This window comes from Vanellus vanellus (assembly GCF_965231255.1).
Source record: "Vanellus vanellus genome assembly, chromosome: 7".
Lineage (NCBI taxonomy): Eukaryota > Metazoa > Chordata > Aves > Charadriiformes > Charadriidae > Vanellus > Vanellus vanellus.
In genome coordinates this window covers 31,170,279-31,229,518 of record NC_138912.1, presented here as the reverse complement: position 1 = coordinate 31,229,518, position 59,240 = coordinate 31,170,279, and the positions used below count along the sequence as shown (strand labels likewise).

Here is a 59,240-nt window from a genome sequence, read left to right as displayed (position 1 = left end):
AAAACAACCAACACCTAGTCCTAGGTACATGTGTATAATTAGATACATGCGCACACACACACACACATATGCCATAGTTGAGATTTGAAGAAAAAAGTTAGGAATAATATTAAAATTGATGAAAAAATGTTAAAACTTCAGATTGATTTATGCCAGATTTTTTGTTGTCTTAAAATATGTACATGGAGATTGTTTTGATATGTGTTTAGATTTCCCTTGAAAATACAACTGATAGAAAGCAATGTAATGCAAAACTAATGTGATTTGTGAACAATTACAACCTTCTAACATGTTTCTTTTTTGTTCTAATTCTGTAGTTCACATAATGTAAATGGTCAGGCAAAAGATTGCAGTATTTTTATTTTCTATTGTGATGTACAGACTTTATTTAACAGTTCTACATATTTTATAGAAAACTAGCTATTTTGAGGGACATTTTTTTTTTTTAAATAAAGTCATTACTTTTGTTCAGTAATGCCTTTAAGTATTAATATGTATTCTCGCTGAAAAGTTCGTGTGTCAGCTATGATTTTTAACTTATTTGAAAACAGCAAGAGATATATGATACTGTGCCACAATCCTCATGATAAGGGCTTTTTAAAAGAATATTTCTCCGTCCATTGCCAAGAAATATATGATGAGTTTGAAATTATTACTCATGTCTTCGCACATAATTTTTGCACAGGTAGTTGGAAAATATTTGGTATGAGCCAAAAAAAGTAAGCGTTAAGCTTTTTTTGTTTTTCCTTCCCTAGGATTTTTATCAATAAGATGGAAAAATGTTTATGTAGATACCCTGCTAGTTTAAACTTTCAGAGCATGGAGGTCTATTTAAATTAACCCATTCCTATTTAGAATATTTTTTAATTTCTTTCAGAAGTTGCCACAACACTATTAGCTGTAAACTTGTTTTGTGAATTCTTTAGTTAAGTTTTCCCAAGTCTTCAGGAAGCCACTCTTGGAAGTGTGAATTTCGATTAGTTTTTAATTATTCACATAATTTCTCCTCCATTGTTTAGGCATTTGCAAGGCAATAGGATGGTGATTTTGTAGACGCCTTAAGACCTGAATTGGTTCCACACTCACTTTAACACAGAAGATGTGAGCTGACAGCTGCAAAGATGATCTTTGAGAACTAAAAAATCTTTTTGCCTTAAGCTTCACCTTAATTTTTTCAGCACTTCAGTTGCTAGATTCATACTCAAACTTATCATGCATATGCAGTTGTCGTAGTCCTGAACAGGAGCTGAGAGGTCTTCAGCATTCCTTGATTCCTGATATTCCAAAAAATGTTATCACTAAAGGACCTGGTTGCATAAAGCACTTGAGCATGTATCTACATTCCATGCGAAGTTGTTCACTCTTTGCAGCCTAAGTGTGTCCGTACTGATATTTTAGCAATCACTAGGAAAAAAAGCTTTGCTTCAAGCTAGCCCATTATTTTTTACGAAATTAAGCGTACTTAGTGCAGATTCTAGACTGAAGTTGTTGCTTTATGCAAAACTGTAGAGTTCGGAAGCCTTTGAGGTCAGGGAGGGTAATAGGATTCTTGTTAGACTGTGATGAATGTCGTTTTGGTCAAAATTTTAAGCGTTTGTCATTCAAAAAAATTATCGCCCAAAACTGGCAAATGTGTTTTCATTCTTTTTTTTTTTTTTTTTTTTTTTTTAAATGTTAAAATCAGAAGTGTGGAAAATATCTTGAGGAGTATTAAGACTGTGCCTTGGAAGTTCTTAAACACTCACATACGGAGGGGGTTTTTTGTATTTATTTAACCTGCTCCATGTGATTTCAGTTAGTTGGAAAATAATTTGAGTCACTTATATGATTCTTACTGTTACAGCAACTGAAAGGAAAGTTTCTGTATTCCTGCTTAACGTGTAAATTCCACAAGAAACGTGATAGTCCTGCAGAAAAATGTAGGCTTACATTTTGTGTTTATTCCGAATTTCACTCAATACGTAATTTTTCCTGAGTTTTAGTCAAGAAACTGACAGTTTTCCCAATATCCATCACTTTTCCCCAATTATTTTCTTAATTAGTCAATTTTGAAGTATTGAATAAATTATGGAATTAATACTTTAAGTTACCCCCATAGTAGTCTAGAATCAAATTTTAGATCTTGATCTAAATGACCGTTTGAATGTGTTTATAAAACAAATCATTTGGATACATTTCATCTACGCTGTCTTCACAGACTGTATTTTAACGGTCTAAAATTTTGAAAAGCAAAGATACTGAGTTCAAAAGCGTTCTTTGGCTACTGCAGGTGTTTTTAAAGGGATGTGACACGCTCATCATCTGTCAACTCTTAGAACGATGTAGCGCTTCCTCGTTCTTCTGTCAGTGCCTCTGAAGTCGGAAGTCTCTATCCTGTGCCCACCACCTTTATTCCAGATAGGGTGATGTCTGAAAATGGCTGGCAGTGTTGCACAACGCGGTGCTTTATGGAGCCGTGGCGTATTAGCCTGGGTTGGCGTAGCAGAAGTGGAGCGCGCATTACTTCCGATTTTTGAACCAAACTCGCGTAACTGTTGCTTTGTAATATTTTACCTTTGAATGCAATTGTAGAAGCCCACGTCGTGTAGTGACATCTGTGCTCTGACATGCCATGCCCAAAATGAAATGTACTATATTGTATACAAGAAGAATAATTAACATTGTAGTTAACCTAGAGAAGATGTAAATAAAATATGAAAGAAGAGTGGAACAAGACAAATGGTCACACTCTTGTGTGTGTTATATGCCAGAAGTGTAGAATACTCCTTTAAAAATGTAACACACTAATGTATTTTGTACAGCATCTGCTTTAGAAGGTGCCTTATTGAGTTTACCATGAATTGCTTGTTCTGTACACAGATTATGTCCAATGTATCATTTTTAAGTAAATAACCTTATTTTAGTACACATTAGTTATGTGTTTTGTTACTATAAGATTTTGCCTTAAAAATGTAATGACTTGGAAATCGTAATACTGGAACTAAATAATTCCCTACTTTTTAATACCTCGTTTATGGGTTGTTTTTTTTTTCCCCCCACAGTCTTTGAATAAGTTGTTAATGATCACTTTTATTGTTTAATGGTGTTCAGAATTATTTGGGGTTTTATAGGAGTTTGGGCTCTGTATTCCTTGGGCTAAATTTGGGCACAACAGTAAAACCAATGTTTCCTTCTCCTGTTTTTTATCCCTGTCTTACAGAAAAGCCAGAAGCAATTCAAAATCGAGGAATTCTTTTATTTGAGCATATGCTAGTTTACTACATGTTGGTTTTATCCATACAAATTTGCCTCAAGCTCTTCAAGTAAAAAGACTAAAAACAAAGGGTTGGGGGATTCTGTAATTGGTATTTGTTCCCTCTGCATACAACATTCTTTTTGTGTAGTGGTATCCGAATTAAGAGATTTGGGCTAATATGTGCTGTTGGTTACAAAATTATGCAGGTGCTCGTGTATATGCTTATGTATAGCCTGCTAAATTCACTCCGTTTTTCAAGTTTCAAGCAAATGAAGACCAAGCAAGTGGATATCTCAGCTGTGAGTACACAATTATGTAAAATCTCAGAATTTGTTTTCTCGTTATAGAAATGTATCGGCTACTTCTCTGTAGAGTTCACTTTTTGTTTGCAAGCAAGAAGTAAGATCGATTTCTATTCTCTTTTTGCCTTTGTTCAGGAATAATCTTAGCTTTAAAGATTTATTTTTTTTACACTAGCTAGAAAGTTTTGGTATCTGAGCATCATATAAATTGTTACCAGTATATTATAAAGATAACTATAACACTTCTTTTTCTGTAAATTCAAGTATCAAATTCGTGCATTAGAGTTCTGGAAAGTAAAGTGGAAGACTAGACCGTATGTAGTTTTTAAACCTTTCTTTCCTCAATACATAATACCAGGAAATGGTACTGCACAAGGTTTGGTCTCCTTACAATTAGTATTTTGGCACAGTAAACTTTTTCTTACGGTTGTGGTTATTGCATAGTTTGTGGAATGTCCTCACTGGTTACACTGATCATGGTTAGACTGAAAACTGGGATTTTTATATTATTATGTCCTCCTGCAATGCTGAAAATACTGGGGGTAACTGAAACTTTTTGCACCAGTCTTTATTTTGACGATCACGTGATTTCCCCCCCACACCCCATGTTGCTTCTTGAAATGACCACAGGATGGTGCTATAGCCTGAAGATACGAAGATCCTTTTGAAAAACTTGGAGGGTTTTGATAAATGAAAATAAATTCTACTGCCTGCTAATAATAAATATCAAAATGTTTGTGTATGATTGTTTTTAACCTCTCTATAAAAATGTGTTACTGATGAGCTTGCATCAGTATTTAAGAACTGAAGCAGCCATATCCACTGACATGTCTAAAAACCCCACATGTATATTTTGTGTGCAAGCCAAAAAGGCATACTGAGTAGTTTGTGAATGAATCACAAGCTTTTAAATAAACTGAAGAAGCATCACTGATTTCATAAAGGATCAGATTTAATTCCATTAATTTCATTAATCCCTTATGCAGCCTTATCTTCACCTCCCCGCAAAATTCCACTTCGGTCTTTCTCACTGATGTTAATGTAGTAAGTCAACACCAGCTGTGACTCTGAGTCATGAGAGGACCGCTACTGTGGGTTGACCACCTCATGAATTTGGTTCATGAGGAGTAACCACCGTGGACTTCAGAGACTGGCTTGATGTGGATATCTGAAATGGGTTCAGATGAGCCAGATTGCAGAATTCAGGCACTGATGGATCTATAGAAAGTAAAATCGTTGATATACAATGGGTGCTTGCATTTTGAGTAAAGTAGAGAGATCATCTTAGTAACGGGGGAAAAAAAAAGAATTCAGAGACTTTAATGTTAAAACGTAAAGCACTATAAGATACTGGTATTCATAAAGCAGTAGAAGTTTCAGTAGCAAAATAATTACACGAAGGCATTAAGATGCACAGCTTTGCTAATTTGTTTATAAAGCTTAGTGGTTTGATCTGGGAATCCAGAAACCTGAGCGATTGGTAATGTTTTCTGGCAGTTACAGGATTTTGGGGAAGATTTTTTTTTTTTTATAAGTATGAAGCTCAGGTTGATTATATTTATATCTGTATCTTGGAGTGAGCGTACATGTTTCTGTGCCCATTGGTGCTCGGCTGAAACTGCCACCAGGCATGCTAGTCTGGTTGGTCTGCAATGAGATAAACTGAAGCAACTTGTCTACTCACAGACAGCTCTCTTTTCCTAATGCCTACGGTCAGCTTCACTTTGTTTTTCGTGTTTGAAAATCCCCTGCTGTTAATTCGCTGAGCCACCCAATAGCTGTTTTTTAAAATTATCAATTAAACATCCTTGTCCCTTTGCCGTCTTTGTGGCAAATTTTTCTCTCCTTTAGGTCCTAATCTGGAGTCTGCTGTCTCTTCATTAAAATGGTTTCCTCTAGTTTGTTGCCTAAAAATGCAGGCCATGGTGATGTGGCTGTGTTAATCTTACAAAAGAACCACCAAACCAATCCCCCAAAATCCACAAACAACAAAACAAGTGTTTGGGGAGGGGGGGTTTAAAGACATTTGTGCCAGTGTCAAATAGTTTGCTGGTATATGAGAGGTGGTGTAGATGGAAATTTATTAAAAGAAACAAAACAAAACAACACACCACCACAACCCAGTAGCTTAATCATCTTTTCTCTTGACTCTTGATAAGCAAGTCAGGCTTCCTGGCTTATACAGCCAATAGAATGTTTTACCCCATTACCTTTCGTTAATTTTTTGCTTCATAGTGTAAAAATGAGAGCGTTACAGTCAAATATGTCTCCTTTGTATATGCAGATCGCTAACTTCAGCACACAGTTGAAGACTACAAATACGAAAACATCTTTATATTAACATTGTGTTCACTCTGGAGTCAATGATCTGTGAACTTGCCTGGCTTATTCTTCAGCAAAAGTAAACTCTGGTAAGCATAAGGATACCTCTCTGGATGGACTGCTCTCCTACCTGCTACCTACCACATCCTTTTCCAACTAGCTCTATGGTTTTCGCTCCGGTGGAAGCTTTCTGTTAGAGTTTTACAAACAAGCAAAGTGGTTTTAAATATATATACGTATCTCCCCTGTCTGTATTTAATTGTGGAACTTAGCTGGCAGCTGCAGAATTGGTGTGCACTGAAGGTGGGGTGTTCCTTGAGGTACCCCGACCCTAGGCAGCACGCTTGGCTTGGCACTGCAGAACGCTGCCACAACAAAAGCCCTAATTGGAGGACGTCTGGGTCACCCCAGTATAGTAGCTTTGTGCTGGAAGAACCCGATCTTAGAGTTTGATGCTTTTCTTTCTTTTTGACATTCCACCTCTTCAAATTTTTCTTCTCTTCCTTCCTTCAAATATTGAGTGATCTGTGGGACAGAAGATGACTCTGAGCTTGCGGGCTCTCTGTGCTGCCTGCTGCAGAGCAGTGCAAGATGTGGCTCCCTGCTAGAAACACGGGGAGACTTGGCCCCTTAATCTCGTGTGAAAATGAGCGTTGGCAGGGAGTAGACGGGAAGTCATTTTCAGTCCTTTGCTTTGTTGGGTTTTCAGGATGGAGAACAACCACCTTCTCAGCAAGGCAGCAGCTGAAACCACTTTGTAGCTTTATTTCAAAAGATACATGTCTGCTTGTCAAAGTGTTGTCTTCAGTGCAGTGTGTATTGGTACTGATGTATGTTTTAATAATTTTGTAGTTTAGTGTTGTTCAGAATGCAAGTAGGTGGGGAGAAAACCTCGTAACAGCAGGATAGATTTTTTTGTTGTTGTTAGAAAATGCTACCTTAAAAGGGCATAAAATACATAACAAGAATTTACCTCTTTCATAAAAAATATTGGGAATTTCTAAATGCATTTCATTTTGGCAAATTTAATTGTTTTGTGAGGTATTAGGATAGACAAAGAAAAATACCACGATAATTGAACTTCTTTAGAATTAAAGCCTTTGGGATATTTTAATTGACAGAAGAGAAGTTTAGGACATGACCAGGCATGGTCACCTTGAGATTTTAGAAATTAAAAAAAAGAAAACACCAACTCCATAGTTCAGAAATTCTACTCTTTGGTTTACTCTAGTTATAAATTTGTTATACTCAACAATGACAGCAGACCACTGAACTTGCCTTTTTGCTGTTAATTTGCTTGCTTGCTTGGGTTTAAACTGTTTACTAAATGCTGAACTCTGGGCTGAATCCACGATATTCTTCAGGGTTATCTTTAGAAATAAACTGCATTTTCACCAATAATTATTTAATATTATTGACATTTTCCTAATGTCTAAATGTAGGTGTAAATCATCTTAACAGTGTTATATTGCTATTAAATTTTTGCAGTGTAGTTGGAGTACAACACAGGCCCATAACCAAAAAGACCGGGCCATTTCTAAGATCCTTGCTTACAAATACTAGCATAGGGTGCATCTTACTGGATTTGATCGGTCTCTTCTAGTGTTCCTGTTGTGCACAGACTGAAACATTGAATTGGAGTGAGTTGCGAAAGGTTCCGAGACAGTCTGTGACTGCCTGCGGTCCATAGAGAACTAAAAGTTAAAATATTCCTGGCTTCTTGTCTTTAAGCTACTATTTACAAAATATGACAGTTGGTATACACAGTCCTTCCTAAAATCTCTTCCTTGCCAGTGGTGGGGGCGTTTGCCGTGGGAGAATACTCTTTCGCCAGGGAAAAGGAGAAATTATTTGTGCTGTAAGTGAAGACAGTCCCACAAAACGTTTTTTTCCTAATTAGGTGCAATTCTCACAGTGGAAGGATTTGGGAATGTGTGTGCTGATACATTTGGAGTCCAAACCATTAGCTTATCACTTGAAAGAAAATCCCATTGCTGCTCATAAGCAACTAATCAAAAGCCAAACACTTCCAGAAAAGAAGCATGAAGACAAATCTAGGGTAGTGCTATGTTTAAACACATGCAGTAGGATTGAGTACATCACAGATGAAGCAATAGTGAATTGATCCATTGCATCTATGGAAAGATACCAATAAAACAAAATGTCACTATTCAAGTTCTAAATATGAGGAATCCACCCATTGTTGTCCCAGGTGGACTCCGTTTCACTACAGAGCCCTGCAGCAATTCAAAGCATACTTTCTCCCCCTTCTCCATTTCTGCCATAGCAAAAGTAGTCATGGTGTTTCCGTTTGGCGTTTTCCTCTGACCGCTTGAAAGAGTTCTTTTGTACCCACGGCTAAAGGAGAGTTGTCCCAGTGCTGGTCCTGAACTAAACTCCACGGAGATGACAAACAGGTAGACACCTTTATGGGGTGCTTTAAAGTAGCCATGTTCAGGGAAATAGCTGTTGCCGTAATTGAGGTAAGTTTCATTGAACCTCACAGTTTTTTCTTTATCCTTTCCTTCTGAGAATCCTACATGGAATGCCACCAATGAGTCTGGAAAAGAAAGAGGAACAGGATTTTAGCAGTGAGCACTCTTCTCTCCCCAGGATCATCAGGGTGGGAGATAGGGTGAAGCCCTATCAGGCCTGATTTCTGGGTCCTCCTTTGTAGAGCTAAATGCTTGGAAAGGGTGTGTGCCTGGGATCAGATCAAATGGCTCCCTGGAAACATCCCAGCCACTACTCTTGGAAACGTATAAGGCTGAGACCACCCAGGGAAAACAGGAAAAAAAAAAAAAAACAAACACTTTTTTACTGCCCTAAAAATAGATTAGTTTGAAATACATTCTTTGCTTATTCAGTCTTAACTACAGTTTGGCAGCACAGATGCCTAAAGGAGCTGATTTTTGCTCTGTGTTATATGTCCACGACAAGGGCTACAATCATGAAAGCCAGTGCTAAAGCTGTGGTGGGTGTAATTACGAGGTGCTTATGGCCACGTGTTTACAGGGAAAGGGCACTGCCCAGTCACAGTGACGTATAAACTGAAAACTTGGACCCTGAAGCTTAAAGCCTAAAAGAGAGAGAGCGTGCTCCCTGGTCAGTCCTCCCTGTTCCACTTGTGCAATTATAGCAGGTGGCTTAAATGATCTGTCCACGTTAGGAAGGATTTGGTGCTTTGAGTACGCTCCTTCCAGGCTCAAATAAGAGAGGAAAAAGAAGCAAGAGCAGGAAGCCTAGCGCTCCCCATCAGCTTCGAAAGAGAAAGCTGCTACTACATTAACGTGAGCATCTACAAACAAAATTTGTGTTCTAAACATCTAAAGTTGAATTAGTTCAAGGCCAATTTCTCAGCAGCTACGATGGATGTAATTTTATCGGCCTCGAGCAAAGTGCAGCAGCAACTTGGTTCTCGCTCAAACTGCTTATTTTGATGGGAGGATGTAAATAACGTCAGAATTTCTCCCTCCAGCATCCCACAAGATACTGACAGGTCTCACAACCGATACGCTCTGTGTCTGGAACTTACAGCAGGGCCCAGAAAGAAGCTAGACCTGCGCATGAGCAACTAAAAGAAAGGAACCCACCTTTTTCCAGAAGTTCTGTCTGCACGGTATTTCTTCCACTTATCATTTGCATATTTTCTCTGTGCTTCTCGGGCTTTTTCTTGTCTCTCTGCTTGTCTTGACCTTTCTGTTGCCTTCTCCCTTTTCTGGTCAGCATTGACTGAATCTTTGCAACATCCAGAGTTATATCTAAGGCAGCTAATTCTTCATTGCTTCCAAATAGCTTTTTAAAAATCACCAGATGTTCCTCCAGCTTCCGCTTGGTGGTTGCTAAATCTGCTGAGAGAATTTCCACAGAAACGTTGAGTGGCTCGATTACATTTGCTATTGTATGATTGCAGCTGGATTCGTGCCTCTTGATTGCCAGGCTCAGGTGTTTGATATCATTCTTCAGAGTCATGATATCATTATAAGCTGAGTTATCCAAGGATTCATCTTTGGCTGCCTCATAGTTTGGTTCCATATGTTCTACGATGCTGCGTTGGCTACTAACTTCATCTAGAGTAGAGGCTGTCTGCGTTTCTTCTTTGGGATGCCTAGGAGATGTACGAGCATCATGGTTATTCTGCTGACCTCTCTCCAGGAGGTGAAATCTCTTCATAAGAGATTCTAAAGTCACATTTTGTTCTTGGAGGTTGTCTGATATATGTCTGAGAGTTTCTTGCAGCTGAAATACTGATGATATTAGGATACTAGGATCTTCTTCAAACAAGACTTCCATAAATTCTTCTCCCAGTAAAGCCTCCAGTGCTGCTTCATGCCGCATGGCGTCTTCCAAAAGAGAGCCGAAAGAACTGTTGAGATACTTGATGTGTCGATGAATTTCTTCATCTTTCTTCTTCAAGAAGCCTATGTCTTCTGAAAAAGCCATAACTTGCGACTGAAGCTGTCTGTTTTCTTCTTGACGGAGATTAAGGGACTGATGGATAGATGGAAAAGCTGAGGAGAGCTCTTCAATTTCATTCCTCAAGAGGTCTCTGAAAACTGACTCTAAGTGCTTCATGTCCTTTACGTTCGATTGGGTGCCTTCAAGGGAATAAGTGACATTCTTTAAATCTTCTTCCAGAATATCAGTGTCAGAAGATATTCTCTGGCAATTACATTCCTCCATGTACCTCAACAGGTCTGAATAGTTGTCCCGAAGATTTGAGACAGTGTAGTTGAGCTCTGATACCTGCCTTTCCATTGCTGCCTTGTTTTCTTCCATAATAACTGATTTCTCCATTAAAGTTACTGTAAGATCTTCTGGCCTGTACTTTGAGATATTTTTTTTTAACTCCTTAAACCACCTCTCTAAAACTTCAATATTTTGAAAGGCCACATCTGACTCCATGTAAAGTTCTTTAAGCTGCTTTGCATGCCCTGCTAGAATGTCATTTATTTGTCTGATGGTTAACTGGGTGTTTTCGTCTTTGGGACCGTGATGTGAGGAGAGTCCTGTTAAATTTTTTTTCAAAGTCTCAAATTTATTTTCAAGATTGTTTTGCTCTTGTTTCATGTTTTCTATGCTGTTGTTGAAAGCTAAGAAATGGGACTGCTGTATCTTATGAAACTTCTTGAGCTTTGTGTCAGAATCCGCCTTGATCATGGTGAGGTTGTAGTGAATCCTAGCCTGCTGCAGCTGCAATTGGTTCTCTATCTCTCTTTTCACCTGATCAACTTTCACTACGTTTTCTTGGACTTTTGATTCAAACTTCGTTCCCAGCTCCTGGAATTCCTTCTTGGGCACAGTGCTCTCTTGGAATCTTTCTATGCTTTTCTTGTTGGCTTCCACGTCGTGGGACAGATTTCTTACCATGTTTGAGAGGTTCTGTAAGCTTCTGTTGAAGCTTGCCCACATTGGGTTAAAATGTTTCCTTAGAAAATTCTCCACATGGGGAAACAAAACTTGCTGCAGAAGCCTTTCCTGTAGATCTGTTAACACAGTTTAAAAAAAATAAATAAATTAAATTTAAATTCTGTATTTGGAACACACATTAATCTGTCCAGGGTAACTCAACTATTTATTTTTCTATAGCAACTGCCATCTTACTCCCCAAAATCTGACCACATGATAAATTTTGACAATTGCAGAACTAGCCTAATTTTAAATCAAGGTTACTGTGAAGCATATTGTGTCTTTGAGTCTGCAGACAATAACAGATATGTATTGACTGCCCTGTTTAAGTCATAAAAATACTGCATTTCGAAACGCCTGGTCAAGCAGTTCTGTAAGTGGCTGTAACCACCCAGTTCTTAGCTGGCGAGCTCTTGCTTCTTTTACTATCTCATAATACTGTTCTTTTCCTGAAGCTTTCTACAACGCACCTTCTACTTCACAAAGTTATACAGTATCTTAACAGCTGAGTATTCCAGGCCAGGAGTAAATAACTTGGAAAACCGCTGAACTATCTGTACTATGTGTGAATAATACTAAGGCTTGATTTCTAACTATAATGTGCAAACTCGAGTGCCTTGGAGTTCACTGAGGACAATGGTCTCCATCCTTAGAAAATGTTTCTGCGAGCCAATGGCGCACATTAGGAGGTCAAATTTGGTAGCACTTTTCTTCCCACTCCTATATATGTCAGGAATAATGTTCCAGAGAAGGGTTGAATGTTACTTTTTTTTTTTTTTTTTACATACACCAGTCTGATATTCCGCACATCAGAGTATATAACATGAGTATGAAAAAAGAACGGAAACCAAACCTAAACTCTGCATCCACATAGATGACAAGACGCCATCGAAGCAGAATAGTAAGCTAACAAATTTTAAGAATAAGCAAACTCTTTATTCTGTGGTTAAGGCAAATTCTGAAATTCCAGAGAAGTGCGAAGGAATCGACCTTTCATCTCATTTCCCATTCCAAGTTACACTTGAATTTGGTTCATTCATTTGTACTGGGATTGCGCCCATTTTTGCCCTTTTTAGAAACAACCACCAGACCAAGGAATATCCGGGTATTTTTGGTTTTGGTTTTTCTTTCCCATCTGCGTGGTTTTACAGGGCCTATTGGCAGGCTGATAATTCCGCATCAGACCTCTCACCTGAATTGCTTTGGTTCACTTCTAACACCATGCTTGTACCGTTGTTTTCAAATATTCTCTGTAAGTCACCTAAGTTGCTGACTGCTTGATGAATATCACTTTGAAGATCATCCAGTAAAGCCTCATGATTTTGAGTGACTTCCAACATTTCTCTTGAATCCACAGATGTTGACACTAATCACAAGATTAAAAAAACAAAGTCATGCAACGGAGTGCAGCGACCAGGCGACAGGTATTCCTACAAGACCTCTGAGAACACCTGTGCATTTTTTTTGCTCTGAAACTTTTGCACTTCCATTTAGGGGGTTTGTTGATTTATAGCACCTAAACTCGCGGTGTCTTTGCAAAGATTTTTTTCAACAGTGATGAAAATATATTTAAATATTAACAGAAGAACTTCAGCCACGCTAGCCGTGATGGCAGCAAAATGCTCTTCATGTAAAATCTCCCCGTACCATAAAAATGTTCTGGAATAATAACTCCCTTCACGCCAACTGACTGGAAGGTTAGCAAGGTTTAGCAACCCAGAATGAAAGAGCAACTGAGGCGCTTCTCTAAGGAATCAGAAGGGTTTAAGTGTCATAGCCGACTCTGGCTGAGGGGCCCTTTAACACATGGTTTTGTAAATAAACACCTGCTAATTTGAGCTGTAGATTTCAAAGCGTATGCTGAGAATTGCAGAAACTGGTATATCCCAACTGTGCCACCCTGGGGGCCTCTTACCCTCCAGGGTTACCTTTGACATTTAACTCTAATGTTTTATAAACTTAAGTCCTGTAAAGTAACTGCTTATTCATTCAGTGCTGAGAGCATAATGTAAACACAACTCCCTCTCGGGGCTGCACTACTGCCCTAAATCCAATGCTAGAAGATACTTAATAGCACTGCGAACCACACCATTTTCCCAGAGGGTGAGGAAAGGTCCTCCTTGGATGCTTAGGTTGGTAGGACAGAGTGCCTGAGATAGGAATCTACGGTACCTCAGAATAATAATCTCAAAGCTACTGGGTAGCTGCTCTAAAACAGCATTTTTAAGACATTGTTTTTTTTTCTGGTAAGACTTCTGAGCATGGTGTGCTTTCCTGTGAATCCACTGTTAGCAGAGCAAGGGGTTGAACACCCGTGCCACAGCTCCGTACCGGCTGCCCTTCTGGCGGGGTATCGCTGAGGGCCAGCCAGCATGCAACTTCCAAAACTCGTGGATGCTTTGTCTAGAGCATTCATGTAGTGTTATACCGGAAGCCCTCATATATGCCAATAAATGTAGTTGCATAAAAGCTTTCCCAAATAATGCTTTCACTAGAAATATTGCCCATGGATTATCTTGTTAAAACTGCAGCTAAAAGCACATCTTTTTTTTTTTTTTCTTTTTTTTCTTTTTCCTCTGATCTGTGACTGAGAGGCAAAAGAATGGCAGGCAAAATGACTTCAAGCACATACTGTGGTTCGAGAACTCCTCTTCCCGTCCTTCAGCTTGATTTCCTGGCACCAGAATAAAATTGGGATCTGCAATTGAGATGTAATACATCTGTGAAAATGGTTTAGATGCAGGAACTACTACAGTTTAGCCCTCCCGTTTTTAAACCGCACTGTCCCCCCTCTCTTTTACTTAGCAGCTGCGTGCACCGTCATTCAGCAGTGCCAAGAGTTGTGGTGGTTTATTGTACGTAAAGGCTATTGCTAGAGCTTCCGTGGAAGTAACAGCCTGGGCTCTGTCAGTGTGTCGTGGGGCTGCTCCCCGCTCCGGGGACGGGGGGAGGCAGGGAGGAGGCAGCGATGCAGGCTGGAGAGGGAACGCTGCCTGCCTTGTCTGAGCTTGGACACGTTGTGATTGCTCTGGCCAGACGGCTTCGTCCTGTAAACTGACTGTAGGGGCATTTCACCTACTGGCGCTGCTTTCTGGTGTCACTGGTTTCTACCTGGAATTAGGCATTCCTAGATGGGCTTGTACACCTGACAGCCTCCCCCCCCCTCCCCCCAGCAAATGAATACTTTCCTCTATGTGTAAAGATTACAAAGGTGCTACCAACAGAAACGTAAGTAGTTAATGCTCTTGGCTACTAATTGCAGCTAATTACAACTACTCCTTGTTTCTAGGTACCAGGGACCAGGGGCATAGCAGACCAAAGAAAATAAGGCATCGATTCTCAAAAAAAAAAAAAAAAAAAAAAAAAAAGGAAAAACAAATAAGCAAACATTTCTTGCCACCATGACTGGCATTAATTGATTAATTCTCACGCTTGTTCTCTAGTTTTCCTTACCACGCTGTTCACAGTCCTTGCCGATAAATCCAGGGCAGCATTTCCACTGCAAAGACTTCAAAACCTTCTGTTTCACTTGATAGACTGGCTTCAGAGCGGTCCTGTACCTGGAGAGTAAGGGTCTGGGCGTTAGATTGCAAGTTATTGTCAGCTGCTGTCACTCGGGGTAAATCCACTGACTCCAGCAGCAGTCTGGTGCCAAGCGTTAACTGTGTTGTGCATTAGTCATCCAGGACACAAATTTGTCGTATACGGTACCACTGCTTTAGGCAGTCCACAGCAATTCTTTTCCCAGGTGTAAAATTGCTTTTCAGGACTGCTGTCTACAACAGGAGGTGAGTGCAAATTCTTAGATGCAGACAGACTGTGACTACTGTTCAGTGAGCAAGGCTCCCATGGTCTGCCTCGTGCTTTATTCTTCTTCGGTAGAGATTTTTTCCAAGCACGCTGGCACTGAGCTGACGCAAGCCTGAGGGATGTCACAGCCGGCAAATTTATGTAACTATCAGAAATGCAACTGTAATATTTATTTTAATGGAGTCCTTTGCAATCAAGTTGGGACTGAGCTTGGAGTTCTGTAATATTCTGATAAGCTGTAGAGAAAGTTTTATTTTCAAACAAATATTCCAAAGTGTCACTGGTACCAAGGAAGATACAAATTTGGTGAAAACTGCACTAGAAATAATCATGAAACTTTTGTTGTTTTTCAGAGAAAGAGAAATGAATTGTATTGACAAATAACAAAAGCATTTTTGCAGTCAAGTAACTACATAGATGTGAAAACGTGTGAGTATTAAATATTATTTCACTTCAACAGCATGTTGTGATTCAATGCCTCCCAACTTTAAAAATGTACCGGTCTTGGTATCTTAAGGTACACTATTGGATTTCACCAGTACTCTTTGGACAGCCGGTCCTTTTGAAAGCAGAGTAAGCACTTGGGCAATTGCATGTCGTGAACTCCTGCTGTGGAAATAGTCTCACTGACAGTCACAGGTAGAGATTTTTTAAATTGTATGTGTGTGTTATGCCCTGAAAATCATGGAAAAGGTATGGTTTCTGTTTTGTTTTGTTCTGAATAAACATGTGGGAAGATTTGAAAAATCTTTTAATCACCTTGTAGTCCTGTACTTGATGGCTTGGAAAGGCAGTTGTTCAAATACCTGATGACCTTAGGTGCATAAATCAGACCCTATATCACTTTGGCATTAAGCTGAGTAGATGCTTTAATTCCTTTTAAAATGTGTCATTAAATACTTTTGAAAATATTGTTTAGGTACTTCAGAGAAAATCCTGTTTTCTTCAGTGGTTTTATTTAGGGTACTTACATGATCTTCTGGCAGTCTGGTGCTCCGTTGGGACAGGGCTGTTGGGAATTGACAATGTACTTCTCCTTCATGCAGGCTTCTATGTACGTTACCAGCCGGGACTGCGTGAAGGAACACCAGTTCCTAGTGGAAGAAAGACATGGGAAAGGAACATGAAATAGGTCTTTTTAAGTCTCTGCTTGTAACAGTGCCAAGGAAGAGTGAAATGCAGAAGAGCCTTCTATTTTTTTTTTTCCTTTTTTTTTTTTTTTTTTTTTTCCAGCTGGGTGGTGGGGAAAGTGGAAAATGCTTGCTAGCTTCTCCCTCCACTCCTAGTTCATTTGTTTTCATTTAGGATGTTTATCTAAGTTTGTTACAAAAGGGTTGATTGTCTGAACTTTGATGCATTAGTTCCATTTCCAGTCCTTTCATTTAGCAGGAGAAATTTCCAACCCATGATAACCTGCAGGTTAATGTCACTTTAAATGTCAAATTGCCTTTCTCGGCATGTTGCCATTTCAGATGCCTAATGACTGACTCATCAGGTTGAGGCAGTCTGCTTCTGAAAACTTAATCCGACATAAACTCCATTAATAATCAGTGTCTTCCTAAGTATTGCTTCTTCAAGATTATATAGTAACTGATTGGATTTCATTAATTAGACTAGCTTTGAAATAATTTCTCCCATCACTTGCAGGAAAATAATATTGGAAAAATTAGGGTTGTTTTCTTGGGTTTTAGTTTTATGCTTCTAGCAAGGACAAGTGAGTTTTACTAGTCTGGTAAATTTTCCAAGTCAGAATTATATAGGCATCTATTAATCCCAGAGTGTAGGTGAGCCTCTCCCTTTTCAAGAGCTTAAAGTCAAGACATGGAAGTGTACTGTTGGTTGAAGTTTGATGGTTAAAATCCAAGACAAGAAGTGACAGGGAGTGAGGAGCGATAACTATAATGGGAAATGGAAAAAAAAAAAATTATGATTAGCATCCGATTAATTAGTAATTGAAATTATTGTTCAAAAACTATGCATGTATTCAAACCATTATTTCAGATACTGTGTTTGCAGAAATTCATCAGTTAAGCACCAAAGGATCCTCCCATTGTCTATGAATGGTGACGAGTAGAAAAGGGATGTGGTGGCGTTACTTGGGCAGAGAAGCTCTGGGGAGACGAGAGGTCCCTGCTCTCTCACTGTTTAGCTCTGGCTACAAAACCTTCAGAGGAAGAGTCACCAAACCAGCAATTGCATTTTACAGACAAACCTGTCTTAAAGGCAGTCTAGGGCCTCGTGTTCTACACGAGTTTGGCTACGTGTCCTGCCTGTTGTAGGAGAGCACCTAAAATGGTTATTTCTAAAACTGTGTGCACACAGGGGTTTAGGAAGTGGCAACATACCACTTAACAACACACTGATGTTAAAACAAGCTAATCCTCTTCCTTAGGGAAAAGGTGGTGTTGAGTAGTGAGGAGAGAGAAATTAAAATATGTATACCACCCTCACTGCTATAGCTAATTCACCGTAACTTTCCAGGCTGTCTCCATATAGACAGGTCCAAAAACAGGCTACCAGGTTAACACGGTTAACCTGACGGGTTCCTGGCCTGGGAAATGAAAGTGGGGATTGGATTTAGTTCCTCTTTTCCAATGAAGATGCAGTTTTTGAGGGACAAGGGGCCCAGAACGGCACGCTGACTCTGCCAGCTCAGCCGCTGTGGTTTGGGCTCTGAAGCAGTGACCTTCCACAGCCCGTGCCGCCTGGGCATCAGGCAGGCTGCAGGGGACTCCATCTTCCCCAGGGGCCCACGAAATCCAGCTCTTCCCCTTGCAGCACAACCCACGGCTTCTCCAAACACCCCTTGGTGCTCGCTGGGTTGGGGCTGTTAACTCTTCCGAACCAAAACACGAAACTTCACAGTTTAAATCACAGTCTTGTTTTCCAGAAGGGAAGATTGGCATGAAATCGGTTGCAAAAGGGGTCTGAGGCCTTCATTGCTCCCTCAGGGTAATGTACCTGCAGAGCAAACAGCTCTCCGATTGCCATGAAACTCGCTGTCCTGGTTGGAGACCACTTGCTTCTCAAAAAGTGAGCTACTCTGTTATGTTAGATGTCCATGCGACGGCTGCGTTACCCATAGTAAGAACTGGTCATTACGGTGTTTTGTTTGTTTGTTTGTTTTTTAACATTGTTCTTCCTGATACAGCAACTGGCAATTCAGTACTGAAAAGTTTGAATACCCACGAGAAAATCTGATGAAGGAGCAGGTGCTATTTTCACGTGATTTGGGATTTTCCCCGCTCTGTCTGGCATCTCTAGGGGTCTGCAGTTCTACCTCTGGTATGGTCACAGCCATTACTACGAGCCTTAGAGCTTGCTGGTGTCAATACACGCAGCGTACCTGCTTAAGTGAAGCCCGGAGAAAAATTAGAAATCATATTATGGGCCGTTATGCATACTATTGGATTCCTTGCCCTTAAGAAGTCAACACTAGTTTCTCAGAACAAAAGTAATATCAGACCTGATATAGTACTGACCGTGTCAGATGGGGTGTTTGGAGAGACCGGGGCTTCTTGTGTGCGGTGAGTTTGACGGAGCTTGTGTTATAGTGGAGCAGAGCATTGCGTGGGGGAGAGCTGTGCCTGATAAAAAATAGCTGAACTTTAGGCGGTATATTTTTAAATGGGAACACAGGAACCAAATCTCTGACAATCAGCATATATGGAAAAAGTTTGGCCCTCTGAGAGACTTGCAGAAACAATGGGGGAACTGAGTTCTCCACAAAAGCAGAAGCTGTGGCCGCAGTGGCCAGGAGAAGGGGAGGAAGCTGCGAGGAAGCTGGAAACCTCGGGAGGAAAGAGCAGACAGGCTGAGCTAGCTGGGAACAGTTCACCGGGCTTGTTGGGACACAGCCAGCCTTTTTTGCTGCCCCGTTTCTTAAGGAAAACGTGATTGTGATTTCAGTAAACACCCATGGAAGCAAACCTCCTCGTATCTGAGAAGCAGGGGCAGGAATGTGGCAAAGCCCGCGGCGCTGGGAAGGCAGAACAGGAAAGCAGGCTGCTGCCGCCGTTGTCGTGATTTCAAGCCAAAACAGCTGGTTTTGGTGAGCTGCAGTTTTAAGGCCTTTGCAAGGGACTGGGGGAATTTTTGCGCCCATTATCAACGGGAGTCATCTTTCCTGTGGGACTGAACCAGAAGACAAATCCTCAAGTTTTTATTAAATCATTACTCTTCCAGAGTCAAACGCGCTGCTTGTGTCACCGGGCAGATCAGTTAAAGCCCAGAGACCGACACACGTGCTTGGGCTGACGCCTGCTTCTGAGGCGTGCGTGTGCCCGCCAGGCTTTATAAGGCTGCATCGCTTTTCGGTGGTCACTGTAAGATGAAAAATTCTGAATCGGAGACCCTCTCCTCTTTGTGTCTGCCGTTAGGCTGTCCTCTCGTGTGTGCCTGGCAAGCCACAGCTGGCAGTGACTTTTCCCCCTTGGATCCTCTCTGTTTGTTTTGGGGTTTTTTTTGTTTTTGTTTTTGGGTTTTTTTTTGTGGGGAAATAAATCTCCCCGGTGCCGCTGCTGGAGCTCGCTGGCATCGTTGTGAGGTGCAGCATCCTGGGTCTGCCCAAGGGATGCCCGCCAGATCCAGGCGGGAGTCTGCATTCAGCGTGGAAACCTCCTTTTAAAATAGGATCCTTTGGCTTTAGTGTTTTGTTCTTTCCTAATGAAAACAATCCACGCCCCATGAATCATCATCTGGGCTGATTTGTTTTTCCCACCATACACAGCTCTCAAACAAGTCCTTTGAGTTATGTTGGCCATGCAGATCTAAGGCAAACATTTACATGCATCAACACGTGTGTGAGCAAGAATGTGGCATCGAATGACTGTGAGTACTTCTGCTATATGGCACATGTAAATGCGCACACAAATTTGATAGAAAACATGAGGATTTCCTTTCAAAACCTGTTAATGAGTTGGAGGTATCTGGTGGGCCCTTGCAGAAAGGGCCTATGTTGTATCAGAAATGGAATCAACGGTTGATCCCAACTGGATGCTTACTTTGGACGGTTGTTAGCATTATCCAGAAGGAATAGCATGAGAAAAGGGGAACTCGATAGACTCTCTATAAAAACTTCCTTTAATGGTGGTCACATTTCTTTGTGTCCATTTTTCTTTAGTATCTGCTCACTAGTTCTCTCTCACTTGATCTTCAAAGCTTATTCATGGAGCTGAAGTGCTACATAATATTATGTTTTGGTCTTAATAACAAAAACTTTTAGTGGCATCAAGTTCCATGAAGCTGATCAAAATTTATTCTTTCATCAAATACGTAAATAAGGCCTGCTTTTCACATCTGCAATCTTGATACCTGTGTCCAAAGGTGAAACTTCTAGTGCAGTATTTTTTGCACATCTTGTCAAATGCTTCCTTTAAGGAAACTTTGATATCTGTTACTAAAAATACTCCTTAACTGTATTAACCTTGAGAGGGAAATATGTCATTCTTTAATGTTAAGTGGAACAATTTAAAGCCTTACAAAGGCTTGATCTAAAGTTCAGTGAGGCGAGCGGGACTACTTCTGCTGGCACCAGTGGGCTCTGAAGCAGGCTCTGAAGTTTCAAAGAGCTGCTCTTTCACAAATAGCACTTTCTTTATTCAGCTGGAACACAGCAGCTTTGTGTTCTGCTTCTGTGGTTTTTCCCCTCTTTGTAGTTATGTCGCTTCATTCACTGAATATATAACCAACTTAGCACCCTCTGCTTCCATCCTCTTTAACACAGTTCCCTTTTGATTCAAGCCTCTGCTGCCAAGGGGAGAGGAGTAGAAAGAAGTTGCTCACGTGAGGAGAGAGCAGAAGAGCTTTCTCGCCGGTCTGGTGAATGGTAAAGTTTATAACAATACTGCAAGTTAAGGGAACCCGAGCAAATCCAGGGCTACAGATGTTTCATTTGTTCAGTTGCTTTTCCTGTTTTACATTCCAAGCTAATTAATCCTTTTTCTTTAACCAGGAAAAAAAAATATCCTGAATAATTTTCTTTACTAGACTAGGTGGGGTTTTTTCTACGCTTTCTTCTAATCTCCTTACTGAATAGAGTCTTCATATGAATAGAGTAATCTATTTTTGCTTTATTTTGAGGCAAATGTGTTCTTTTGTCTGAGGTTAAATACATCTGACAAGGCATTCTGTATTTAAATAAGATTCAGCAACTTTAGGTTAGCTCAAACTCCTTTTATTTGAACCTTTAAGGTATTTTAACTATGAGTTGATCAATGATTTTTTTTTTTCTTATGTTGGATACTACTGCTTTTACTGAAACACTGGAAAATGCAGGCAGTTTTATCTCTGATTCTAAGATTTTTCTAGGCTGCCTTATAACAAAATAAAACCCACAGAAGCGGGAGATGAAGCAAGATGGCTGGTCTGCGGCAATTATCACTCTGCTCAAATGAATACAGGGTAGTCTCTTTTCTCATACACTGCTACACTGACAATCACAGCATGACAGTCAGTGTGAATAATGTCCCCCAGCTCAGCTAAGTACTTACATACTTTATTTTTCTTAGTTACAGGCTCTCGTGACCGGCACTGCAATGCATAATTTCAGACACTTCCTAGGTCAGTGGAATTTTTGCCTGAACAAAAGCTTCAGGACTTCAGGACATTGTTTTTCCATAAGTTTTGTTATTCCTTTGGCTGTGCAACTGAATTGTCTTTCACATCAGTTTCCTCAGGTTTCTATTCTCAAGGAAGCCAGTTTCTATAATTACTTGGAAAACTCCTGTCCAGCCATTCCTGTGTCTACCTCTGACAGAGTGCAAAACTTTTCAGGTCTGTGACATTTTCCTTTTCTATACAGTGCAAAATGCACCAGATAAACAAGTATGACTGCTTAAATGTGCTACAAGATGACAATAGAGGACTGTGTTCTCCTAATTTAATAAGGTAATAAGGAAGACTCAGGGAACTACAGGTCAGCCAGTCTCACCTCTGTGCCTGGCAAGATCATGGAGCAGATCCTCCTGGAAACTCTGCTGAGGCACATAGAAAACAAGGAAGTGATTGGTGGCAGCCAGCATGGCTTCATCAAGGGCAAGTCATGCCTGACAAATTTGGTGGCCTCTATGAAGGAGTTACAGCGGTGGTGGTCAAGGGAAGACCAACTGATGTCATCTACCTGGACTTGTGCAAAGCGTTTGCCACTGTCCCACAAGATATCCTGGTCTCTAAATTGAAGAGACATGGATTCGACAAATGGACCACTCGGTGGATAAAACACTGGCTGGACGGTCACTCTCAAAGAGTTGCGGTTAATGGCTCGATGTCCAAGTAGAGACCAGTATCGAGCTGCGTTCCTCAGGGGTCAGTACTGGGGCCTGTACTGTTCAACATCTTTGTCAGCAACATGGACAGTGGGGTCAAGTGCAACCTCAGTAAGTTTGCTGATGATACCAAGCTGTTTGGTGAGGTAGACACGCTAGAGGGGAGGGATGCTATCCAGAGGGACCTGGACAGGCTGGAGAGGTGGGCCCAAGCCAACCTCATGCAGTTCAACAAGGCCAAGTGCAAGGTCCTACATCTGGGTCGGGGCAATCCCAAGCACAAATACAGGCTTGGCAGGAAATGGCTGGAGAGCAGCCCTGAGGAGAAGGACCTGGGGGTGCTGATTGACGAGAAGCTCAACATGAGCTAGCGATGTGCGATCGCAGCCCAGAAGGCCAACCGTATCCTGGGCTGCATCAAAAGAAGTGTGGCCAGCAGGTCAAAGGAGGTGATTGTGCACCTCTACTCCACTCTCGTGAGACCCCACCTGCAGTACTGCATCCAGCTCTGGGGTCCCCAACATAAGAAGGACATGGACCTGCTGGAGCGTGTACAGAGGAGAGCCACGAGGATGATCCGAGGGCTGGAGCACCTCTCCTACAAGGAGAGTCTGAGAGAGTTGGGGCTGTTCAGCCTGGAGAAGAGAAGGCTCTGGGGAGACCTTATTAGGTACTGGAAGGCCGCAAAGGGGGCCCAGGAGAGCTGGGGAGGGCCTTTTTACTAGGGCATGTAGTGATAGGACGAGGGGGAATGGCTTTAAACTGGAAGAGGGCAGGTTCAGATTGAACCTTAGGAAGAAGTTTTTCACTTTGAGGGTGGTAAGGCACTGGAACAGGTTGTCCGGAGAAGTTGTTGAGGCCCCATCCCTGGAGGTGTTCAAGGCCAGGCTGGATGTGGCCTTGGGCAGCCTGGTCTATTGGGAGGTATCCCTGTCTATGGCAGGGGGGTTGGAACTCGATGATCTTCAAGGTCCTTTCAACCCTAAACTATTCTATGATTCTATGATTTTAATTCAATCAAGTGGTTTTCCACTAACTTGTGCAGGGTGACTCCTGGTTTACACCAGTTGAGATGGGGGGGAGGGTGTGTGTGTGAAGACTGGGGCATTAGCTATGGAGTAATCTATGTTCTGCTTTTCCCTCAGTGCAAAATTCTCACTGAAATGAAAAAGCAGCCTCAATGAAACAAAGGTAAAATATCACATTTAAATTAATCTAAACAAAGACTATGCAAGTCAGATTTAAGATGGACATATCTTTTCATTTGTTATGGAACGCAGAAGGTATTCAGCTGCTGAAAAGGGCTCTGGCTCTCCGAGGGAACACAGTGTGCCGCCGGGTTTTTAATTAGCAGACAGCGAGTGATTGCTGGTGGTCTATCAGTGAATTCCCCAGCTCTTCCCGAGCAGCCAGCACCCTGTGTTTCAATCAGGCCGCAGAAACTCTCATATTTCTCTGTCTTTCCCTGAGGATGAGTCGAGCTCCCTCCCAGGCAGGGTCTGGGATCTGCCCCTGACTCATCCCACAAACCACCTGGGCTTTCCCTGGGGTTTAAGCAGGCTGACGGGTTTCTGGTTTACCTTAACAAGCTGGGCTGAAAAGAGTGGCAGTTTCAAACACGTGGATTTCTGTACAGCGCTGGAAGCCTTCCAGACCCTTGAGCAGTGCTGGTTGAATGCCACTTTTGTTCCAACAGCAGTGCCAGTCAGTCTGTTATCAGTTGGGACTTGTCCTGCAGCATGTCCTAAAGACTTAGTGCAGTGAAGGCTTTCTGAGCAAACCCAATCCTGAACCCAGAGCCTTTACCGGGAGCAGGAGCTCAAGAGAAAGCAGGCTTGGCTTGGAGCTGGTTTGGAGCCAAATCCAACTGTTGTACGAGCTACTTCAGAGAAATAAATGCAAGAGGTTCTTCCTCTTCACAAAACATCACAGCCATTACCTCCTTTATATTATCCTTCCCACAACACAAGCTCTACAGCCTGCTCAGAGGGCAGCTTACACTTGGATTTCATCCTTTGCTTCCTGCAGACATAAGTTCACCCCTAGCATAGCACACTCACTCCTTTGTCTGACCTTGTCTTGAAGCAGGAACCGCAGCCAGTGGCCACCTAGTAGCACAGCGGTGCTGATGCCAGCGAGTCAAAAACGCGGGGGAAGACAGGCTTCCCAGGCAGCATGCACGCAGGGCGCTGACAGCGTGCACCATGGCTTGTCCTGATCATGTTTTGGGCATGAGTGTAACTTTGTTCAGGGTTGGGCACCGATCACTCGTTCAAGGGGCATTGACCCGCAGGAGTAGGACGGCATCGCATCCGCGTGCTGATGGTGGTTCTGGGGCTGTGCTGAAACAAGAGGTCCCTTGCTATCTGCTGAAAGAATGAATTGCTGCAGCTTGCACTAACGAGCTGTGTAACAAAGGAAATAAAGCAATCCTTTGGGCACAGAGGGTTCGATAACTCCTGTATCGCGTGCAATGAAGTCGTTTGCATTAAATACCCTAATGGGGAGCCATTCCACCAGCAGCTGGGCAGCTCAACGAGAGCCAAATATCGAGTGATGGCTGCAGTCAGCAGTCCTTGTCTGAGGCAGAAGCTTAACTGGTGAAATTCCTAAAGTCCTGAAAGGAGCCAAGTGCCTAACTTTGATAGGAAACCATTGCTTCTGTTAATGAACTTGGCACTGTGGAAGCTATTGTTGATCACTCAATGGCTATTCCACTAGTTCGCAGGATGTCAGGGGCTGAAGATCTCATTTGGCTGCATTTCATCCAAACATGTTTTATTTTAAGCATATGTTCCATGCCCCTTTGTTGGGAAATTTCAGTATCCCATAAGCTTCCTAAGAAAGTCCCTGTCTAATTTTGAAGAAATAGATGTGTCGGTGTGAAACTGGTCTTAATTAAATGGATATTTTCCTGTAAAAGCAGACAAAGAAAATAAGCTATTAAGATTGGGCATTATTCTGACTTTCCCTAGAATAAGACTGATTTGGGTTTTCCCTGCTTGTCTACACTTCAGAGCATAGTTAGTCTGTATTTTGACGCCCTGTGCAATCAGAAAAAGAGGGCTACTTCTCTGTGGGTGTCTCAGTGCCGAATTAAAGGAAGAGGTGTGTGTTTCGGTGAGATAACAATGCACCTGGTTGACACCAAGAAACCTTCCTGTAATCAAGCGTGACTTTACAGAATTATGTGTCCAAGCCTCAAAATATATTAATGCAATTAAGGATTTACTTATGCTGAAGATTTCTGCCTTCGCTATTTATAACTCAGGTGGTGGGGTTTGGTTTTGGTTTGATTGTTTTCATTTTTTGCAAACACACCCCAATTCTAAGAAAAATCCCACTGGATGCAAGACTGAGCATGGGTTTGAAGATTAAATGGAGATGGTGATTAGATGGAGAACTAAACCACCTGCCCAGCCAGAGGGGCCCCAAAAGAGGGGCTACTTGGCAATGATTACACTTTTGGAAAGACAGAGGAGAAGGTCTGTGAGACTTTGTCATAGCTGGGGAAAGCAGCTTTAGTTGCTGTGCTCCTTCCCATCTCATCACCACAGTCCTTTGCTCCCTTACTGGGCGAGCCGCCCATTTGGGGACCAGCTCTGTCAGTGTGGTTACTGAGGGAGAAAGTTAAAAATAACCTCTGCTTTTCTCCCGAGTTTATTTTTAACCTGGAACACTTAAGTGATCTGGTTTACAGTGTTATTTGACAGACAGGTCAGGTCAACTGAGGGTACAGGCAGCACTGGGCTTTGCTGTGGTGGAACTGTACCTTTTAGATGCTTCTTTTATATTTTTTCTTTTTTTTTTTTTTCTTAAGTGAAATATGAACACTAAGTGCATGGAATCTGATGGTTCTTGCTGTTGTGAGCAGGTGGATTAGATTAAAGCCAGCCGGCTGCGATTCTGCTCAATGCTGTAAAAAGACAGGAGCTTTGGGCTACAGTGCTCCACTAGTGGTGCTTCAGTGCATTGCTTGATTTGAGAAAGAATCTCTTTGTACGGAGAGAAAACAGCCCTTCTGAGTGTAACTACAGTAGAGGTCTTTCCACAGATTTCAGATCAACAGAGGTGAGTCCATGGCAAGGGTTTGGAGAAGATGGCATGTTCTTCCCAGGGCCAGGGAACCTTTCTTTTCAAAGTCTGGGTCACCATGTTCCTGGCCCTCACACGGCCACACAGCGGAGGACGTGTGTGTCCAGTTTTGTCTGCCCAGGTCTGAATTCTGCAGCCTGAGAGAAGGCACACAGCTGTGTCCTTACTTACGTGGCCCTCTCCTTCAGCTCCCCTGAGGTCAGCTCAGCACCATGCCTTGCTCAGGCATGTGTCATTACCGAGTATTTGATGGAAGTGGCTTTAAAGAAAGAAAAATCTCCAAGGCAGCTTGTCAGTTTAGGACAATTTTCACAAACTACCAGGTGTGTCATCCACATAGCAGCAGGATAACAATAGTGATGTATTACCTCATTGACGTGTTTATTATCCCCTTCAGTATGACTTGATCAGACAGCAGTTGATCTAGTTACACCTAGTGGTAAGTATCAGAGTAGGTGATGGGCTAATGCAAACTTGAAAGCTCTTATTTGATATTGGGTCACTTTTAGAACTTCCATGCATCTGGTCATGTCCCAGCCACCTTTTCGAGCCTCATTTTGGCTGCCTGTATCCACAAACAGGAAAGCCACCAGTAACAACAGAGCATTCCTATGAAGTTCTGCATTAGGCATCTCTTTTATATGGGAAATGAAGAGTGCAAATGTATTTATTACCTATTTCAGGTATTATGCATTCAGGATTTATGAAATCCAGAATCAGTTCTTGTTGTTCTTGCTCTTCATCTTCCATTGCTAAAACAAATGCTAATACAGTCCAGCAAATTCACGGTACAGATCTCTTCGTACAGTTGTGCTTTCATTTCCCTTTTTAATTCTGCTGAAAGTTTGGGATGGATCGATTTACCGCAGCCATAGCATAAAATGTTTAACGTCAAACCAGTTGGCTGATAGGAAGCACAGCTGCTGGGGTGGGGGTGGAGGGGGAGAAAAAAGTTGTTTCCTTTGGACAACTGGCCTTTTCTGATAATTTTGATTTTGTAAATAACATGTGCAAACACCTATCCCCTCTGAAAAAGCAGAGCTTCTCTGGTGCTCTCAGACACAAGCAACAGCCGAGATACTGAACTGTTATCTAGTTCTTCCTCTAAAGAATAGTCAAAACAAGGATTATCTATACATTTCTTTTTTAAAAAGTCACATAAAATCCAATGACTTCTCACTGATTTTCTAATTTTAAAATTCTAATTAGAATAATTGTGTTATTCTAAGAGGAATTAATTAAAGTAACATATCCACGCATTTGACTGGGATCTAAGGAGTCATTTCACATGACATGCTGAAACAGGAACCAGAGGATTCTGTCTGACTAATTACCTTGGACATATTCATCATGGTAGTCTCAGTTATTCAAATAACTGCGATGGGAAAAATAATACTCTCAAATAATATTTTTAAAATGTAAGAGTATTTTGTAGCAAGAAACAACTATTTCTGATATATAGGGAAAATAGCAAAAGGTTGGAAAACCCCATAATTTTTGTTGAAAAATTATGAGAGATAAAACTTTACCTCAGAGACAAAGTTCCCATCATTTTTTTCACTTGTTTATTTCCTAGTTCTGAAAAGAATGTGTTTTCTTATTTCAAACGTGAACGAGAAGTTGGACGTGGTTTTGGTAGAAAATGACTCCCCACCACCCCAAGCCTTTTTATGGCATGTCTTTATCTCCCTGTATCTCTTAATTCCTGATTAACTCCTGATGCTTTTCTTCTTCTCTCCCTTTTAGAGATACAAGCCCGGTTCCTCAGTGCTTTTTCCAGGGCGTGTGGTCACACATGTGAAGTACCAGATTCATGACAACAACTTGTCTGTGCGTAGCAGGGTACTCCGGCCATGAGCTCCTGATGTGCACTTGAGGACTTCAGGCTCTGAGGGTTCAACCCTTTGCAATAGCTTTTGGAATTTGGAATGTGGTTACAAGGGGAGCCGTGCTGTCCCTTCTTATTCACACACTCCCCCCTCAGTTTTTTGGCATAATTCTTCTCAAATTTCTTTCATAAGATCTACCAGCTTCCTGGGCTTGTGTGCACTATAAATGTGGTAGCTCTAGCAAAAGAACAAATACCTTAAAGCTACTGCCAGGCTAGATTTTGGTTGCCTGTAGTCATCAACATAGCTTTATAATTGGGAAGAACGTTATGATTTGACTCATTATGCAACTATCTCCATAAAAGGAGGAAGTATTTCTCTTCTTGGGAGGAAATTGCGATGAGTAATAGCTGGTGCTGAACTGAATTACGCAAGCTGGTGCTGAACAAAGGTGCACAGCAAAGGAAGAAATCCGTATTGGGACAGTGTATTACAGTGTCTTGCTGACCTGTATATGCACCTTTTTACACCGTTGAATTCTCAGAGTGCTCTCAGTGTTTCAACCAGCAATCAAGTCCAGAGTACCACTTAGGCTTTGTTTTCCTTCCTCTGACAGGGTCTGAAATGCATTAACCAGGAGTTGGTGAATTAACAGAGCATGTCATTATCGAACACTACCCATCAGGAAACTGGAAGTCAACACTTACAGGCTTTAGAAAATGACCTAAGGGTAACGCTGGGAGGTCAGATTTGTGGGAAGATGTAGTATGAAGGGCAGCAGGGTTTTAATACACTCAGCGTGCAGGAGGGAGGCCTTAATTTTACATGTAGATGAGATTAGAAACAAGATTGCACGCTTCAGTTTGTGTGAAAGGGAAGCATGACATAAGCAAGGTTTCGTAGACTCTTTCCATCTCCCTTTGTTTCCTTTCCTCAAGAGCATTTAAAGGGAAAAATACCAGGGCATCCTAAAGCGCTGAGCTGTGAACAGCACTCGCTGTGCTGCTGTTTCAGCTCTCCCAAACAGGGCTCTGCACTACCCATCCATCAGGGCTATAAAAGATTCATTCACTGTCCTGCTTGGTTTTCATCTATTTTAAACATTTAGAGACCTACTTACGTGCCCTGTAAAACTTAAAAAAAATCATTGTGTTTGGAAATCTTTCTAGTGAGGTACGTACCATTTCCATTCAGGATGGCTGCCCTTCTGCTATAGATTACCACGAGAAGCACTTCACTGGCATGAAAACATTTTGGAGGGGGTGAATTTGTAGTCATTTTTGTGCTTATTTGTTATTCCTTATTTTGTTGTCTTTACCCCTCACTATTTTTATTTTGCTAACATCCTGCCATTCTCTTTCCCTCTCCATTCCCAAGGCCCAAGTCTGCAGCCAGGCACATTCTGATGATGAGCAAAGGTTGTCCTGATCAGCAAAAATAATTCGCATTGGTTTGCGAGGAGGAAAAAGTCAGTAAAATAATTTCATCTAGTTTTGCTTTGCCAGAAATAGCTTTTTGGTTTATGGCTCTTACAGCAGAACTGGAAGGCTGCACATCTGCCAGGTGTGTCCAGACACCTAACCCCGTTCTGCCATCTCAGAATGGGACAAAGAGACGGTCCCATCTGTCGTCTCATCCTCCACAAGCAATTCAGCTTTCTGTTTCTGTAATTAAAACGTTTAAACCCCTCCTGTTTGGATATAGATTGATCCCTAGAATATAATGTATTTTAATGAGAAACTTCTATTGGAAACGGTCCTTTATCAACAGGATATAAAGGCACCAGACAGGGCTGCACTATCGTTACGTATAAGACAAACACATTGGGGTACTTACCCATTTCGGGACTGTGGGCTCGCAGCTTCAAAATCCTCTCCCTCTTCCTGATGTGCGGAGATCGTACTTGAAGGATAATCTTGAGCATCCTCCCTGAGCCCTTCTGCTTCCCAATAACCATCTCCCTCGTGCGACAGAGGAATTCGCTGGGGGTATGCAGAGGTCTCATAAATTCGTGGCTTGTGCACGGAACCATCATGGTATCCATGATGGTCTGAGTGTTTGACCAGCTTTGCCAACCCTATTGCATTACAGATGAGCAAAAGCTTCACTAGCATTGTGGCGTTTTTCCCACCTGGTTACACCTGTCTCTTGTTCCCTTCTCTGAAGCGCAGCCTGGATTAATTCAGGAATGCCCCGGCAATATTCTTTAACTGGAAAGTTGGAAGAAGGAAGGGGAAAAAAAAAAAAAAAAAGATTCGTAACAAAGAGCGGAAAAAGCTTTCGACCCTCCCAGCTACTGTGGAAACGTCGGTGGCTATTGAACAATGTGAGCCTGGTTCCTGTGTGGGGCTCAAACGTCTCTGACAGAGGGGGAAAAAAAAGGTGGTAGGAATATAGCTTATTCAAGGAACTTCTGAGCTTGGCTGCCTTCTAAACTTATCTGTGAACAGGAACTCGGCTTTTATCAACTGCCTTCTCCCTCGGGCACAGGAAAAGGATGTTATCTTAAAGGAAAGGAAGAGAAAAGAAAGGAAAGAAAATATTGAGTGGTGTAACAGACTCTCGTTACGGTGCCAGAAAATGTCACAGACCTGCTTCCTCCAGCGTCTGCACATGGGGTTTTTCTGCAATTTAAAAGCTGAAATACCCTGGTTTTAGCAGCAGAATATTCATGGTATGTACAGCTGTGGTGGTGCAAAACCCCCCCACACCTTTAGGCCACTCAGTGCTTGGCGTGATTTTCCCCCCTGCCCTGGGCCACAATATAATGGACGAGAACATTACCTGAGATACATAATGGTCTAACATAAATGAAAGAAAAAGGTGGGGAGTAAGGGACCAGGATGTTATGGCGACCCCTTAGCTCCATGACTCCAATCGCTTGAGAACAATAACAATAATCGATCACTTCTGACAGTGTATGGACCATGGCCCAAAGAGTGGGGTGATACCAGAACCAGATCTAGCAAGTTCAGGGCTTGCGTAACTGATAGAAAGTACCAGAACATTCCATTGTCTGAGTTGGGCCAGAGTGGAAAAGTACATGATGAAAGTCAATTATCTTGGACCCTATAAGTAGTGCTTCTAGCGAGACCCTTGGAGCTCTTCTGGCCCACAGTGGGCTGTGGCCAGTATCTCCCCTGAGTTGGGATGCCACTCAGGCAAACACCTCGAGGATCAAAAGGCCAAGGTGAGTCAATCCCTCCTGAAGTCTCAGCTATCGCCCGCTGAGGAATGCCGATGCAGTGTGAGTATGTGCTCTAAGCTCAAAGAGGGAAATTTCAACCATAGGCTAGCCTCTCCTTCATCCACCTCTCTAGATACACATTAACTTTTACGAGAGGTGGATGTTCTTATATTTGACTGGATCCAAGTATTTGTCTGTGCGTCGGCTCATTGGAGACGCCCGTTGCAAAAGGACCTTTGGTCCCAGGAGTTAAAACTTTGAATGTGGGGGTGGGTGTGTGACCCCTTGAGTGGTGTGTGTTTGTATGCTTGTGCTCACATGTATATGTATTGATTTGGGATACCTTAGAGTAAGTTAGTGTAAATCTGTAAAAAAAATTACATTTTGGAATCTGTAATCAAGCTGCTGTTCAATTGTTTTGTTAAATCATCTTGTAAATCCTTAAATCGGTGGATGATTAAGAGCTGCTAAAATTCAACATCTTAATCTACCTCAAATCATTAATAAATTTTGAATTATGGGCATTAGGGGATTCAGAGTAAATGCACAGCAAAAAAGAGTTTACAAACACCCATTTTTGTGTGGCCATTGCAAAGTAGCTCTGTGAATCATACCCTGTTCCCATCAAAGTGGAAGATTTTCATGAAGTAGATCTTCAGAGACGTCAGGATTATTGAGCATTTTTAAGAATTTCGGTTTGGGTTGTCATCTCTGGATCTCACGCCTAATTTTCTTGTGCATTTTTAATTAGCGTTACAAAGAAACATTTGCCAAGAGCTGCTGTGAAGAGCTACATCTGTCACCACATCCTAATAATGAATAAAAAAAAAGGCTGTGGAGGTTAGAAATAGTTTTATTACTGGTTTTGCTTTACTTGGTGGTGCTGCCTTGAGTTTTATTGCTATCATAAACTGTATTTCTTTTCTCACTGTCCTGCAGGGTGACGCGCCCTGGCATTTTTGAGAACAAAATGAGGGAGAATGATGCTCCACTGACAAAACAGGTGGGAATTCTGGTGGAGGACTGCTAGATCGTGTCTCAGTTTGAATGAGGAGACACGCAGCCCAAAGTTCAGCGCAGCCTGCAGAGCATTAAGCATAAAGCCTTGCTGGAGTCATTCCAATGCCAGCTGAAAAACAGAGGACAAAATCTCTCTAGGATTTTGGAAGGCCTTGTTCTTAAAGGCTGTGGATTTGCGTCTCCTTATGACTGGTTGGCTCTCTTCCCCTCTCCTTCCAATTGCCCCTCTTTTATGCTTAATGGAAGAACCCAGAAAACTGCAGAAGTGCCCGTACTGAGCCGTGGCAGACACCGCCGTGTAAGGGCAATTACGCCCTGGGGCAGCGACAGTGGCGCGTGGGGCAAAGCAGAGAGAGGTTCTGATAATTTTAAGGGCAAAACCGGCTCTTGCTGTTGTTGTCACTTCTCCAGGGAGATGAAATCACGAGTTCTGGACTGAAGACTGAAAGAAATAAGCAACTTCCCTCTGTTCCTTCCTGCTGCTTTTATTTCGGAGTTGTGTGCATCCTGCTATAATACATGTTAATGTGTGACTATATAATGTGCCATGTTTCACATACAAATGTGCCTTTCTTCCAAGTAACTGGATGTGACCTAAGCATTATGTTTGTTTATTTAATAAGACCCATTATTGGGAAGGAACTGAAACAAACATGAGACAAAACAAACAAGCTTATAATCTGAACTGCTGTGTGACCATGGTTTGCAGAAAAGTGATTTTTGTGTTACAGATATTGAAGTTGTCCCGCTTGTGACCTACTTCCAAACCCCTTGGACTTGTCTTTCAATACCTACCTTTCCACTTAGTCTTAATTCATCCATTAAACCTTTTTTCTTTGTGGATGTGACACCTCCCAAGAGGTGGGGCAACGTTTCCCTGCCATCCTCCTGGCTCAGAGCATCTGCTGCTCCTTCAGGTGCAAGAGCCCGGTCTCTGTGCCTTTGCGATGATGCTGCCTACGCGTGCAGCAGTCAGGAGGCACAGGCATTTTGCAAGTTAATAATTTAGCATGACTTTTTGGTAGCAGTTATGAAAGACGTTAAAATATTGAGCATGCTGGGGAGTGACGTCTCTTTCCCTGTGATGATGGGCATAGCATAGGTTGCCACCATGAACACATGGAAGGCATGAATTATTCAAAGGACCCTCCTTACTAAACACTAGTTAAAATTTCTGTCTGATATCTCTTCTGATTCGGGGTGTCTGAATGGCATGTTTGGGTTATACTGTTGGTTCATAACATTAGATTTCTGGGCAGACTGAGCGGTAAATTTTCTAATTTTCTTGCTTTAAGATGTGTGCAGGAGCAGGTATGACGAGTGCACCTGTTTAGGAACAAGATACACCACAGCTTTGCCTCTTTTTTTTGAGCTGGTGCCTCAGCATGGAACCAGGGAAAACAGACATACAAGGTCATTTGCTGTAATGATTTTCTCATTGCTTTCTAAGGTCGATCTCTTCTAGGAAGGCAACTATGCACCAGCTAACATCAACAGATATCTACTCATTTCTCAATTGCCTAGTTTAGGCTTGGTGTACCTTATGGAGCTGGGTACTATTGCTGGAATGGAAAAAATGGGTGAGATAAATCAAATTAAATTTAATTTAAATTTAATTAAATTTAAATTTAATTAAATTTAAAACATAGTTTGGAAAATTAGCTGGAAATTGGTGTTACTCCAAAAGTATACTGGAGATCTTATCAGTAAGTGACATTATAATAGCAGTGTGGAGATGTTTGGAGCTGCCCAGATACTTCTCAGAAGTTTCTAGCAGTTCTCAGAACAGCTGGCCAAAAAAAATCCACCTCACTTGCTCTTTATTTTGGCAACTAAATTTGACAGTTGACAGATACTCTTCCTCCATTCTTGGTCCCCAGTCATTAGTGGCTTTTCTTTCCCCTGTGCCCTCATTCATGAAAATACTTCTTCCCCAGGTATTTCTGAGAAATACTTCTTCCAAACATTCAAACTAGTCTTCAGACTTCAAACTTGTTTTGCCTTGTAATTATAATCATTTCCACTAAACACAGCTCTTAACCTCTTCCAATGTTGCCCACCCTGAGAATTCAATGTCTCGTTTGCAATTCCATCATCAAGCCTTCTGGATAATCTGCGTAAGATGTAAAATCTGGTCTTGGCCCCTTTCATTTTGTTTGGAGCCCTGCGGAGCCCTGCAGCTACAGCTGGGTAGGAGGTGGGTGACCAGACAGTAAACGGTGCCAAACAATACGCTTGATAAATGGCTGGTACGTACTTGGAACGAAAATGCGCTGGCTTTTCCAGTTGGTGTCTCTCTGGCAAAGGAGTCCTTAAAAATTAAACTTTCAATTAATAGACTTAGATTATTTTTTTGTTGTTCCTTTTGTATCTTCCCAGATTCACTGCCTGCTCCATAATGCCCTTAATTATAGAATATTAATTAAATATACAGAATCTGTGTATTTAAAAGGAAAAAAAAAAACCACCTTGGAAAAATGTTTTAAAAGCCAAGAAAAGCTGGAATAGTTTTAATGAGCATGTGGGCATTGTTTTAATAAGCCTGTGTTGCTTTAGATTCATAGATCCCAGCTCCAAATCTCCGAAGCAGACCGAATAACTGAAAGGGTTTTATGTCTGGGAAGATGAATAGGACAGTTTTGTCGATAGCTGCACAGCGAGGGGATAACGTCTCATTAGGCATCGGTTTTCAGAAAACGCTGTCTCATTCCCTGCCCGCGGCCGGCGCGCACACGTGGCTGTGCAGCAGCTCCGGAGAAGGGCAGCACGGGGAGGGGAGTGTCGGGAGGGGGCTGCGGGGCTCGGAAGGGTTCCTTTCGGTGGCCTGTCCTTCAGAGGAGGAAGAGGAATTCTTGTCGACTGTATTTTCTATTAGTCTGTTCAAAAGCTATCAGTGGTATTCAACGGCTGAGGTCAGTCACGGAAGACTGCTGAGCGCTGTACTGGCAGCGCTCTGCACGCTGCATGTGTGCCTTAAAAATGGCTCGTCCGTCAGCCTTCACCCTATTCGTTCCCTGGCGGAGGAAATTACTCATTAGCTATGCAAACGTACATGCAGGGATTTGAGTCCTAAACTGTTTGCCAAGAGGATGTCAGACAGAAGCGCTTGTTTTTGTTAGAGCGTGAAGATGAAGAGTCTGAGACAGTTCTCCTTTCGGCATTTTGAAGTTTTCATAAATGGAGAGAGAGAGACAGAGGGGGAGGATTTCTGTTTATATAGCGCAAGGTTTGATCCTGTTTATGTTAATATTGTTCTCCACACAAAAACTTCCTGAACAGAGGATATTTACCAGCCACAAAAGCAGTCTGTCTTTCCTTTCCTTACCTGTCATAAAACATCATGCACCATTTAAATACTTCAATAGAACATGACCGAATCCCGCTCCTTTCATCCAGCACGACGCCTCTGTTGGCTGATCGTCTCCAGCGTTAAGTTCACCGTTAAAGGGCAAGGTTAAGGTTTTGTTGCAATTGGGAAAACTAAAGAGGGAAGAGACACAAATTAAGTAAAATCCTGTTTTAATCTGTTGCGGACACAGAGAAAAGCCAGGCAGTAGAGGACAGGGAATCTTGATTTCTGCTTTGCCTTCTTTTCTTTCCCTTGTGTCCCTGCTTTGGGAGTAGGTAGACTTCTTGAGTTAGACTTGTCTTGCCCGTATCCCAGAATTACTGGCAGGCATTGCACAGGCCTGCTTCCACGTATTAGCCACCAACACCCGTGTTCTGCAGCAAAAGAGTCGGTGAACAAGCCTGAGCAGCCGGAATTCAGACTTTAAATGAACAGCAGTCGGATGGTTTGTCATTGCACAAATCAAGACGAGGTTTTCTTTTGGTATGATGCAGGTCAGCTAAATGTTTCTGAGAGACAGATTTGTTTACAAAGTGATATGGATGAAACGCGATAGAAAAAAAAAAAAAAAGGGAACTTGATCTCTAGCTAAACTGACTCTCCCCGTTGTCCCAAGGTAAATAACAGAGAAAAAGAGGTTGCTGCCAGGTGCGATGGGAACTTCAGAGTTCTCTGAATTGCCCACTGGAGGAGCTTCTCTTTAGCTGCTGAATATGTTATCTAATATAAGGGAAAAATTGTTTTTCAGGCACAAAGTTGAAATCCTTGCTGAATCTGAAAGCCAAGGTTGCTTACATGAACTCTTGTTGTTAGGTTTGCCCGAGGCAGGATTGGCAACAAGTCAGAACTGAATCCTCTGCTTAAAACAGAAATAGGGTGCCACAGTTGCCATGGGGTGGCGAACGTTCAGGAGCCATTATTGATGCTTGCCCTATATAGATCACCTAGGATGTTGTCCGGAGTCCAGAGCATTCCTAAAAGGGTTTCAAGGTAAAACAATGCCTGTGCAAACTGCCTGCTGCCTTGGGAGTGATCCAACGGTGTTTCAATGTCTCTTGTGAGCTCTTTCTGAAGGTCATTGGGAGAGGAGAAGGCAGGAAAGGAGTATCCCCCTCGAGTACTGGCTAGCTCAATCTGGTGATGATTCACGTTTCACATCCCAAGATGCCTTGACATTTCATGTATTTGTTACCTTTTATAGCAATGCAAAATACGTAGAACTCAATTGTACAAATCACAATGCAGAGCAAGAGCTTAACAAAACCAAAATACACTTCTCTCAGCCTTATCTGGCTAGGCGTTCTCCTGAAGATACCAGTAAAACCCACAACCCTGGGAAGCGCTGTGCTCTGCTTTAGTGCTCTTTGAAAGCCTAGCGCAAAAGGAAATGGGCCCGGTAGCAATTCCCAAAGACGGCAAACTCACTTTTTACCGAATATAGTAAAAACAAGGCTCCTGCCGTGTGCCTAATGAAATCAGTGAGAGTCTTGTGACCAACTCCGAGAGCAGCTAGCTTAAACCACTGGTCGTATGATGCAGTAAGACACATATATCTTTAGTTTAAGAATACACTGGGAGCAGAAATGAGGCCTAGCCTTGCACCTTGGATAGCAGTCAATCAGCCACCTAAAGGAAATTTTGAAAAACGGTAAGAAAACCCTTTTCCCACTCCTTGCCGCAACTGTCTAGAACAATGAGAGCTCTTATAATAATTGGTATGTTGTGATGGCCTTCCTCTGAATCTAGCACTCTTTTTAATTAAGAATTAATACATTTGTTAGTCTGTCAGATATTTGGCTACTCTACATTCAAATGGAAATTCGTTCTTGATTTATAAGTAAGGGGACCCCTTTGTGAGAAAAAGATTGAGAAATCTGCACGTTATTTTCCACATCAACAGTCTTTCAATTGTTTCAGTATGGAGTAAAAAAAAAAAAATAATCCCCAAACCTAAAGAAATAAGCTTGCTTCCACTGTAAGAACTATGTTTGTGTATGTGTCTGTGTGTATGTACCGACATGTCATTTTTTTCTTCAGACTTTTGTCTTTTCTCTGTCGTCATTCCCCATCTGACCCTTCCAGGCTGGTAACTTGTGGCAGCGATGGCTGACAGAGCCATGACGCTTCATGACGTTACGGTGCGCTACCCTCCCATACTGCAATTAAACCTCTGAATTTTGTATTCTCTTTGCCTGGTAAGGGAAAGCAGCGAAAGCTGGTCGGGGTTTGTGCTCACAGACCAGTGCTGCACGGCTTCTGTGGTTTCAAACATGATACCATTAAATAATAACAAAAATAAATAATCACCTTGTTGCACCAGCAATTGCTTTCACAGGTTCTTGCGTTGAATTTCAGTTTGTGCGAGTGGGACAATAGCTGATTTGGGCCACTCGGAATCTACTTCAGAAAACAATTTAGCTTGATTCTAACTTTAAGCACATTAGGATATCCAACCGTGATTAATGGTGATACGTTTTGGTATTTTTTCCTAGCGAGGCCTTGAGGCTGGCTGGATCCTGCAAACCGTAAGCTTTCCCCAGTCAGTTCTCAGGCGCATGATCTCCTCGCCCCGCTGTGCTCTGCGGCACAGACCTCTGACGTGAGCGACGGCGTCGGGGTAAAACGTCGTCTCGCTCTGCAGCGGCGGAGCTCTGTCTGCAGCAACTCAGAGAAACAAATAGGAAACAGGATTTCCCCCAACCGGCACCTGATTTTTCAGAAATTAACCACTGTAACGGGATGTGCAGCTGAGCAAAAAATGTAATTTGTACTTAATGCCTTGAGGGCCCAACTTCAGACCTGACAAACATGGCAGGTGGGGCTTCCAGCTCCCTTCGCTTGAGCGCCAAGCTCTAGCTGGGTCCCTTTTTCGCTCAGTATTTACTAGAAATAACGTTCTTGATAGGGTTTCGTGCAGGATGGGTTCTGGTAACTGCCAGACTAAGAAACCTGACCCTGTTTGTTTGCTACAAACGCTACCAGCTCTGCCTGCTCTCCAGCCCCTGGGAACCCAGGAGAGCCTGTGTTTGCCTCCTGCTGCAGCCTCGGGGAGATGCCCTTTCAGGAACTCAGCTCTTCAGAGGAAAAGTCTCCCTCCTCACATGAGAGCATCCTCGAGTAATAGCATTGCAGCTTATTTTAAAAGCTTTATCTGTCTGGAAATTTTCCAGACAGTCCCTTACCTACCGATGTCGTCCTTCCCCTCCTCTCCCCCTCCCTTCTTCAATCTTCCCAAGCAGATCCATATCATTAATATTTCAGTATCAGCTGTTCACAGGCATTGGCTACACTGCAGCGCACTTCATCAATAAGAGCCGGCGAAGGCTGTGAGGTTTGCCACACTGCCTTCATCCAGCGCAGGAGTAAGAGCAAAGGCAGAGAGACGGGCAGAGAAACCCAGTACCCGCCGAGGCTAAGGCTGCACGTTGCAGTCCCCGTCTTGCAGGTGCTTTCTGCTCCTGTCCCCCCGGGCAGATCGGCCGGGTCATACCCTAGCAAGCAACAAGAATGGATGTCTTTAAGAAAGGTTTCTCCATCGCTAAAGAAGGTGTGGTGGCTGCTGCAGAAAAGACCAAGCAGGGAGTGACGGAGGCTGCGGAGAAGACTAAAGAAGGGGTGATGTATGTAGGTAAGAGAGAACTATTTTCAGTCTGCGTTAGAGCATGAGCTGCCGCATAGGTTGTCTCTGAGAAAGTCTGGGGAAATTATATTGTGGCTAAAGCTTGGGCATGAATGGCAGGAGGTCTGGATAACATCCTCGGCTCTGTCACGGGGCGGCTGTGTAAGCCTCGGGTGCCATGTCCCGCCCCCCCGCCCCCCGTGCCTCAGTTTCCCCGGCTGCAAATTAGACATAGAATCAGCCACTACTTCAGGGGAGGCAGAACTAAAGCGATGTTCAGGAGCATATGCCCAGGTGGAAGGTTTCTGTTATGGCTGTTCGCTGATTGTTTGCAGGGTGAGTCACTCACTCCCCAAGCATCCAAGCACTGCTGATCTCTGCCTCAGCCCCACGCTGCCAGAGACACGCTGAGGAGGTCCCCGAGAGGAGCCAGCAGCCTTATTAAGTTGGGATGGCAGGATGCATCTGTTTCCCCACAAACATACTGTTTTATCCCGAAATCCTTCTCTTGTTCACTGACCTGCTTCATTCCATATTAATCTTGCTTTACAAGAGACACCCAAATTCGTTTTGCCCACAGGATAGGACCTGGAAAACAGCACTGCTGCTCTCCTGCTAGAGACCTCTCTCACAGCTAATGTGCTGTTTCAGAAAGCTCCCCTTCAAGGTCACCCGCAAAACCCGGTATCTCCACTATCTAATGCATATGATTATATGGCTGGACGCTCAGATATTCCAGATACTATGATATCTATGAAGTTGTAGATTCCCAAGGCTGATTACCTCGGTGCTGATTACCGCACCTCACGCAGCTTTTTATGTTTGCTAGATGTGGGAGTGAGGTGGGGTTTTTTTTAGTAGGAAAGTTTACATACAGTCTTCCTGCTATCAGGCTGCAACATCCACAGCTGTATGTAGCTGCTATATTTAAAACAGTTATATAGCTACTGTTGTATTTTGTTTGTAATTTACAAACATATAAATCTTATGTGCAGCGGATCTGGTAATGTCTTCATCCTGAAATTTTAAACACTCAACTATTGGCATGCTCTGAATGACCGTATGTAACAGTCCATGTTTCAATTTGAAGCTGACTCACAAGAAAAAAGGTCAAGAGCATCCCTGTAAATAATTAAACTAACCACAGTGACTGAAACACCAGCCTGTGAAACGTCACATCGAGGTGCCAAGTTGTGGCATCCCTACTGCTCCGGCTGCTTGCTGATTTGAGTTGTGTTAGAAAGGATTATTCCAAATTTTTATACGTAATTCCTCACATCTCTGTTCAGTCACGTTGTACATCTCCATACTGTGACCTGTTTTTCACTTCTGCACAGCCTTGAGGTACAGAGTCTGCTCATGAGATTCTAACCTTTTCAATGAAGTTTTCTAAAAGCCTTCTTAAAACCTAAATCTCTGAATGAGGCTCAAATGAGGATCAAGGTGAAGATGAAGTGCTTCCTCCTTTTCTTTTTTTTGTGTTGGTTTGTTGGGTTTTCGGTATAGCGCCAATTCCTGCCCTGTCATGCACTGGGTAGTGCTTTGCCTTGGTGGTGATTCAGTTCCTGTTGCACGCTGGGGGATGCTCAGCCCTTTAGGGAATACTCAGTTTTCACGGGCAGGAAAAGTAAAGGCCAGATGCTGATTAATTCAGAGAACTGTTTTTTAAATAGAGAAGGTGGGGGCCAGGTATATTGATTAAAGCTGAAGTAATTGGTATGTTGTCTGTGCCACCTTTTCTCACTCTGTGACGCATGAAGGGTTAATCGGAGACCTGAACTGTTCCTTCCTTGCTCCTTCCTTTGCAGAGCCCTATCCCAGCAGCTTGGGCTGGAGCGTTATGTGACACAACCTGAATTTTTGGATGCTAGGAGAAAATAATACTTGTATAAAAGCTTAAGGGTCTTTTCAGAAAGTCAGGAAGGTGGGGGATAAACACCCCAAAGCCTAGGATGGATTAAGTGGATCCCCGACTTTTATTCAGGTTTGTGTTAACTAACTGACTGACTCTCCAAGGAGGATTCCAGATGTCAGGGCACATCCACCACATCTGGTGAGTCACTTGCTGCCGCCCCAGGAGTAAAAAAAGAAAAAAAAAATGCTCATGCAGAGGCATCCGCCTGGAGCGGACGGTGTCATCGTGGCTCTGCAGCCACCTTGTCCCTCCTCTCTGAGCCACGCAGGTGCCATGCCCCAGCGTGAGGTGCCTCCCTGCTGTGATGGCACCGCAATGCGGGTCACAGCCGGGCTGCTTTGAGGTGCTGTCGTCGCCGCGGGAGTCGTGAGTGCTCCTGCCCCACCGCGCGCCTTGCCGAACGTGTAGGGAAGGGAAGAGGGTGTCTGAAAAGAGAGAGAGATCCTGTAGTATGGACCACTTGGTAAAATCACAGTCTGCTCTCCAAATAGTAACAGCTTCTGGGTATACCGAAGCGGCTGTGGGTTCTTGCATAGTTAATGTGGATCCAGAAGTTGATTCAATTGGCCGCCTTTTTTGTTTGGTTTAAATAGGGGGATAAGTAAGGCTGAAGTTAATTAATGAAGTTAATGCAAAACTGCATCAGAATATTGAGTATAAGGTCATTAGCACTATTTAATACTATAATTCAGGAGGCCTCAACAGAGAATGCCCTTCCAGTTTTCCCAAACAGCTTTCCATCATGCGTGTCGCAGAAAGCCCCAACGCACCAAGCTCTATTTAAATGAAGTGACTTCGGCACGAACTCCTGCAGGATTTATAGCACACCATAATATCCTTTTCTACCACAACTCTTTTCTACCACTGCACAGCGCTCTACCACCTCGGTCGCACCTTTGGGGTACCAAAGCTCTCACAGATGACTCAGAGCACTCAGAAACGGCAGGATGCATGAGCTCTTAATTCTGTGTACACAAGCTGCAGGCAAGGACTAATGAGCGAAATGAGATTGAGCATCAGGTGATTGCTTTCTGACTCAACAGATGCGGGTTGCTGGCAAGGGTATGCGGCGGAAGGTCAGATTTCATGTGGTGCGTTGATGGATGCTGAGCCTGAGTCACTGGGTGCGGTCAGGAGACCCGGTTAGGAAGATGAGGCAAGCTCTCCCCAGCGGTGGCGCTTCCCACTGCCCTCCCTCCTGTCCCGAAACAGATTTGGGTATTTTTCTTCAACCTGCATCCCTCCTTTCTGGAATTATTTTCTATCAGAGAATATGGCACCCACCCGCTCCCCTCCCCCTGCAAAAGAATCGAGCCCAGGCAGTCATCTTAAATCAAAAGTCTGGGAAAAAAATGTACAGAAGGTACAGCTCTTGTCTCACTAAGCATGTTTACTGCAAATCTGAAACGTATGCAAGGCTAGCACAGCAAATTGTAGACTTTGCTTACCTAACAACTGCTCTTTGACCAAAAACACAGCAAAGAAGGGCTAAGCTTGAACACCTGTGACTGACGTGAGATGATCTCGTACGTCCCATCGATATCGTGGCAGTCTTTAACCGGGATGGCGCTGGGAGGGACACTGGAGCAGGATTGTGGCTGAACTGAACCGTGTGCGTTTGGCCCGTTCAGGAGCTCACGTTCATGGCTTGAGACTTGCATCTGCTCTGCTCGCTGCTGTGCTTCTGTACATGTTTGTATATCACGGGCATCATTATTAAATCCAGTTTACAGCAGTGCACACGTATCGTATGCATCATTAGGAATGGCAGTTTACAGCAATAACAAGTATAAAGTAGAAAGATTTAATCTCCTCGGTTTTAACACAGTTTGGGAGGGTGGAGTGAGATGTTGAGGGCATATTGTAGTAGAACAGCTTTGTTCTGCCCCAGGCAACCATTACAACCACCAAAATAAATCAACAATTGAGAGTTACATTTGATAATACATAACGTGTATCGGGCAGAACAGAGCTGGGCTGGAGCTGTTGTTATCAGGGCGCTGCACCTGTTTCGCTTTTCAGGCTGTTCATGGGAACGCGATGTGGTTCGTAGCTGCTTTCTCTCACCACACCCATGGATGCTCCAGTACCTCTGGAGTTAAAGATCTGCCTGGCTCTCTGTTTCTACCATTTTGACAGTTGCCCGTAAAAATCCTTTTGTTGTATCGGTATGGGAAACTTGAAGAGAGCCTGCATAGGGTTACAAAATGCAGTAAAGTGGGAGCAGTGGAACCTTTTGGCACGTGTTTATTTAACTTCCAACAGAGAGAAACTTGATCCTTTATTTTTGTAATGTGAAAAAGCATCTAGGTACTGTGGGGGCTGCCCATCTACCATATGATTTAACATACGTGCAGCAGTATACAAATAGAAGGGATGTACAGCAGGTCACTTCCAGCCTGGAGGAAAACCACAGAGGTTAATTATTCCTTCGGGGCTACTGGTGTTGCGAACTGAATGCCCTCACATCCTGTTAGCTTTTCTGCCTTCAGAACAGAGAGATAAATTACAACGTAAGCATACATGTGGTGTACTTTTTGTCGTTTAAGATAAAAACATCAGCATTCTGTGTATCGCTGCAAGCAGGCGGTTACAGTCTAGGCTGAGGCACCGAAATGGGAATCTATTCAGTAGGTATGTAGTAGGTGGGTGGTGGTTCTGCAAATTCAGCCTCAAGAGTCTTTATTAGAGGTATAGAACGAAGCTTTAAATGACCACTGCAGCCAAGTATCCTGCTGAAAGGCAGGGGACAGTCACGGATGCGACTCCTTGTCTTGAAAGACTGAAGTAGGTGAGATTTTCTCAGGTGACTTAATACACATTCGTTTTTACAATTAGCTTAACATTGATTTAGCTCCAGATGACGGTTCTTTTCACTTTGGAAACATTCCAGGGACAATTTTTCATACTTCGGCATGGTATAATCAAGATTTTTCAAGTCTAGACATCTCCAGACAACTTGCGGTTGAAGTTCTCTAACCCATGACAAAAAGGCACTCATTGACGTTTACTGAGGAGGGAATCTGGTGCCTTCTGCCGGCTCTCCAAATGGCTTGTGTCTTAGCAGGAGGTGCTGGCAGCACCCCAGGTCCCCACCACACCTAGTAAGAACGGAAAGTCGTCCGTGCCCAGAAACCAGGGGGTTCTTTGCCAGGTAGCACTGATGGACCATCTGTTTCCTTTCACAGGTACCAAAACCAAGGAAGGCGTAGTGCAAAGTGTGACCTCAGGTAAGAGCACAGCCCTGAGACAGATGTGGAAGTCTGTGATGTGTTGCCGGACCTCTCCATAAAGCCACCGTTCCTGCCAAATGGAAGGTCTCTGGGGGATACCACTGATCTGCGTGACCTTCCATTTGATGAGTGGAGAATGCTTGCCAGGAGCGATGGTTCAGGGTCTGGCATTTGCAGTCCATGTGAATGGGAGAAAATATTTAATCAGTAGAGCAGGTCAAAAAAAATCTAACGAATGTTACTTGGCAGACTCAGGTGATTCACAGCCATTCAGACATTTTGCAATGCCAAGAGTGCTGCCCAGCATGCGGAGAGGATTTGTCCGCATTGGGTCCTGTCGGGCCAAAACCGTGGCCTTTGGGAGACTCCTGTCAGGCAGGCACAGAGTCAGGGACCCTAAGGGACCCTTCCAGGTATCCCAAGCTTCAAGACAGGGCAGCCGTCTGGACTGCCTTGAAGAGATATTAATGGATCCTTTCCCTGGAGAATTTCATGACTGAATTATTATTTTGTTTTTTTCTACCCAGGTGTATTAAATCAAACAGAAGGTACCCAGAGAGAGGTCATACACAGTCTGCAATGTGAAGTACCTTATTTGCACAGCTGTCTCTTAGCATCTTACAGAGAATTTTTCATTCTCCAATTGCCTACAAAAACTGACAGGCTGCAGCGCTGCTCTCTGAGCAGCATTTTGAGTCAGACAAAACCCTCACGTACTTGATCCAAAATCAGACATGATGTCATATACAAAAATCCAAATACGGACTCTACCAGGGCCAATTTCTTCTCTTACCTTGGTGCAATCGTTTGCAATCAGTCCCGGTGGATTTGGCAGCCTTTTGGCAGTGCCCAGCTCATTGACTTTCTGCTTTTGTTGAAATTGCAGTTGCTGAGAAGACCAAAGAGCAGGCCAATGTGGTGGGAGAAGCAGTAGTAGCCAGCGTGAACACAGTGGCAAACAAGACCGTAGAAGGAGCAGAGACCATTGTGGCCACCACAGGAGTTGTCAAAAAGGTATGCTTATTTCTTTGTTGATGTGCAGGACAGAAGAGCCGTCTTTGGAATGCACTTAAAATACTGCAAACATTTAGAGTTGCTGGTTTTACCTATTTAATGAGAGGCTTTCAGCAATATCTGCTTTTATATAATGCTTAATATTATTGTATAACTCTTAATATATAATTACAGAATTGTTTAGTTTGGAAGGGACCTCTTGAGATCAACTAGTCCAATCCCCTCAAGGTCAATGACAGCAGGTTGCCCAGAACTCTGTCCAGTCAGGTTTTGAACACCTCCACAGATGGAAACTCCACAATCTCTCTGGGCAACCTGTGCCAGCATTTGACCACCCTCACAGGAAAAAAAGTGTTTTCTTGTGTTCAGATGGACACGTTTGTGCCCATTTTCTCTTGTCCCACCAGTGGGCACTGCTGGCAAGAGTCCGGCCCCCTGTTTTCTCATGACTGTAGAAAAGCATTATTTCCAGGGTAGCAATACAGCCAGGCTGCGGTGAGCATCTGGCCAGAGTCAGAGCTCTGGGATGTGCCGGGTGTGAAGGAGCGGGAGCTCGGCGCTTGCCCTCACACCTGGCCGGTGCCCGTGCAACACACAGCCTTGGCCCCGGCAGTGGAGGGCAGCAGCAGTTCTGGCAAAGCCCGGTCCCAGCAGAGCGCCTGACTATCCTGCTCTGCTTTGTGCTGATTTTGACAACAACCAAGCGCATGTTGATAAAGGCCGTGTGACCCAAACTGTGGATTTAAGCCAGATTCAGACAAGGAGTCTTCTGTCCTCCAGCCTAATTTGACAAACTGGGATGCTTCAAGGCGGGGGATTAAGGGGCGTGTGAAGGAGCAGAACAGCTTCCCGGATGAAGGCAAAGTTGATCATTAGAGAAGATGCTTTCACCGGGTGGTAACAAACAGCAACCGTTTGTCCAGAACACGAGGGTTATACTTGGCAGCTCCTTGGTAAACCCTGCTGCGTTGCCCCTCTTTAGGGAGCCGTGGTCAACAGCGTTGGTAGCGACATGAGCTAGATGAGTCACAACAAACCCAGAATCAAAGCGAAGTGGGGCTGGCCAAAATTGTTTTAATTGTTCAGACAGTCGGCTGATGAATTTCCTGACCTGCACATAAATGCATTGTGATGTGAAACAAAACTTCTACACACCATATAAATCCTGAGAGAATAGCCTAACAAAAGAGGAGAACAGCAGCTATGAGTGACGCAAAATGTCCTCCTGAAAGCATGTGAAAAGGGCAGATGCAGAAGTTCTGCTAAGCCCTTGGGATAAGATTAATCTCTGTTCCCACAGGGAACAGCAGTTAGGCTGCAGGAGTGCAACCAGTGATCCTTAATTCCGTGGGGCCAGACTACCCCCTCGTTCCTTTTGACTGACCAGGCACAAGGTGGTTGACCCAGGAGAGCTTGGAGTTTGCTGATGATAGGAATCCATCCTGCAGATAGCAAACTGTCTCCCCTTCTGGCAAGGACTGAGCAGCAGCAATCCTCTTCCCCTCTAGTCCTAAATGAGAGCCCCTCCTCAAAGACTGATGCGCTACAACTTACAGGTGGTAATTTCACAGCTCAAACCAGTCAACATTATCTGTTTCCATCCTTGAGCAGGTTGTCCCTTAGAAAATCAGTGATTCCTTCACCCTAGTAATGGTTTGAGATTACGCAGACTGCAGGCAATATACAAAAGCCGTGAGTTTTCCATAGGGTTAAAGCATTAAGCATCTGCACTGTCATTCTGGCACCTTCTGCCAATGCCCACCTGCTTAGAGTTAAAGCGGGGCTTGAGCAAGAAGAAAAAAAGGTGGGTTGTGTCCCATGCTGAAAGGCAGACTAAATGAGGGAGCCAGGAAACCGCTTTGGCTACCGTATCATGGTGTCACACCAAATAGCTGAGGTGGGCAGCAGAATGAAAACAGGAGGAGAAAAGCAAGGCGAAAGAAATTCGACAAAAATGTTTGTTTCTGTGAAAGAGAGGGGTTATATACTCTAGCATTTTACTTCATCTTAAATTAGGAGGGCAAATCTTCTAGTCATCCTCACTCACTGTACTTCACTTGTATCCACTAGATACCTTTTGGATAGCAATGACACGGAAGATGGAGCTCTGAGTGCATCCCAACCGCTAATGGGTTAATGGCCATGGGGTCGGAGCTGCGCCGGAGGGAGGGGTTGTGCTGGGTCTGGGCACCAGCTGGTTTCTCTCCAGATCTGCTCCTATGGTGCTGCTCAATTTGCTAATGGAAACAGGGCCAGAGGCTGCCAAGAGCAGCACCAGGCACTGTAACGCATTTGGGAGAGCCGCTGGAGATAGATGAAGAGGGATAACATATAGCAGTTGGACATTTAAAAAACAAATATCTACTCTTAAAATCTTGCCATCCTGAAATTATACACATGTTCTAGCCCCTGAAGTTTGGGAGAGCTGTTGTATCCAGTCCTGAGACTTGCTCATGCTCCATCCCGTCCTCCTCCGCCTTAATTGCAAAGAGCAGTTGCTACTGTCTTATTTCTATTTCAACTGTCTCCAGTATTGTGCCCCGCTGACTTTGTAGAGGGGTTGGTCAGAGCACATGGGGATCTACGTGGTGAGCATCGAGCAGTGCTACGGGATCGAATCTGGGGAGTCAAGTGCCCCAGGAGGCATGTCCCAGCTCAGCATTCCCAGTATTAATATCAATTATGGAGAGCTTGTTGACATTTAATCTGTGCATTTGACAGCTGGGATCAGTGACAGACACACGCTAGCAAGGAGCAGGGAACTCTAAGGATTCTGGATTAAGTTTTGCTCAGGGCAGCAGCCGCGGGGCGGCTGAGCTCTGCGGGTGTATCAGATGGCAACTTTGGCCCTGGGGAGGAATCCAGCCCTTCGTGGAACACGGCAGGCACCGAAATGTGGACGCACGTGGGGCAGTTGGCAGCCTGCTGCTCCTTGCGGTCCTCGGTGGGAGCACTCGGGGCCAGGCAGAAGGAAACGGGGCTGAGGTAACTCTGCACCTACGGAGGGGTGCCAAGTGCCAGACGAGAGCAACCTCGAGTAGCGTTGGCATGGCCTGGTAGGGCTTTGGCACTGGCCTGGTCACTGCTGACTGAGTACAAGAAAGTATTGACTGTTGTGGAGGAGTTTTTAAGTATTATGTAAAAAAATCTGTAAGCTAAAAGGCTGTAAACCCTCCACAATTTTTTCTGAGACGCAAAGGAATGAGACCCATCAGTAATGTGCTTTGTCTGTGGCTCTGCCCCCATGCCAGTCCCTGGGGTGGGCGCTGAGGGATTTCAGTGAGATAACCACCCACTAAATAACCCCGTCTTGAAGAGGATTAATTCTCTGTCTGCATGACACAGCACAAAGTTTGCTGCATTGCAGACACCACGTGGTTGGGAACGAGCGCGTGTACGTACACACGCTCGCAAAATGTCCCTCGGGGGCTGGAGGAATTTCCCCAGTAACTGATGCCTCCCTACACCCTCCACCCAGCTCTTCCCTTTAGATCTATCTGCCCTGTCAGTTTGGATGTGGTTTAGTTGTCAGTTCACGGCTGTGTCATTTTGAATTGGGTTTGATCTTTTCGTTATTTCACTCCATTAATTATTTGAGCGGTTGTCAGTTATATGCAACCGCTGGGTGCGTTCGTTGGATCACATCGTTTCTCTCTGCGCTTGATCTAGCGCACGTGTACCGTACCCGTACCGCAGCTTATCGCTTTCATAACCACCGCACATTTTGAATGCGGACAGTTGATGTTCATGGCCTTAATTCTGTTCACTTAAACCCTGCGATGCCACCGGCGCTCAGACAGTCGCACAGGAGGAATTAGAAGCAGAAACCGAGGAGTGACCTCCCTGCTGAAGTTAGTTTGGGCAGGGCGAGTGCTGCTAAGAGGGGGTAACCACGGGCATCTGAGAGGCCACCGAGGGCAGAGCTGCTAAGTGGGAGGAGCAGGGAAATCAACAGCTGAACTGTCTTACAATTAAGTAGAATAAATAGTCGAAACTCTTCCCCTTTGTACTCGAGCTGCACCCTTCATATTTGAGCTTCACTGATGCCATGATGCATCCTGATGGTATCCTTCGGCATCCCACGGAGAAGGGGAGACAGCAGAAGCGGCACAGGATGGGGTACTCTGCCTACAGGCGCTTTTTCTCTGCTTCCTTCTCAGTCTCGTTGGCGCATCCAGGCGTCCCTTTTCCAAATGCAGGGTAGCTGAGCAAGTGGCACCGGTGAAGCCTTAAAGCCTACGAGACTGTGTGTGTGCTTCATGGCTAAAGGCTGTGCCCCAGTAATCCTGTAGGACAATAATGTAAACATTATTAAATATGTATTATTTGTATAAGCAGCCCCAGGAAACCCTAAGAGAGTCTGGCTGTGAGCTGGATGAAAACAAAGCTACCCCAAGAATCCACCCGGATTTGTAGGGTAAGACAGGAATCCTGCGTGCCCGTCTGTCCGTCCTGTTGGCGGGTCCACTTTAATCATGGGTTGACCTCTTAATCAGAGCTGTCAGCATCACTCTGAGCACATTCAGCCCGAAACCCATCCCAGGACAGCCCGTCCGTAGGAGCTGTCAGGTTGCCTGAGGGTTTACAAGGGAGTGGTTTGGGGATACTGCCAAGTAGCCTTGCTTTTCCTCCAACGCCCAAGGTCAGGAGTGAGACAGGAGGCTGAGCCTCTCTCCACCTTATGCAACTGATTGATGTCCCATTGCAGGCTGTTAAATTTGTAGCATATTAGGTTGCCAGTGCACCTCTCTGGTTTTACAGCCTTAAAATAATATTAATAAAAAAAGAAATCTTGCTTGCCACCGCATTTGTTGAGTTCTTGATGAGCAGTGTTCCAGCATACAACACTTAGACTCTGCACGCTTTGTCTGTTAGATGAGGAAGATAATCCTGATAAGCTTGTTTATCTCAGAATTTTGGGGATGACAAAAAAAAAACCCTCACTGGCCTATAACATAATATGAATAGAAATATAAATTCCATTTCATGTGTGGACTCAGCCAGCAGAACATTTCACAGTTGCTGAGCTGAAAAAGGGAATTTCATAGAAATAGAGAAATCTGAAGAATCAAATTGTAATTATTTTTTTTTTTTGGCAAAATCTGTGGAATTTTAAGATCTGTTTTTAAAAAACATATTAAAATATCTGAACCCAGAAGCCTATAGTATGCTCTATTTAAGACCCCTAACATTGTGCAGGAATATTTTTATAAATGACAGTTCCTAATTTGTTGAGTTTTTCATTAGTGATATCTGAACATGTAACTATGTTTCATGACCTTAGTGAAATATTCTACGGTATATATAATCTACATAAAAATATATTTTTATATATATAAAAACTGTAAAATCTTGTATAGTATTCCTGTAATGAACTCTAAAGTCCTGTGTTTCACTTAATTATTATGTTAAACTACTCACTTTTCTCTGTTCTCTAGCCAAAAACATTCAACCCTGCCCCCCAAAAACATAAGAAAACAGCTCATGACAAACTAAATAGTCTTTTTCATTTTAAATGCTTTGTCTAAGACAGTACATAATTTCTGAGGGGGGGGAAAAATAATCTGCTTGCCGTTTAAGAGCGGGAGGAGTGTTACTAATCACTTCTTGGTTGCAACATGCCTTTCCCTTAGAACATTTTATCCCTTTTAATGAGGAGATGAACACTGAAAGGAATGGCAAAGTTCTCGCTGTCCTCCAGGGAAGCTGGATTGCCACCCTTGCTTTCCCGCCCAGCATCACGCCGTGAGACACTGTAACAGCTGGGGTTGGGACCCAGCAATTTCTGGCTCTGCATCCAAAGTGACGACCCTTACATCACGTGGTCCTCCCCTGTATATTGTTTTCCCGACTCGTCACCGAACTCCCCGGCCAGCTGACGCCCAGCTGAAGAATGCAGCCCTTCCTCGTCGCACGCTCGCTATTCTGGGCAGGGTGGGAAGCGCGTGAGAAAAAGGCTGTGAGGCGACATCCCTAACACGGCCTGACACCTCTCCATCCTGCCATTGTGCCGGTCCCTCCACCACAGTTTAGAAACGCTCTCCAGAAACATGGTTGCTTCCCTTTCTAAAAATAGATGGATGAGTCACTTTTATCCTTCTGGAGCAGAGTCTTGGCAGAGAGCGTGATTTAAGGGTTATAATAAGCAGCACAATAGCTGAACAGGGTTTCTTCAGCCCACCCATCACTCTTGGATGCAGTGTCCTGAGGATGGTCCTGAGGAAGGGATCCGCTTTTCCTTGCCTGTTTCCCCATCTCCCAGAGCTGAGCTCCTTGCCCACTGGAAGAGTATGTGGCCATGCCCTGTAGAAAGATGGGGTGCACTGCACTTGTCCTTGTGTTCCTGTGAGCTGCCCCCCAGCTTTCCCAACGCAGCTCAGCGCCTTCGGCGGTCGCCTTTGATTCACCTTCAGGATTTCACAGGCAGCTGGTAACCCCACCCGCAAAAAAAACCTGCGAAGCGCCTCTTGTTGCAGCTATCGTCATCAGCTTGCGCTGCAGGTTTCTTCTCTTTCCATCTCACAGTCCAAAAACCTGCTTGTAAACCTTCAAAATACAATTTGTGGCTATTTACCTGCTTTGACCTAATGTGCACTGTTGAGTTAAAAGACATAGCCCTTTTTTATGGCTCTATACTCATGTAGTGTTTTAAAGCCACAGACTGGATCCTGAGGCCGCATCAGCCTCCATAAATTCATAGCGAGCTCTGTCTGCTGCCAGCAGGAGAGTTCACTCATTTCAGAACGGCTGTGGCCAAGTGGCTCCGTCAGAGCGTGGCCGTGTCCCCGGCAGCCTCGCGTCCCTTCTGCACCAGCAGCTGGAGACCGGAAAGTGGTCTCCGTGATGTGTGCGATTTGATGTCATTAGGTTACCCGGGCTTTCTTAACATAGATCAGGCTGATACCAGCAAGAATCACTTCAGCCGGCAACGTGATGCAAATTGAGAGCACATTTCTTAGGGGAAAAAAAAAAAAATATAATCACAGGGTGCTTTTCATATGGAGACAGTCCCAGTGCGTGGCTCGTGCTATAAACAAACTAACTGACCCTTGGCAGGGAGGGGAAGGGAATGCCTGGAGCTGTGACAGACATCAGCACTGGACTGCAGCTCGGTTTTTTTTGCCATTTTCGTTCTTTGGTAGCTTGCGTGGAGAGCGGGAAGCCTACGGCAGGACAACCAGGTTGTGGTGCTTCCATCTCCCGGCTCCCCTTCCTGCCAAAAACAGACCTGAAGTCCAATTTCCAGCGTAAATTTTCATAGGATCTACCTTATATCTATGTAACTCTCTGTCAATTTTTTCCCTTCTATCCCACATCGCCTCTTCTTCCCTAATTCAGTCCCAAAAACAGCAGGGGTGTTCTCCTACTGGTGAGAACAGTGGTGACTGGACGGGAAAATGGAGAGTGGAGTCCCCCAAAACACACGGAGCATACAGTTCTGTTTCCGGTAGGTTTGACAGGGACATTTGATTTGCGCTGCATCAACAGCGGCACCAGGGAAAGTGGTGGCCTCGTTTTTCCGAAATGTTGAAATTCAAATGATATGTCTCCCTTGCATGCAAAATTGACTTTCCCTTTATGCAATATACATGTCCCAGGTTCCTTCTGTGGTGGCCCTGACTTTACGTGGGAAAAGAGAGTAAAAATTCAGGGATATTGCTGGGCTTGCGGGCTCAAAGGGAACAGAGAAGCTTTGTGATTTTAGCAGAGTTCCCTGCTGATTTGGGGCTGGGCTATAGAGGTCCTGCTTTTTCTGCTTCCCCCTGCTCTCGCTGACTGATCCCACCAAGGTGCGTTTCTGCTCTCCATCACACCCAGTACAGTCAGGATTTTTGTTTTCTCCTCCCAGGTGGAAAAATCATATTTAAAGTAACTGCCTGATAATAAAATCTTTTCCCCTTCTTCTTTGAATAAGAAGGTAGCTGAAAGATGTGAGGAAGTCGGTAGAAGAGCCCAAAGTGCTTATGAAAATGCTTGGACTTCAAACACAAAAGACAGCTTATCCTTTGATAATGACATTTTATCTGAGGCGTGACATTAATGCCTGCCACAAAGGTATTGCTATATCTGAAAGCAGTAGTCTATGCAATGAGTGCCTGGGGAAGGGAAGGTAATGTAGATAAGACAGTGCGGATAATTTCTTTGTTGCTCCCAATTTTCTTCACACTGAAGGAATCAAAACTCTGCTTGGTCTTGGTGACAGGAAGAAAAACTTCAGAAAAATAACTGATTTTCTGTATGAAAAAGACCCTAAATGAGGCTGTAAGAAATTGAATTGCTTTTTCATAGGCGTCTGCTCTAACAAGCTGCACAAAAAATGGCTGTCGAGCAAAACTTGCCATCTATTAAACCTGGTATTTTATTCGCGCGTGTAATGCTCAGACCCATTTTGCGCAGCCTGCTCAGATAGTCTGTCTGAGATTAGGGGGATGACTCTGCGCGTGCTGGCAAGGACAAACGTCTCGCTTGTGACTTGGCAGGAGGACCTGGCACCGCCGCAGCCGCCCGAGCAGCCGGGGCCGGCGGGAGAGGGGGCCGTGGTGGCAAGCACCGACAGAGGCGGCAAGGTAAGGTGATGACACAGCCCTGGCGGTCCCTGGGCTCGTCCCCACGGTCCCTGGGCTCATCCCTGCTGTTCCCAGGCTTTGTGAGACCAAAGTTTTTGTGACACCTGAGTTCTCTCTGGGTTACTGGTTTCCCCCAGGACAATCTCCCCTTTGTTCTCTGTGGTCATAGACCTGCTGCACATGGAGCCCATCAGTATTCCCATTTTCAGGAGTTATTTGACAAAGCCTGAGCAAGTGGGTTCTCACTTTTTCCACTTCCTTTTTCGGGACCAAGGATTTGCCCTGAGTGACAGATCGCACAGACTAAACTGCTGCTTGATTTGGGTGTGTAAACACACATCTAATAGTTAATGTTACCCTGTGGTTTTATCACCACACGGAATAGCTTTTCCCTGGTTGCAGCCGTGCTCTAGAAGAGCTTTAGCTAACAAGTTAGATTCTTCTATAGATTTTTAGACGACGAGCTAGATTTTCCTATACTTAAATCAGTTCTTTTGCGTTTTGATCTATTCTACCTGCAATGTCCTTTTGAAGTCCCAGATCCAAAAGTCCATCTCTGGGAGGACGACCTCTTACTGCCCAACGTGGAATTCCCTTGAACAATTTGGGTGCTGGGGCCTTTGGCTGCCCACTCCGCAAGCCCTGCAGTGCTGCACGCACCCATGCTCCCCCGTTTTTGGGGTCTCTGAAAGCTCAGACTCTTTCCCTACCGTGACTGAAGCTCCTAAAAAGTCTTAAATTGCACCTACCGCCCTCCGCCAGCCATCGCTCTCCTCCCACCACCCCCCCTCCCCGGGTGCCAGTGCTAGCACTTGCGCGTCCCAAAAATGATGCCTGCTAATCCGGCTGACTTCGTGGCTGCACAAGTGCCAACGTTCAGGCTGTGCGCCGGGGCGGGAGGCAGAGCCGGCAGCGGAAAGAAGGGCACTCCAGCCGGTGGCAGCCTGGCCCCACGTTAGCTCAGCTTCCACCATGTGCAAACTCACGCCCCGGTTTTCCCCAGGGGTCTGAGTTACAGCGGGAGAGCCTCTGGTTCCCAGAAGGCAGGGATAACTCATTTATTTTCTGCACCATATACAGCCGTCGTTATGTCGTTGTTTAGGGGGTTTTATGTGGTGCCTACCAGCATTGATTTTTCTCCTAATTTTATTTGTATATGTTTTCCACTAGAAATATTTAACTATTTTCCCGTCTGTCTTCACTCACAGGGTGAAAGTGAAGGCAATTAGTCGACTTAGGGACGCCGAGCTCAAAAGAGAACATTCCAAGAGCATACATGGAAATATTAGCTGACACCACAACAGGAAAATCCCACTCTCCATAGACTAACTCCATGCAGCGCTGTAGTCTTTCACCTCCCTCATAAACCAACCGTACCGTATATGTAAGGCAGAATCCTCTGACCGTAAGTAAAGTGCAGCCTTTACTTACCGGCGTCTCCCTCCCCACCACCCCCCTGCCTTCCCCAGCCGCTCGCTTTGCGTGTTTCGGCCGGATGCACTGGTCCGTGTCTCGCGTCCATCCGCACTGGCACCTGGGATCTCTAGGTAGCGTGGAAATATTATTTTTTTTTTTAAACTAATAAAAAAAAGTGTTTGAACAAGTTTTTTTGTTTTGTCAGTTTTATTTGCCCGTTTTAGATGTTGATCCTTGCAAACTGATGAACTCTCCCTGTAAAAGCGTGGTATGAAGATACAAGGATCTCAGGACTGTGAGGGCCTGAGATCATGATGTAAAAGATGGGGAAATAATAAAAAATTGTATTTCTGAAGTCAATAGTGTAACTAGGCCAGCTTTCTCTCTCTCAGGGCTGAAAAACAGAGATTTCGCTTTTTAAATGTTCCCCCAGGTTTAACAGAGAGCGCGTGGGGGAAATTGGAGAAAAAAAAGTCTTTATAAAGGAATGTGAAAGTCATGTTGAGCTCAGTTAGGATTTGTTCTTTGCCGATGATTCTGCTTATAGCAGAGCTTGAAAACTCTATCCTGACGTTTTCTGGGTACAGTGAACGGCTAGAAGGCAATTAAAGAAACGTGGTGGGCACTGGGCTGTTAGATCAGACCGGCATTACCGCTGGCAGGGGCAGGCGGGATTCCTGCGAAATGTGTGAGTCCGGCAAGAGGTGCCAAAGGGGAATTACCAGTGCAAGACAAACACCGGGGCTGGTACCAGTTGCAGCCGCTGGTCTGTCTGCAGATAAGGGGCTGAGGGAGAGCAGTAGAGACCTTCACAAACGTTGAGAATGGGAAAATGTTGCTACGAGCTCATTGCTGTAAATAATGAAGAATGACTTTAAAGTACGTCGTGGGTATGGATCTAAAAATGGGGTCTTTTATTCACCTACAGGCAGAGCACCCCCGAATCCCCGAGAAGCCGGTTTAAACTGTAGAGATTCAAGCTGCTTCGAAATCACACTGTTACTCTTCATTAAGCTGCACGCGGAAGGCGTCACAGGAGGGACTTGCTGTAGCGTGGAAGGATCTAGCAAGCGTGGTGTCAGCCTCTCTCACGCATTAACAATGCACATAAAGCTTTGCTTTGCAGAGACCACGGGATTCCCGTCCCCGTGGATGTTTGATCTCGAGAAGGAACGGGAACAAAAGAGCCCTAGCAGAGATAACGAGACCCCTCAAAGGAAGTTATAAGCGGTGTGTGCACACTCTTTTCTGATGTGCTGCAAAACATCTGCAGAACTTGCCAATGAAACTGAATAACTAAAATTGAGGCCAAGGTAAGAGGGCACGAAGGGCTGCGATACTCGCACCCCGCAGCAGGAGGCTGGAGCCTCTTCTTAGTGCTGGCTAGAGAGAGAGAAAGGCGGGGAAAAACCCCTCTGCTCCAAAGCTTTGCTTTATGGGCATGCAAACCGACTGTTCCGCCGGCCAGAGGGAAAGAGGAGCGGAGCGCCCTGGGGTAGCTGCAGCGCACGGGGAGGCAGGGCAGCTGTCGGCTGGGCCAGGCTGTGACTCGACGTGGGAGTGAGCCCGTCCCCAAATGCCTGTCTCTCAAGCGGGCTTTGCCCTAGTTCCGAAGGACTTAAACTAGGAGAGAATCGCAGTTGCTGAGCTAAGAGCGCAGGCACACCGCTCTGCGGTACAGCCACGCAGCTGCTTAGGAGGGAGCAGCACTCCCCGTTGATCTGCTGTGCTACAGCATCTGCTTCCCTGTGGGAGGGGAGGGATTTAACTGGTATTTACACACCTATATCTAGAACTACGAGCCTAAAACCACCGCTCAACTATTGCCTAAAGTATGGGCGCCGAAAGCGAATGTTTCCTAAAGATCTGCCTCTGTTCTTGTCTGCTCCTCGTGTCACTGAGCACCGTGTTGTGCCCGGGCTGGACGGGGGCTCCGCGCTTCCCTGCTGCAGCCCCTGCCCCGCTCTGGTCTAGTCCTGCGGCGGTCAGAGCTCGGAGCGGTGTTTATGCACCTTGCACAGGGCAATCACAAGCCCTAAAGCCAGAGGTCAGGCCAGGTGGTTTCCTCCCACGTGAGCATCCCGCTTCAGCGAGCGGGAGCAGGGCAGCGCTGTGCCCGTGCGACGCCTCGGTGTGCCTCGGCTTCCTCCGTGTTCCACCGGGACATGGTTTGGTGGTGGTTTTGGCAGTGTTAGGTTACTGGTTGGACTCCATGATCTTAAAGGTCCCTTCCAACCTAGACGGTTCTATGATTCCTCTCCCCTCGCTTCCTCAGACCGGCCCCTACCCAGCCAGGGAGAGCAGAAGTGCCGGGCTGAGCCGCCTTTGGCAGAGGTAAGGAAGGTGAGCACACCTTTCTCCTGAAATAGAAGGGTCTGTCACGAGCCAAAGGATTATCTATTAATTATTCAATTAAATTTTGTTGCATGTCTGTCTGGTTCACCGCATGGAAAAGAAGTCTGTACTTTCAACGGGTGTTCAGACAACTGTTAATGAGAGGTGACGGAAGGAAACTGAGAAATGGGAGGATGGAGGAGATGCATCAGAAAACATCCCGCAGCAGAAGGTGCAAGTGAGATGCGGGGAATCCCCCTGCCCCAAGTGAAAGCTGATGGAGGCCGACAGTAGCAAAATAATTGTTTGCTGAGAGGTCATGGTCTGGGCAATCAAGTGTTTCTTTTACACATCTCACCCTGTGATTGATTTAAGTGGACACTATGTGTGATACCTCTCTCAAAGAAGCTGTTAACTTAATCCCACTGTGACGACACAGTGCTCGGTGCCAGGCGCGGCAGGGACATAAGTCCGTCCCTGAAGACACGACTCCGGGTGTTCATGCTCAGATCTCTGTGATCCAACAAGCTATCAACAGCCGCTGCCAAATGCTACCTCAACTTTACCGTACAAATGACCAACAAAATGCTGAAAAACATTGGGGTTTTTCCCCCTTGTAACAGCAAAACTTACTTACCATGTAAAACTGCAGTTAAGCTTTATTAAGTGATTTGTTCTGATATAGTTCATAGCCTTTGAGAGCCCTTGCCCCCCAATTACGTTTTTGCCAAGGGCTAAAGGGCATGCAGGCCCTGATTTTTCAAAGATGTTTTTCTGGGATGCAAGAGAAAGCAGCAGCTCTCTCCGGAATATGTCAACATGCATTCCACTAATTTAAATGGAAATCAGGTAACAATACACTACTTAAAATCCCACTTCATCTGAAGGTCCTGTTTTCACCTCTGCATAATGCGTGCCCTAAAACTGAACTTAAAGCGCACCCAATTAAAAATTGAAGGGCTGGGGTTTTTGTAAACTGTTCTCCATAAAACAGACACATTCTCACCACTTAGAGACTTTTTTCCTGTATTGAAAAGTAGCTTATTCTAACTGTTTCATAAGTGCATTGCAACCCTACCATATCACAAGAAGATACCCCATACCGTTAATAGCATATCAGAAAAAAACACTCAGATTAAATCTCAGCTTTCTAATCGTCAGATAAACCCCTGCCTGCACGACTTCGCACAGGTCTGTTAGCAGCGCAGAGTTTCTCTGTCAAGCTTTGGCACTGCTTTTTTGGGTGGGTTGCAGCATGGGAGGGAAGCAATCTCGGCAGCTCTACTTCTCTGCCTTTCCTCTCCCGCAGAGCCCCAGGT

The 59,240-nt window shown here is 44.1% G+C and overlaps 2 protein-coding genes across 2 annotated transcripts; one reads left to right on the top strand and one right to left on the bottom strand.

Annotated features, from left to right (window-relative positions):
• Positions 1-4,734: 4,734 nt before the first annotated feature.
• On the bottom strand, positions 4,735-30,447 carry MMRN2 (multimerin 2). The gene is made up of 7 exons (XM_082486074.1): positions 30,104-30,447; positions 16,050-16,172; positions 14,722-14,828; positions 13,901-13,966; positions 12,461-12,634; positions 9,453-11,345; positions 4,735-8,419 (listed from the first exon to the last, which is right to left on the bottom strand). The coding sequence occupies exons 1-7, from the start codon at positions 30,379-30,381 to the stop codon at positions 8,031-8,033; spliced, it is 3,030 nt and encodes a 1,009-aa protein (XP_082342200.1). The 5' UTR covers positions 30,382-30,447; the 3' UTR covers positions 4,735-8,030.
• Positions 30,448-39,220: 8,773 nt separating this feature from the next.
• Positions 39,221-55,433, top strand: SNCG (synuclein gamma). The gene is made up of 5 exons (XM_082486161.1): positions 39,221-39,451; positions 44,546-44,587; positions 45,477-45,604; positions 54,085-54,171; positions 55,380-55,433. Exons 1-5 carry the CDS (start codon positions 39,331-39,333, stop codon positions 55,398-55,400), a joined length of 399 nt encoding a protein of 132 aa, XP_082342287.1. The 5' UTR covers positions 39,221-39,330; the 3' UTR covers positions 55,401-55,433.
• The last annotated feature ends 3,807 nt before the right edge of the window (positions 55,434-59,240 follow it).

Excerpts from the sequence above, each read along its gene's own strand:
- MMRN2 (XM_082486074.1), bottom strand. The coding sequence starts at position 30,381 with ATGCTAGTGAAGCTTTTGCTCATCTGTAATGCAATAGGGTTGGCAAAG. Across the intron at positions 14,829-16,049 it reads CCAGACTGCCAGAAGATCAT|GTACAGGACCGCTCTGAAGC; the intron begins GTAAGTACCCTA and ends CTTACTCTCCAG. Across the intron at positions 8,420-9,452 it reads GACAGAACTTCTGGAAAAAG|ACTCATTGGTGGCATTCCAT; the intron begins GTGGGTTCCTTT and ends TTTCTTTTCCAG.
- SNCG (XM_082486161.1), top strand. The coding sequence starts at position 39,331 with ATGGATGTCTTTAAGAAAGGTTTCTCCATCGCTAAAGAAGGTGTGGTG. Across the intron at positions 44,588-45,476 it reads AGTGCAAAGTGTGACCTCAG|TTGCTGAGAAGACCAAAGAG; the intron begins GTAAGAGCACAG and ends TTGAAATTGCAG. Across the intron at positions 54,172-55,379 it reads GCACCGACAGAGGCGGCAAG|GGTGAAAGTGAAGGCAATTA; the intron begins GTAAGGTGATGA and ends CTTCACTCACAG.